This window comes from Pleurodeles waltl, chromosome 3_1, assembly GCF_031143425.1.
Source record: "Pleurodeles waltl isolate 20211129_DDA chromosome 3_1, aPleWal1.hap1.20221129, whole genome shotgun sequence".
NCBI classification, from domain to species: Eukaryota; Metazoa; Chordata; class Amphibia; order Caudata; family Salamandridae; genus Pleurodeles; species Pleurodeles waltl.
The window spans coordinates 198,254,135-198,326,223 of record NC_090440.1 but is presented as its reverse complement, the minus strand read 5'-3'; positions in this window follow the sequence as shown (position 1 = coordinate 198,326,223).

Genomic DNA, 72,089 nt, shown 5'->3' with positions numbered 1-72,089 from the left:
TAATTTTACTTATCCACATCACAAATTTTCTATAATATTCCACTTTCCTGAATGGAACAATTTGAATATAATTTCCTGTAACACTGCATTTTTTCATAACTCCCTCCTCCATCTTATTTTAACATGTCACCATCTACACCACTTTCTCTAAGTGCTAGTGTGCACTCATCCAGCTCATCCTCTGTATTCTTGTGTATCCTAGATAAAAACGTCAGAATCCTATTCTAATTTGAAAAAATAACAGTGCAAGAGAAAGGACATGCTGTTTTAGCCCAAGCTTTCAGCATTCCACCAGTTGATTGTAATTTAGTTAGAGGTTTATCAGCATAATGGCAATGGAGTTACCCTACCCCGCATAAATTGTCTAATGTGTCCAATACCCCATAAACAAGAGAAAGCTTCTTGTTCAATTACTGAGTACTTTTCCTCTGTTGATGCCAAACACCAGTAAGAAGAAACAATTTTACATTCTTTAAATCTCTGTGAAAGAACAGTGTGTAAAGCTTCACCATTCACATCCCTACCACTCACATACTTAGTAATAATACTCTTCTCTGTAGGATTGAATTGTTGCATGGGTAGTGCAACACAAATTGCTTCCTCCACACTTTTTTATATTTTCAAAAACAGCCACATGTTTCTTTGTTGATTCAAATTTAGGAGCACTCTTTTACAAAATCCCAAGTGAGAGTTTTCATTAAAAAATAAAAAAAATTGTTTTGGAGTATGACTTCCAAAGCTAAAAAAATGAACTAAATTCAGCCTTATCCCTTGGCACAAAAGTGTCATGATTGCCTGTGTGAGATTCTTTTTGGCTTTTATACTTTCTTTACTTCTTTCCAATACTGGATACTGCTGGGGTATACTGGGCTTATTCTATATTAATCCCTTTCCTTCCTATTGTTCTCTAGATGTTCTTTAATCTGCAAGCGCGAACTTCCTAATTGGCATCAACCGCAAGAATGTTATGCTGGGGTGGCATCCTTTAAAAGTCCATGCATCAAGTGTTGAAAACATTGCAGTGCCTGATATCAGCTCAAATGGCATCTGTTTGAAGTAGAAACATCCTTCTGAGGTTGTAAATGCCATCAACTTGATAACACTTGTTGTGTGTAGATACTTAGGGGCATATTTATACTCTGTTTGCGCCGAATGTGCGTCAAAATTGTTGACGCACAATCAGCGCAAACCCTGCCCCATAGTTATACTTTGACGTCCGACCCCGCGGGCGTCAAAGTTCCACCATGTGCGTCATTTTTTGGAAGGGGGAACCAGCCTTGCGTTAATTATATGCAAGGTAGGCGTTCCCTTCCAAAAAATGACTTTAAGGCCTGTGCCCCATATTTATACTCTGACGTCATTTTGACGCACAGGAGGGGGCAGGCCTTAAAAAACGGCGCCCAGCCTGATGGGCGCCGTTTTTTAACGCCTGGGTCAGGGCAGGCGTTAAGGGACCTGTGGGCTCAGAAGGAGCCCAGAGGTGCCCTCCCATGCCCCCAGGGACACCCCCTGCCACCCTTGCCCACCCCAGGAGGACACCCAAGGATGGAGGGACCCATCCCAGGGAAGTTGGGGTAAGTATTTGTTTTCGTTTTTTGTGTGGCATAGGGGGGCCTGATTTGGGCCCCCCTACATGCCACTATGCCCAATGGCCATGCCCAGGGGACATAAGTCCCCTGGGCATGGCCATTGGGCAAGGGGGCATGACTCCTGTCTTTGCTAAGACAGGAGTCATGTCAATGGAGGTTGGGCGTAAAAAAAAATGGCGCAAATCGGGTTGAGGCCTGAATTTTGCCTCAGACCTGACTTGACCCATTTTTTGACGCCCAACCACCATTTTCCCCTACGCCGGCGCTGCCTGGTGTGAGTCATTTGTTTTTACGCACACCAGTCCGCAGCGCCGGCTAACGTCATTCAATAAATAAGGCGCCCGCATGGCGCTTTGGAATGCCGTTAGCCGGCGGTAAAAATTTTGACGCACAACTGCGTTGGCGCAGTTGTGCGTCAAAAAGTATAAATATGGGCCTTAAAGACAGATAGCCAATAGGTCTAGTAAGCTAAACCAAGATCCATCCTTGATTAAGACTAATGTTGGCCCTATATGAAAGAGTGGGAACTTATCTATCAAAATACTATTATTTAGGTCTCCACTGTACACCATACCCTGATTTTACCACTGGCTTCATGGCAATTACTATTGATTCCGGCCAATCACACAATTCAATCTGTTTGATAATGTCAGCACATTTTCATTTCTTTTTACCTCTAAAGTGACTTTAGTACTTGGGCAATAGGACTTAGCTTAAACTTAATAAGATGTGATAAACTATTTAATTCTTTATTTTTCCAATGTACAATTCCAGGAAATGCACTTAAATTCATTCCCATTTGTTCATCAAGCCCTAATACAAACACTTGTTCCTTGCTATTGGGATCCAAAATAAAATAAATACTTTTTTGATCCTTCCTACCTAAGGAGGGGGACATACATGTTTCTACATAAAGTTGTCCTTAATTTGAACTTTCTCCATGCTTAAGTCTGAAGGTAGTTGAAGTATATTTTATTGTAATTGCATTTATTTAGTGCTATCTACCCCTGACGAGGCATTGAAGTGCTCTACAGCGAGTATCACACTACTCCGGAATCCAAGGTTAATGGTAAATCCAGTGGGTATTGTTAGGTATTGGGATTAGTCATGTGCTGTCAAGGAAAAACATTCCATGCATTTACTCCAGTAGCATTGTTGTACAATAAATTAATAGGAGTTAGGTGTGATCATTAGTGAGGATTTTGTGGGATCATGCAAATAGTTGGTGAGATGAATGGATAGGCTGGCAGAGATTAGGGGCCACATTACGAGTTTGGCGGCCGGACCACAAGACGGCCATGTTGGCGGTCCTAAAATAACCGCCATGTTGGCGGTTTTACAGACTGCCTTGTTATGAGTCAAACAGGCAGGACAGCTAACCGTCAACCCAAAAAAGGCAGACAGGTAGCCGCATGGAGGCCTGGAAATAGGCAGTCTGATCTCCAGCACCGACAGCATCACAAACAACCACTGACCTTATTACAAACCCAAAGTCACAGTGGCAAACACACATGGCGGTCAGCCAATGGCAGTCCAAACCACAGCAGTTCATGGTCACCAAAGTAATACTCAATGGCACATTCAATGGATTTGAAAACAACATAGCTGACGCACATTGCCACAATGGACATACCTGGAGAGGACACTATAAAACACACCTAATCACACAGCATAATGAACTGCACTGACCTCCTGGTCATCGTCTGCTGCCCTTCCCAGCTCCTCGGGCTGCTGCTGCCTCTTCCTTTTTCCTGGGACGAACTGAGAGCCTCCTGACTCTCAGTTCGGGGCCCTCCTCCACCCACAGGCTTGTCCCTGTGCCTTATCCCTGGTGGTAAGTATTTTCTCTCTGTCGCTCTTTCACTCTTGCTTTTCTGCCTCTTTTCACTCATTTTTCCTTTTCTTTTCCTTCTCCCCTCCTTTCCTCTGCCCCTCTCACCCCAGCGAAGTACCTTTCCCACCCTCCTGCCTCTCAGCTGACTGTTTCACCTGCCCCCTCCCCTTCTTAATGGCAGCTGTGTGCAGCGGGAGCGCCGCTGGTGCACCAAAGGAGCACCAAAGGCAAGCTTGTCTGCACCTGTCCGCGCCCGGACCGCACCCACCACCAGGAACCCTGGATCTCCATTAAACCACCCCCTGGCCTGCCTCGGTTACAATGCTGAGACCCTCCTCAACACTGGGCATTTCAGCAACTGCTGCATCATCTCCCCAAGGACACCAACGGACCTTTCACCTGCAGGAACAGCACCATCAGCACCAGCCTCAACCAGCTGAAGGCAGTCTAGGCACACAGAGATACCAACAACCTCCACATCCCCATCAACTGTGTGCTCCTGAACATCTGCTCCCTCCACAAACATGCCACCGAAGTCTGGTATTTGATCGATACCTCCCAATCGGACATCGCATTCCTTACGGAGACCTGGACCAACCCCACCTCGGGACCAGAAATGCCACCTCCATTCCCAACAGATACAGCATCCTAAGGAGGGACCGGACCTCCCACCCAGGGAGAGGACTCGCCATCATACACAAGTCCTCAAGTCCTCACCATGTGTCAAGGCTGCCCCAAAAGAACAATGCACCACCATGAAACCCCTTCACTTCCTGGTCCACTCCAACCACACATGTACAGGCCACCCAGCCACTGCTCAGCTCTCATAGAGGACGTTGTAGACATTGCTACCCCCCCAGACCCTGGTGTCAGGCGACCACCTCCTCCTCGGCGACCTGAATTTCCACCTCGAGGCCAGCGCCGATTCAAACACCACCGCTCTACTCTTCTCAACAACCTTGCCACCCTCGGCCTCAGACAGCTGGTCTCCACACCCACACACAACACTGGACTCCATCTTCACCTCAAGCAACCGGATCACCATCAAGACCATCTCCACCCCAGACTGGACCGACCAGCGCTGCATACACATCACAGTCACCGCACCCAGTAGCCCCACTCGTACCCCCAGGACACCCCACAGGCAATGGAACGAAATCACCAACAAGCAACTCATCTCATCACTCACCAAATCCCTACCTCCTACCTCCGATGACGCCAACACAGCAGCAACCTCAACGCATGGATCACTGAATGCGCCTAGCTCCCCTCCAACTGACATTAGCCAAACGCGTACCTAAGAAAGCCAGCTGATTCACCACCGAACTCCAAGAATCAAAGTGTACCCACAGACATTCAGAGAAAAAATGGAGGAACAACCAAACCAGCGAAGTCCCCACCTCATTCAGGACCGCAACCGCCACCCACTGCCGAAAAATCAAGAGCGCAAGGAATGACGCACTCAAGGAGCGCATCAACTCCTCTGCATACAACTCTAAGGAACTCTTATCAGTCATCAATGAGTTCACAGATCCCCCCCTCCGAAGCCACCAACATCTCAAGGTCACAGGACCTCTGTGACAAACTCTCCACCTTTTCCCCCGCAAGATCAGGAACATCTACGACAGCTTCCTCCCAGAAAAATCCTGGCACCAGAACCTGCGACCAACCCACCGCCACAGAACCCACCCAGACCAATCCCAGCTGGTCCACATTCACCACATAGGAAACAGTCAGCATCATGAAGAGCACCCTCTCTGGAGTCCCCACAGATCCCTGCCCGCACCACATATACATCAGATCCATCGCCCCGAGCTCCGGAACACAATCAACTGCACCTTCCTCAAGGAATCAAAACATGCTGAAATATGCCCTCTCCTGAAGAAACCTTCAGCTGACCCATCAGGACTAAAGAATTTCTGGCCCATCTCGAAGCTACCCTGCCCTGCCAAAGTACTGGAGAAAGCAATCAACGCACAACTACAGAATTTCATCAAGGCCAACAACTCCCTGGACAGCTCCCAGTCCGGCTTCTACAGCAACCACAGCACAGAGACAGCCCTCCTGGCAGCCACCGATGACATCCGATTACTCCTAGACCGCGGCCACACTGCAGCGCGCATACTCCTCGACCTCTCAGCAGCTTTCAACACAGTCTCCCACAGCACTCTATGCACCAGACTCCACAAAATAGGAATCCACAGAAGAGCCCTGCAATAGATCCACTCCTTCCTCTCCGGGAGGATGCAGGGGGTCAGACTCCCACCCTAGACAACAAGACCCACAGAAGTCAACTACGGAGTCCCCCAAGGATCCTCACTGAGTGCCACAATATTCAACGTATACATAGCCCCTCTCGCAGCCATCATCAGAAGCCACGGTATGAACATCATGTCATATGCTGATGACACACAACTCATCATTTCCCTCACCGAAGACCCAGACACGACCAAAAGGAACTACCACTCAGGAATGGAAGCCGTTGCGACCTGGATGAGAGAAAGCTGTGTCAAGCTCAACTCCGACAAGACTAAGTGCATCATCTTTGGAAACACCACCTCAGCTTGGGACAACTCCTGGTGGCCCACATCCCTCAGCGTCTCCCCCTGCACCAATTGAGCATGCCCGCAACCTAGGCATCATCCTTGACTCCTCCCTATCCATGACCTGCCAGGTAAACTCAGTCACTTCCTTCTGCAGGCACACACTCTGCAAACTTGGGAAGATCTTCAGATGGATCCCAGCAGACTGTTGCAGGACAGTCACCCACGCCTTAGTAACAAGCAAGCTCGACTGTGGTAACGCCCTCTACACTCACACCTCAACTAGGTACATCAAAAAACTACAGCTCATGTAGAATGCCACTGCCAGACTCATTCTGGACCTCTGTCGCCGAGATAATATCTCCCATCACCTGAGGACCCTCCACTGGCTACCAGTCGAGAAGCGAATCACCTTCAAGCTACTCACCCACACATACATGGTCATACACAACGCAGGACCAGCCTACCTGAACCACTGTGTCTCCTGCCACACCCCTGCCAGATCCCTCCGCTCCACCCAGTTGGCCCTGGTCACCATCTCAAGCATCCCCAAAACCACTGCCGGAGGATGATCCTTCACCTACATTGCAGCAAAGAGCTGGAACAACCTCCCCCGGCCCCTCAGACAAAGCCTGTCCTTCACCATCTTCAGGAAGAACCTCACGACGTGGCTCTTCAGGTGAGGCCCCTTCTCCCCAGTGCCTTGAGACCCTCATGGGTGAGTAGCCGTGCTTTACAAGAACTGATTGATTGATAATCCTTTGCATTTACACTGCGAAACACACAAGCCGGAGAAAATTATTTCTGACACAAATACTAGGCACCACTTTTTTTCTCACTATCTATTTTCACACCCAGCGCCCACTTTTGCCAAGTCACACCCTTTTGCACTTTCCCTCTTTAGTATGTCACTGTCACATTTATTTTTTTCTTTTCCACCGTGTCACATTCTAAAAATCCCCATGTTTCCGAGGATGAGTTGAGAGTCATGGTGGATGAAATCATAAGATCAGAGCCACAATTGTTTGGAGCTCAAGTCCAGCACACTCCTCTCAGTAGGAAAATGGAAATGTAGGACAGGATAGTCAACAGAGTCAAATCTGAAGGCACCACCCTGCACACAAAGCTGGACATTAGGGAGAGGTGGAATGACCTCAGGGGCAACATCCATTCCCTGGTCTCCAGGCACCAGCTGTAGGCTAAGAAGATTGGCAGTGGCCCTCCCAGTGCCCCATTACATCTTTTTACTTGGTCGGAGAAGGCTTTGGCCATCCCACATTCCGAGGCCTTGGCAGGGATATCTGGGGGAGTGGTGTCTGTTAAGTCCCAGCACTAAAAATGTCACCAAAATGCAGTCATGCATGCTCACTGTTCACCTTTCACCACCTTTAGTATCACTCCACTCACCAGCCCAGTGTTCCCTTGTCCAAAGACCCCTGTTTGGCAACTCACAATTGAAGTGTACTCACCTGGGGGGATACCATTTGTATAGTGTGCATATAGTGTGTGTAGTACAGGGAGTTACATGACTACAACTCCCAGGAGGCACGGTTACTGCTACTCAAACCACCAGCCCAGGGTTTCCTTCTCCAACTACCAAATTGAAGTGTACTCACCTGGGAGGATAACATTTGTCAAGTGTATCTAGTACAGGGAGTGATAAGACTACAAGTCCTAGGAGGCACAGTTATAATGACTTTATCACCAGCACATTGTCTTCTTCTCTAAATACTCCTGTTTGTGAGCTCAAAACTGAAGTGTACTCACCTGGGAGGATACCATGGGCTAACTGTTGGGAAATAGAGGGAGTGACATGACTGTAAAGCCCAATAGACCCTGTTTCTCCAAAACAAAACACCAGCCCAGTGTTCACTTGCCCAAATACGCATGTTAGTGAACACTCAAATGAGGTTCTCTCACCTGGAAGTATACCATTTGCAAAGTATGTGTAGTAGAGAGAGTGACGTGACTGCAAAGCCCATTAGACACTGTTTCTGTAATTCCAAACACCAGCACGGTGTTCACCTGCCCATATACTTTTGTTTGTCAACTCACAAATGAAGTGTACTCACCTTGGGGGACAACATGTGGATGGTGTCTGTAGTAAAGGGACTGACATGTTTGCAAATCCCAGGAAGCTCTGATACTGTTACCCCGACCACCAGCACAATGTCCTCATCTCCAAATACCCTGGTTTGGGAACTCACAAATTGAGTTTACTCACCTGGGGGCATAACATTTGTATAGTGTGTGTAGTAGAGAGACTGATAGGATTGCCAATACCAGGATACACTTTTTTCAGAACTCCAAACACCAGCAGAGTGCTCCCTTGTCCAAAGACCCCTCTTTGTCAACTCATAAATGAAGTTTGCACACCTGGGAAGATACTATTTGTGAAGTGTGTGAAGTAGAGGGAATAACATGACTGCTACAGGAGGCACTGTTTCTCTGACTCCAATCACCAGAACAGTGTACATGCGATCAAAGTGCTCAATTTGGAAAATTACAATGCAAGTTTACTCAGATGTGCGGATAACATTTTTAAAGTGGGTGTAGTACAGGGTCTGACATGACAGGCCAGGAGGCTCCGTATCTCTCACTCCAGACATAAGCCATCACCGCCCTTGATGAAGCCCTCAGTGATGAAGATACTCCTGCACATTTGGACGTGGGGGCTTGTTCTGGCCCATCTTGACAACCTGGTCAGACACCAACAGTGAGTCTCACTGTGGCCACTACATCACCTCCCAGTCTGGTTGCCTCCACATCAGAGACAACCATGCACCCCCCAATGGGTGTACCTAGGACAGTGTCAACCATCTTGTTCCCCCCAGTCCAGGATCCTGAGTCACAGCACAACACCTCTGACAATGATGGTCCAGGAACCAGTGGGAGGGGTACCCTGTGGCAAAGGCACAGGGCCATGGAGGTAGGGTGCGTGGGAGGGATGCTGTGGGCCAGCGGGGTGAGGCCACTGGGAATGCTCACCCCTCTGGTACCCCCAGGACACAATCAGCCACGTCTTGGAGGTGTCTATCAGGAGTCCCAAGGCGTTATGGGCCCTGCACTAGCAGAACTCAAAGAAATGAAGCAGCTGCAGAGGGACTTCCATCTGGAAATGCGTGAACAGTGGGAAGCTCACAACACCAACATGGCCTTCCTAACAGGGGCATTGAGGGACATTAACACCACCCTGATCAGGGATTGACAACACCACTCCACCCCTTCCTTTGGTGCATCTACATCTGGCTCTTCATTGGTGCCAGCCAATGGAAGGGAGGTTCTGTCAGGGGAAGAACCCGCCCCAGACACCCTCCCTATGTAGTAGCGGATCCACCACCACGCAAGCGGGGATGTCCAGCGTGGAATCCAGGCGGTTCGGATGGCAAGAAACCTACCACTGCCAGCAAGTGACCTCTTCCAAAATGACCTTTGTTTACCACATATCACTCTGTTGAATGTTGTTCAACCACCTTCCATTTCCAATGGGAAGAGTACACTGGACTTTGGACTTCCAATGGCGTGGCATCTACTCCAATTATTTCATCCACCATGACTGAACCCCTCGCTTTTCTGTTCCATCATGCCCCAGTTTTATTTTCTGCACACATTTTCAAGAAATTCACCTATCACAAAGTCATGTTCTGCTTGCTTCTGTTCCACATTTTGCTATGTAGAGATGTAAGACCATGTGAAGCAAATGAGGAAGACACAAGATACTAATGCAATGAGAGATATGTTACAGGTACAGTGCTCTGCTAAGGATTACTTACAACAGACCACGGAAGGAAGAACCTTGTCAGAATTGTAGAATAAGGAAACAGAAAAGTGGATGGTGTCACCAGCCTGAACTTTATCACATACCACATCAGAGTAAACCACCATCACATAAACCAAGGGACAGACAGAGGGCAGTACAACAGTCCCTGATCACACACCCATCATAATCTAATGACCATGCATCTGGCATTTAGTGGTATGACACAACATATGTCAGTGTTGTGGAACAGATACTGTGGTCTGCAATGAGGAAACACATCTACAGCTACACACAGGTCATACAAGAAGAGTGTTTAGCCTATGTTAAGGGTGAATGCCTTACTTGTCATTGATGACAACATATTTCATGCCCACATGATCACACACATGATGCAATCGCTCAACACAGCGCACTAAACAAGTCTAATGTGCACTTCTGATCTTCCACCCAAACACCGTTCAGGCTGCCTTGGCACAGGTCTCCTACACCCCAAATCTGTAACCTGCATTTCCTGGAACAATCAATGTCCACTTTATTTGTCAGAACAGCATCAGATACCTGCCAATGTCACAACTCTGAAATGGCCACATGAGGATGTCATGGTGGAGGTACCTGTACAAAGACAAAAAAGGGCTATAGGCTTGAAAACATACCAGTTACACAAATTACATTGCAAGCTTCTGGAAAATAATTTAAGTTGTAATGAGACTGACACAAACAAAGCAGCTTCATCAAGACTAACTCGCCAAGCACCCTTTGGCTGAATATTGCAGAGTATCATCTCCCTAGTTGTTCCCAAAATACAACTCCACACATTCTCACAAGTACAGTTCTTCGTACAGTCACAGTCCTTACATCACATGACGTACTTGTATGCTTGAAAAGTAGCTGTTGATGAGATATTCGGGCAAGTCAGCTCCTTCCTCTTCACCACTGTCATTCTCACTTGGCATTTCAGGATTCTCAACCAGTGGCACTGCAGGCTCCTCCTCCTCTGGGATTTAAGGGATATTTCTCTGCAGGGTGATGTTGTGAAGCATACAGCATGCCACAATGATCTGCACACTTTTCCGAGTGAGTAGGGGAGGGCTCCACCAGTCAGGTCCAGACACCTAAATCTGGCTTCAGGAGTGCAAACCCGCCCCCCCCACCCACCTTGTTCTTCCATGGGCCTCATTGAAGCAGACTTCCCCTGGCGTAGTTGGATTCCTTATTGGCTTCAACAGCGAAGGATTGTTTGGAAATTCAGAGTCTCCTGTAAAGTAATAGGACATATATGCATCAATGAGTCACTCAGTTCATGATTGTAGCACCAGACATTGTACACACACAAACAGTGCAGATGTGACATACCAAACAGCCAGGCACTCTCTGGGTACAGTTGTGACATCAGCTGAGGTATGGTGCTGTTCTACATTATGAAGGAATCATAGGCTGATCCCGGATAACAGGCAAATACTTGTGAAATGAAGAGAGCCGTCAAACAGCAACTTGTATGTTGATGGAATGGAAGTTCTTTCTGTTGCTGTATACTTGGTCATTGGCCTGCGGTGGGACCGAGCCATCATGTGTGCCATCAATGGCCCCACCACATGTGGGATGCGTGCAAAACTATAAAAGTCAGCCTTCACATGGGCTTAATCCTGACGTAATGGAAACTGGATGTTGCTTTCCGAATATAGGTTGGGACCTGCCAACTGTTAGGGCCCCTCTATGTTGGAAGGACCCTGTAGCTAGGAAGTGTAGTACTGACATGAGGTGGTATGCTGTTTGGATAACTAATAGTTGGCATCAGATCTGTCTCTAACTGATGACATAAGTCCATTATTGTTTGCATATTCAGACGGTGAAGAAGGATAATGTGGCGTTCTTCCATGGTCTGAAGGTCTGGCAGTGGACAGTAGACAGGAGGTTGTCACATCTTCCCTCTTCCTCGATACCTATGCATGACAAGACATGATTCCTAACATTAGTCATTGTGTCCAAAGCAACAAACATGATGCATGTCAATTATATCATGTGATGAGGCATTTCCGAATGGATAGACATGGCAACTAGTACACATCACAGCTGCAAATAACAGAAGGGTCACATGTGACCCCCATGGTTTTCCACATGTGCCCACAACATGTATATGGACCAAACTCAAAGATGTACAACACAATTGACCCTGGAAATGTGACTGGATGTCCCTAGCGCCAAAAATACCATTGGGAGGTGGAATGTGCCCCACTGTTAAATGCCACTTATGCCCTGCAACATACTACAATGGTGTTTAAGTAGTAGGACCTACAGGACAAGATGGAATATGTATGTTTGTGAGGTAAAAAATACATTTTCAGAGGTGTGACGCAGTTTAGGAAGCAAAAATGCAGCATTTACAGCTGCCAAAATAGTGGATGCTTGACCTACTCCACTGGACATGAGGAACCGCTCGCGACCACTGGCGGACGTCATCATGGTGGTAGGTGGTTGCAGCTGTGGCAGACACAGCCACAGGCTAACGTTGTTGCCAGTGGTGGTTGCGTGCCAATGGTTGTGTCCATGGGCGATGACGACGGCAGACGTGACCGCAATGTTCTGCAGATTCATTCACTTGACTCCTGACACTTCTGGAAGCAAGACCTCCACTACCTGAGCTGCTGTGTACCGCCCTAGGAGCAATCATGCCATGTACAGCAGGTGATAGGACCCCTGCCATCTCTCCAGAGGAGGTGGAGAGGCCAGTTGATGAGGTCCTACCCCTGTATGAACAGCTCTATGGTTCACCAGAGGAGCAGGTAAGTACCCCTTGTGCACAATTTTCTCTGTACTTCACCATCCGTTCCCTCTTCACAGGCTAGAATGTGACAATCTGTGCCAGTTTGACTATCATGTGCCGGTTGTTGAAGTCTGTGTGGCATCAATAGGCGGAACAATGTGCAGGTGTTGGTGACCAGTGCGAAATGTTAAGTTCAGACACATTGGCCCTCATTACGACCTTGGCGGTCGGTGGTAAAGCGGCGGTAAGACCGCAAACAGGCCGGCGAAAAACAAAATGGAATTATGACCTCGGCGCATCCGCCCCTTCACCATTCTGACCGCCACGGCGGTGAGAACCGCTGGGCTGGAGATTGCGGTCTCCAGCCCGGCGGTCGTCACTAGACCGCCGACGGTATCAGGACCCTGCATACCGCCATGGATCTCAGGTGGTTGGGAACCGCCATGAGATCCATGGCGGTAGGCACTATCAGTGCCAGGGAATTCCTTCCTTGGCACTGATAGGGGTCTCCCCCACCCCCTGCTACCCCCACGAATCCTTCCCCAACACCCCATACCCCCTGCCACCCCCAAAGGTGGCACAACCCCCCTCCCCACCCCGACCCCGAACATGCACATATACACAACCCTACACACACACACCCCGAACATACACATATACACACCCCTACACACACACATACACCCGACAACTCATACCGCAACATACAAACAGACATGCACACCGTCCGACCCGCACACATTTCCCATACACACAACACCCCCTGTATGCATACACTCACTCACTCACCCCCTCTACACTCTCACACGCACACCCCCATGCACGCACACAACACACAACTCCCACCCACCCCCTTCCCTAATGGACGATCAACTTGCCTTGCCCGTTGATCCTCCGGGAGGGGATGGGATCCATGGGGGCAGCTCCGCCCCCAGAACACCGTCACCAGAACACCGCCACACCGAATCATGGGATGTGATTCAGTGGGCGGTGTTCTGTTGACATGGCGGTGGAGGTTGAGCAACCTCCACTTTCTCACCATCCGCCAGTATGGCTGCTGGCGGCTTTCCATACGAAAAAGGACGGCGGCCTGCTAGCGGTCATAATATGCGGCGCGGAAGACCGCCACCACTGGCGGTCTTCAGCACAGCGGTACCTCGGCGGTCTTGCGAAAAGACCGCCGAGGTCGTAATGACCCCCATTGTGTTGTGTGAGGTTTTTGGGGTCATAGATCCTCCTTCTATTGGATGCACATAACTAGATATGGCAACATTACTGCCATCCACTGGCATCTCTTTCTTCATTATTGTTGTAAATGTCAGACAATATGAATGTGCATGACAGCATGAGCTGAAAATGTATGTTGTATGAATCAGTTGAGAATAATGTGAGCAATATGTATGGTGCAAAGGAGATTAAAAAAATTATCTACCCTTGCTAAGCAATAGTTTAGAAGGCATATCATGACTCACTGCCCTTTAGGTTGCCACACACATCACATGCCAAATTGATATTGTCTACATGATGTACTGTCATGCATGGAAGTGATGGAAATGGAATGTCATATAGGTTCTGTCATCTCAGCCTGCAGAGACCAGGACCTGTCACATGTATTTCCCAGTATGGGACCTAGTCTAGGATGGGGTAGAGTCACTGTGGCTATGCAACTGTGGCAGTGTGCCCACTCCCTGTACCCTAGCAGATCCTGTCATGTGGCCAATATGAGGCTCTGGTGGCAAATCCTGCCGAGAATGCCTCATTCCTTTGACTCAATTGGGAATGGATACAGAGGTAAATCATTAATCTAAGCCAGGTCCCTTAATCCCACAGCTCTGTTGCCACTTTCCCACAGGTCGTATTTGTCTTATACAGGTTTATTGTACAAATAGCAGTCCCATGGTGCAGACAGTGTGGTAAGTCCTGGGAGGCCATGATATATGACTCAGTAGCTTGGTCACATCGCAGAAACTGTACAACACATGCCTTTGGATGGACACATATGTCCAAAGGAGTGTTCTGTGGTACAGGTACATAGCACAGAACCCCACTGCCTGAAGTGGCATGAGTCTGCATTTGTTATTGCACATGTCTACACATGGACAGAGAAAACACTATTTGTACCCACCATGCCATGGCAGTCTTCATTGTTACTCATGTCTAATGTTTGAGTTTGTACTCAGGAAGTTGCCTGTAGGGACTTTATGCAGTGGGTCTTTCTCACAGAGTGTGAATGTGTTGGTCCATTTATGCCACATATGTGTGATGTGTGGCTCACATCACAGTACAGGTTGCTAGGGCATGGGCTACATGATGTCAGTAAGCTTGTTTAGTCATTGAAGGGCCTGAGCAGAGTAGTGTGTTAATCTGCAGATGGAAAAATATATGTCTGTATTCATGTCCCTGTGCTTATTTATTTGTATGTGTCAAACCTGGGGAGTATTGACAAATAGGAAAGTCCAAGCTTGATGTTACTGACACGCATGCGACTCAACCGTTTGGGATGAAACTTGTGATCATGATCTCTTGATCTGTCTTTTGCATCCATGCAGGTCAACGGCCATCAAAAGAAGGGATTATGGAGAGCCATCACCCACAAGGTGTAGCTCCTGGGAGTCCACAGCCGGCATAGCACCTACTTCAAGAAAATGTGGGAGGACCTGAGATGCTCTGCCTGGAAGATCGCTGAGGTCTATCTGGGGATGTCCTCCCAATGTGGATGGGGTGTCTGTCGAACTATGACCCTCTAAAGGCCTGCATTGTGGCATTGGCCTATCCAAAGCTTGATGGGTGTTTGAGGACAGCACAGTTGCCACAAGAGAGTGAGAAAAGGGCATTTTCCTGGTTATCATATTGCCATGTCAATGAGTGAGGTTCTGACAGGTCCCTCTTACAATTAGGGATGAGCCATGTGTCACACAGTAGATGAGTGATTGTTTGTGTAGACATGTCATGTGGTGCATACTGATGTGCCTTGCTTATTGGCCCAGGGACCTAGTACACATCTGGGTAGAATCCACAAAGTACTTGCTCTCCAGGGACGATATATGGCTGGGTATATTGAGCAATCAAATACTGTTTGTTGTAGTATGTGTAATTTCTATTCAACAGACCACTACTCTTCAATGTTACAGGCCAAAGGTAAGTAAGTGATGGGTCACTGCCCTCAGCCATGTGTCTTGGTAAATTAATATATAGGCATCTGCCTCCCAGAGGCCACTTGTCTTCAATGTATGATGGGTGATGGTGCATCACTGCAGTCTGTAATGTGAAGATGGCCAACATACCAGAGCTTACATTGTTCTTTGGGTCAGCTATGGATCAATACTTTCCCCTGGTAAGTGGGGAATGTCCATTGACATGATTTATGTGTCATCTATGTTTCCAACATTCCTTCTGCCTACATATCAGCATGAGTCCCTTTTTCTTTTACAAAAACATTTGTAAGCTGCTTTTTCATGCCTGGTCTACCTATGTTGATGGGATGATGTCTGTATTCCCTCACATGTATGTGCATGGCAAACTATGTGTGGAATAGGACATTTACAATGGGGGTATATTTCATGTTTTGCCACAGACAGCAGTATGTTGCCATGGTTTATTGGCTGACTCATTCCCTCATGCTTCATACCATGTCATTTGACATGTACAACTGCAGTAGCAATGAGTAAAATGAGAGGTAAGCCAAGAGTTTTATGCACCAATATGAATATCTATTCCGTTGATGTGGCATCATGTGGAAAAGTGCACTGCACATGTGTAATAGGTAAGGTTTGTAACCTGACTATTGGCCAGCATCATGGAGTGACTTGCAGTTATGTTGGAATCACTTGTGTTTGGGTACAGCCGCTCATCCACAGACAGACATCTGGGTTTGCATGACCACAATGGGGTCAATGATGTAGCTTCCAGTTGGGCAACATGATGAGGACCTTCAAATAGTAATTGCAAATCTCAGGGCCTCTCCAACATCCAAGGGACTAATGGAGTCTACTGATGCACTCAGAGTATGTCATTGTAAGGGGTTCCAGCCACTAGTGGGGATTATCCTGGGGCTTGCTGATTCCCTTTGTTGTGTATTTTTAAGGACATCTCTCCCTGACATATTGCCCATTACTTTATGTATTGTTGAAAAAGAAATATAATTTGTAGTCACACACCTTGAAACAGTCCTATTGGGGGTGAAACACATGTCGGCTGGTGATGGTGTATGTGGTTGGAAATGTGTAAACACAATAAAGATGACAAAGTATATAACATGACCATGGACTTATGGACTGACCTTTCCTGGAATTTGTCATCATACAGTGTCATTTAAACAAATTATTGGAGTGTTTCAGTATATTGTTTTATGATCCTTTCTTAATGGTGATTGTGTTTTTTCCCTTTAGATTTAAGACAATCTTTGGCTTGTGGGGTCTCCCATTCTAATTTACGTGTATGTTCAGCCATTGGGAAAGCTGGTTAAGCATTTTAGTTTCAAGGCCTTCTCATATTCCAATGACATGCAACTGCTAGTGAAATTTGTTCATCTTTCCCGAGATAGCCTTCAATGCTTTGGAGACTGCCTCACTGCAGTTCAATAATGGATGGTTCTAAATGTCATTAAGCGCAATGGAAAGAAGATGCAGATCTTGGTGTTTGGTGGAGATGATTTGATTTGTTCACTGAGGCTATGGCCTAAATTCCTAGGAGCTCCTCCTGCCCCCATAGGTATAGTTAAACATCTTGTGGTTTCATTCAACCAAGAACCCACTACTGACTGCCAGATTCAGAAAGTATGGTCACCTTCTCTCTTGAGTATCTGCACTTTGAACAAAGTCATGCCTTTTATTATGGAAGAGAAACAAGTATTTGTGGTTAGTGTGTCTTAACTGTTCAGATGTATACAGCTCAATCACCTCTTAGAGGCAGTAGAGCAGTGTACATTTGAAAGGTATAGTTACAAAAGATAATTGAGAGGGCAACAAGGAAAATGACAAAGACATAAGTTACAGAAGTTACAGAATGAGGGGAAATAGTGTGAGAAGTACACAAAATATTTGGGAACAAATTACAAAACATCAATCAAATGATAATCAGCAGATAATCAATTATGGAATACATTCAGTAAGCTCAGAAATGCAGAGATAAGTAGAAGATTGTAACCAACATCAGTCAAATAAGGATGAACAGAGTACCAATAGTGGAGCGCAGTGTGATAGAGTAAAAAACCTGACTGATCATAACTGTTAGACCTGACATTCCTTAGGGTGGTCACCCCTAACTTTTTGCCTGCCTCCGTCCACTTTTTGGACTCTGTTTTTGCTGGCTTTTAGACTCTCCGCACTTTACCACTGCTAACCAGTGCTAAAGTGCATATGCTCTCTCCCTTTAAACATGGTAACTTTGGATCATACCAATTGGACTATTTAATATACTTGTAAGTCCCTAGTAATGTGCACTGTATGTGCCTAGGGCCTGTAGATTAAACGCTACTAGTGGGCCTGCAGCACTAGTTGTGCCACCCACTGAAGTAGCCCCTTTACCTTGTCCCAGGCCTGCCATGGCAAGGCCTGTGTGTGCAGTTTCACTGCCACTTCGACTTGGCATTTAAAAGTACTTGCCAAGCCTAAAGCTCCCCTTTTTCTACACATAAGTCACCTCTAATGTGTGCCCTAGGTAACCCCTAGAGCAGGGTGCTGTGTGGGTAAAAGGCAGGACATGTACCTGTGTAGTTTACATGCCCTGGTAGTGTAAAACTTCTAAATTCGTTTTTACACTACTGTGAGGCCTGCTCCCTTCATAGGCTAACATTGGGGCTGCCCTCATACATTGTTGAAGTGGCAGCTGCCAATCTGAAGGGAGTAGGAAGGTCATATTTAATATGGCCAGAATGGTAATACAAAATCCTGCTGGCTGGTGAAGTTGGATTCAATATTACTGTTTTAGAAATGCCACTTTTAGAAAGTGAGCATTTCTCTGCACTTAAATCTTTCTGTGTCTTACAATCCACGTCTGGCTAGGTTTAGTTGACAGCTCCTTGTGCATTCACTCAGACACACCCCAAACACAGGGTACTCAGCCTCACTTGCATACATCTGCATTTTGAATGGGTCTTCCTGGGCTGGGAGGGTGGAGGGCCTGCTCTGACACAAAGGACTGCCACACCCCCTACTGGGACCTTGGCACACAGGATTGAACTGAAAAGGGACCTGGTGCACTTGTAAGCCACTCTTTGAAGTCTCCCCCACTTCAAAGGCATATTTGGGTATAAAACAGGGCCTCTGCCCTACCACCTCAGACACTTGCGGGAGAAGAAACCTGAACCAGAACCTGCATCCTGCCAAGAAGAACTGCCTAGCTGCTCAAAGGACTCACCTGTCTGCTTTCTACAAAGGACTGCTGCCTTGCTGAACTCTTATCTGGCTGCAAAAGTGCTCTCAAAGGGCTTGGATAGAGCTTGCCTCCTGTTCCCTGAAGTCTCAGGACCAAAAAGACTTCTCTTTTTGATTTGGACTCCTCATGCGCCGAAACATTTGACGCACAGCCTGCTCCGCGGTGAGAAAATCGCTGCACGCCGACGCTGCACGCCGCGATGCCTACGGGGCGACCGGAACTTCAACGCACGGCCTCGCATGGACAACACCGCCTGACTTCCAGAGAGAAAGTCAACGCGACGCCTGCCGTGAGAAAGAAAATTCCACACACAGCCTCCCAGAACGACGCACAGCCGGATAGCAAGCCGAGGAATCCACGCACAGACCCTGGGACACCTGGTAATCCCGCGAAACATAGAAGGAGTCGGCCCGCGTGCCGGAAAATGACGCACGTCTTCCCCGAGTGAAAAATAACAACTCAAGTCCCTGTGTGAAAGGGCGAAACCGACGCACACACCATTTTTCTTCCCGCAGAATGACGCACGTCTCCCCGTGTGAAAAATAACGACGCAAGTCCGTGTGTGAAGGGGCGAAACCGACGCACACACCATTTTTCCACGCATCTCCTCTGCGGCCCTCTGCGGAGATTTTCCACTCCAGACTAGGTACTTTGTGCTTGAAAGAGACTTTGTTTGCTTTTTAAAGACTTAAGACACTTTATATCACTTTTCAGTGATATTTCTACAAATTCTTATTGCATCTTTTATTGTGTTGATCTACAAATATCCAGATAAATATTCTATATTTTTCTAAACACTGTGTGGTGTATTTTCGTGGTGCTATATGGTGTTATTGTATGATTTATTGCAGAAATACTTTACACATTGCCTTCTAAGTTAAGCCTGAGTGCTCGTGCCAAGCTACAAGAGGGTGAGCACAGGATAATTTGGATTGTGTGTGACTTACCCTGACTAGAGTGGGGGTTCTTGCTTGGACAGAGGGTAACCTGACTGCCAACCAAAAACCCAATTTCTAACAATAACCATATGAAGTTGAACTTATAAAGCCACCATAAAGGCTAGAAGACTAAAAGAATACTAAAGTAGAAAGAGGCAGAAGAAACATAAGCATGGAAAAAGGAGATGGGGATGGTGGAGATTTACAAATGAACAATAAGAAAACTGAAGAATGTGAAGAGAGGGAGGAAGAGAAGAAGATTGTCATCAGAATAATAAATGGAGCTCGGACCAAACAAAAAGTGCCTCTGGTAAAGAAGAAATTTTTCAGGCCGGTTGTAAAGGTACTCCCTGAGGTGGTTGCTATTAAGCAGGGATGTGTGTGTGTGGAGGGTGAGCGGGCCGGGGGGAGGGTTGTAGAGAGAATTCAAAATTCTGGTCAGACTGCTTGAGAAACACTGTTGCATTGCGTGTTTCTTGTTGAAAGGTGGGTGTTCTAATAGTAGTGTTTCTGGTCTACGTAAGAACCTACACCCCACTGACAATTTCTAGTTCACTGCAAGGCAATACATGGTAGAGGTGTGCAGAACCTTATGGGTGATACATGGTGTCTTGAATAATGATCTTTCCATTTCCGAGATAAAACTGGTTAAATCTTTTCAGACCAGATACAAACTGTGCACTGGTGTGTAACACCTCCATCAATAGGGACAGGTGTGTTTTAGCAAGTTCATTCAGAAGAGAATTGCTATGGTCAACCCTTCACAGCATGAAGGATGGGACAAGAGTCTTGAGGTATTGCCCTAGAATAAACTAACACATTCCTCAATCCTACGCACATAAAAAAGAGCGCTCTGGGCTATTGCATTAATTTGCATTGGTAATTTCAGTCTACCATTTTGAGTAGCACCCAGGGATAATGCACTGTCAATTATAATTTTTAGACAAACACCACAAGAATCAATATAGGACTGGAATGGTATTGTTGAGTGCGGAGATGAAATAAGTAGAAATTTGTTTTTGAAGGGATTGGATTTCAGATGATATCCTGAACAAAAAGCAATGTTTTTGTCATAAGTAATACATCACTGGGAGAGGTAATTCTAAAATAGACTCATGTATCATCAGCATATTGTAATTGTAATTGTATATATATATATATATATATATATTATTATTATTTTTTTTCAAACAAACAAACACAATCCTGGCAAGATGCGGAGGTGGATTCATAAGCGGTCCGGTGCGGGTTCCAGGAGCCCAAAATTCTTGCTCAAAACATTTTCTCCATCCAGAAAAAGGAAACCGGACACCAAGGCCATGCAGTATTACATTTATTGACGCGTTTCGGCCGTAGCCTTGCTCACAATACTATTTCAATTCATTCTAGTGACATATAAACCACAAATTTACCAAGAACATAGATAAAGGACTACTTCTGAAGACAGGTTTCTCAAAAGGGGGAAAGTGTGGCAGCCATTTTGAAGTATATCTATTCACATGCCAGAGTACTAGAGATTAGTCAAAAAGCAGCAGAGTGTTTAATACAACTGTTCTTAAAATAATAAATTCTATTCATTTCAATTTATCATCTCTACTGTATCAACTTTTAATGACTGATTTATATATATAGTAAATTTCTTCCAATCTTTAAATCTTTCTCCTGTTCTTACAATCCACCCCTATAGAGTTACTGTCTTATCAAAAGGTCACAATTCATTTGCTCATGCCCACAATATTTGTTATTTTTACAATTATATTATACTATACAATCAATCCCAGTGTTTAGAAAAAAACAACCTCTATGACTCACTATTAATCATCTTGTTTCTACATTTTTCTATTATCAAGCCATTCCAGCTTAACAATTAATACTGATATAATATCCAAACTATTAATAAATAGTACTATGTAAATAAATATATTTATAAATATAAATATATAAATTAGTCCAAGAATAAATAAATAAAATAAGTCTACGAGTTGGTGACTCCTAAAACAACCGTGCTAACCATGTTACCAAAATACCTATTAAAATACATATTAATCACTCGTCCCAAGTCATCACAACAGTGCAGTGTGAAAATATAAATAGTTATTACTAAAAACATCTTGGGTCGTATCAAAAGAAACTAGGACATGAATTTTAATTTCCTCTCAAATGTACCGCTAATTCCTCACGTAGATTTAATCCTTGTGGAGCAAGGGTCTCGAAATCAATAATGTATTTTGACTCCAGTATCCTCAGTTTTACTACTCTGTCCCCCCCACGTGGGTCCTTTTTCACCTGATCAATCACTAAAAATTTCAATTTGTTCATATCTCCATTATGCATGATCTGAAAATGTCTTGCCACCGGGTACTTGTGATCATTATGTCCAATGGCTCTCATATGCTCAAGAACTCTCTTTTTTGCTTGATGAATTGTACTCACAATATACAACTTCTCACAAGGGCAAATTAAGCGACAGACGCAATAGTCAGTGTTACAATTGAAAAGTCCTCTAATCTTGAAAATTCTATCTCCAATTTTAAGGGTATTAGAGTTCTCACTTTTCTTACATGCTTTGCAATTCAAACAGCACACAAAGCTTGTACTTTTGTTGTCGTCAACATGAGTGTTAGATAAAATCATGTTGTGACTCAAATTGTCTCGCAGGGACTTACTTTTTCTAAAGGTAATCTGCGGTGTCTCATGTATATATTGAGACAATACAGAGTCTGTGTGTAAAATGTGCCAGCTCTTATTTAGTATAGATCTAACTCTCTTAGATTGTTTGGAAAAGGTAGTAATGAATCTTATTCTTTCCTCCTCCACAATTTTACTGTTACCAGTATCAAAGAGCAGACTTTCTCTTGTAATTTTGCTGACTTTATCCATTGCTTGAGCAACCAAATGTTCACTGTACCCTCGTTCTTTGAATCTTAGACACATGTTCTTCTGTTCAAGTTCAAAATCTAAAGCAGTGCTACATATACGTTTTGCTCGAAGCAATTCCCCATAAGGGATACTCCGTATAAGACTGTCCGGGTGTGCACTCTGTGCACTAAGGAGACTATTACCTGCTGTTTCTTTCCTATATAACTTTGTGGTGAGTCTTTCTTCCTCAACAGTAATCATAACATTTAAAAACTCAATACCAGTGTTGCTAACTGTTCCACTAAAAGTCAAATTACAATTGTTGATGTTCAATTTAGATATGAAATTATTCGCTGAGATCATATCACCTCTCCAAATGATAAATACATCGTCAATGTACCTACACCATAAAATTACATGTTTCTCAAATTCAGGTAAACTGCCGGACATCTACTCCTCCCACCAGCCCATGAACAAGTTTGCGTAGCTGGGGGCAAAGCAAGTGCCCATCGCAGTCCCTTGTAGCTGTCTGTATACATTGTTATCAAATAGAAAGAAGTTGTTCTTTAAACAGAAATCAATCATGTCTAATATCATTTCAGTGTGTAACAAGCAGGAAATTGGTCTTGCCCTCATGTGGTGTCTGGTAGCGGCCAAGCCTACATCATGTTTAATGCATGTATACAGGCTAGCCACATCTAAACTCATTAATAAAAAATCTTGTTCCCAATGTATTCCATCTATGATTTTAAGAAAATGGGTTGTGTCTTTTATGTAAGAGGGTAAACCCTCCACAAAGGTGCGAATGAAAAAATCATTATATTTAGACGTATTCTCAAGCATTGATCCTAACGCAGACACAATCGGTCTCCATGGGGGATTAGTCTTATTCTTATGCAATTTTGGTAATAGATATAGGACCGGAATTTTGGGATGTTCACAAATAAGAAAACAATATTCATCCCATTCCAGAAGTCCTTGCTCTCTCCAATTATGTAGTTTATCTCTGAAAGAGTTGTCAGATTGTCTAACCAACTCATGATTTACTCTAATGTAACAATTGGAATCCCCCAACTGTCTTAAGCCTTCCTTTATGTACCAGTTCTTATCCATGACAACGACATTGCCCCCTTTGTCGGATTGTCTAATAACAATGTCATTGTCCTTTTTCAATTCTTGCAATGCTTGAAATTCTACTATATTCAAGTTATTCTTCATACTTTCACCTTGTTTTCCCTTCAACTGTCTCAATTGTTTGATAACGTCCTTTTCAAATACTTCTATTGAGTCACACTGGATTGTGGATAAAAATCGAGATTTAACTTTGAAAGGCCCAGGGCATGATCTATCTACCTCTACCCCCAAAACAGCAAGATTGATCAAAGAATCTTGGTGTGCTGATATGTCATCATCTAGTTCAGCCAAAGTATGTAAAATTTCAACATCACTGATACATAAGTTTCTTGGTTTGAACGTACTTTCAGGTTTACTTGGTCGAATTGAATTGTTGAACCATTTTTTCAATTTTAATTTTCTAACAAATTTGAATAAATCTATCCTCGTCTGCGTATAATCAAAGTTACTTGAGGGGCAAAAAGAGAGGCCACGAGAGAGGCGTTTATGTTCAATAACAGTTAACACCCTTTTGGATAAATTGACTACATTCATAATGTTGTCTTTTTGGCTCTCGTTGTCATTCCCATCGACTTTTGTTCTTCTTTTCTTACTTCTCGTTTTTGCCTGTCTGTTCCTCTCCCTCTTCCTCTCGTTCCTCTCCCCCTTCCTTTTTGTGAGGACTGAAACCCTTGTTGCTCTGTCCTGCCCTTGTGTAGTACTTGGAATTGTTTAAAAAAATTAGACTTATCAGTATGATGTTCTCCTCGATTGGTAGCAAATAGTGTAGTTTCAGACACATCTGATAGATTGCTATCCGAAACATCACTTTCACTGGTATCCTGTAAGATCCCAACTTTTTGTCCCACTTGTGCTTCTCTTAATGGGTTAGATTCCTCATTGTACAAATGATCAAATTTCCGATGGAAGATCAAAATTCTTCCCGAATTATAGTCTTTGAAATCACGTATAAATTTCCGTTGTTTCTTAGTGGTGATTTCTTCCTCTAACTTTGCCAATCTAATCTCAATTTTCTTCGTGAAATCTTCATATACTTCTTTTGATACTGAAGCTATTAATTCTGCTGTTAATTTTTCAATCTCATCCAAGATTTTCTCTCTGTCTTTAATGGCATATTTTATCAAAATTTTCATCATGTTTAGTGAGCAGCAGTTCGAGTTATTAGCCCACTCTTCTAACATAATCGGATCCGGTTCATCGTAGGTTGGGATAGTAAAAATCCTGAGGCCCCTTGGAACTCTCTCAACATCACAATATCTTTGTAGGGATTCTGCTTCCCACCATTTGGAGAGTTCTTTTATATGTAATTTTTCCAACTTTTCACATAATAACTGTGATTTCATGCCTAGGTTTATACTACCATTATCACTGTTGCTTGTACTTTCATTATTGGCAGCAGAGAAAAACAGTTTGTTAGACTTTTCCTTTCTTCGTACCTCCAAAGCAGACGCCATGTCTTGCCACTAGACTTCCAACAATAATGTAAAATACTGACCAAGGTGAGTACCAAGATATATATCTCTAACTCACTCTTAACTGTAACAGCGCATTGGAATCACTAAAACAAGCAAATTATCCTCAGGGAATATATTACTTGAAATAGATTCTATTTTTCATATATATATATATCTAGATATCATTGTAGTTATTCCCGTAAATTAAACATTCAATGTCTCTGCTCATACCCCGTATTAATCAACACTGTCAATCCAGTTTTTTCTTACTGCCTTGTACCTTCTGGGTTTAGTATCGCTGTGTCGTTTTTTTTCTCCTTTCTCTCCCTCTCTCTTTGCTCTTTCATTAAGTCAAACGAACCCGCATACCTTGCATACCTTGCATAACTTCAAACAATAAATGCGGTTACCAAAGAACTCTTCTTCCAACCGACTTCGCTTAAGTAAAGGGGAGTTCTTTGAATGCGTGTGCCGTCTTAATTAGTTAATTTTCCGCGTACTCTGGCATGTGAATAGATATACTTCAAAATGGCTGCCACACTTTCCCCCTTTTGAGAAACCTGTCTTCAGAATTAGTCCTTTATCTATGTTCTTGGTAAATTTGTGGTTTATATGTCACTAGCATGAATTGAAATAGTATTGTGAGCAAGGCTACGGCCGAAACACGTCAATAAATGTAATACTGCATGGCCTTGGTATCCGGTTTCCTTTTTCTGGATGGAGAAAATGTTTTGAGCAAAAATATATATATATATATATATATATATATATATATATATGCTCAGCAATGCGGCCAAACACCGCGATGCGCTCCGCAGTTGGTGCGTTATGCGAGAGCTGGCCGTGCTCTCAGTCAATATGAAATCCAAATTTGATGGCAGCGCACACTGTTAAGGTTGATTAACGTGACTTCAAATTTGGATTGCATATATATATATATATATATATATATACATATATATATATATATAGTGCTTACTACCAATGATGAGGCATCAAAGCGATTTTTGGTGAGTAGCATGCTACTCCAGAACCCAAAAGGATTAGAGGTGGAATAATATAGGGAAAAATGAGTACAGTATTAGTATGAGTTAATTTGAGCAGAGAATATGTGAGTTTGTTAGTAGGTTTGAATAGAATAATGGAGGGATAGAGGAGGGAAGAATCCAGAAGTGTTAATTGGGGGTTTATACTAACAGGATGAGTCTTGGGTAAAGGAGAGATGGAGAAAGGAAGAGCCTGTAGAAAGGAGATCATAGTAGTAGAAGGGGTTCTAAATGAGTCAAAGGTGGGTTAAGTGAGGGAGAATTTAGAAGGGTTGTTCGGGAGATCATATTAGTAATTGAGGTTTGGGGTGAGCTAGGAGCGGTAGAGGAGGGAAGAACTTGGGCAGGGCTATTCTGGAGATCAGAGTAGTAGAATGGGTTTGGGATGAGTCAGAGAGTGAGGATGGAGGATAGATTGATAAAGGTATACGGTGATGGGGAGACAGAGCAAAGCCAACAAGAGAGTCATTGTTTTAGTTTTTTTTGTTTTTCCCTCTTGTACAGTACGACTAAAGTAATAAATTAATAGATACGTAAATATATAGTAAGGAAATATATGTGTAAGGAATATAATAATGGATGTAATATTTCAAGATTTAAAGTTGTGTTGTATAAACACTGACTTTCAAGATTTGCAATATTTAAAGTTAATTCATCTGTGCACTTCTCTAACCTTATTTTATCTTTCCTCAATTTTCAACACCAAAAAGCTTGCTGATAAAAATAGTTGAGATAACATTTGCTCATTGTGATAGATAAAACAAAATCAGGGATTCATAAGTATCTAATCTGACAACTTATCTAGGAACAATGCATTGACCAATGAACATGTTAAGCATAGGATAATATACACATATATATGTATATACACACATATACATATACATACATTGTATACATACTTATATATACATATATGTACACATATATCCACACCCACACACACACACATACACACATATATACTTTTAAGCATGAGTAAATATACATTTGTTAAAAAGGCTTAAAGAATATGTATATATTTTATTATTTTGAAAAAGTAATTATACATATTTCTTAAAGAAATACACATATCTAGATATATACATATAATCAGATTATACATGTTTACCACCACAGGCATAGGCAGTCCATTGCTGTTGGTGGTTATGAAGGAAAGAGCAGACTCTTGAGTAGAGACAAGATAGTTATCCGTGGATCTTATATTTGAGGGTAATGAATTCCATAGTTCAGCCGCTTGAACAGAGAAGGATGTACCACCTATTGTCTTTTTCTTGTAGGGTGCTGTTTTATGGCGGGGTGCCAATCTTGAGTGGAGGTTTCTTTGTTGAATGTATTTGGTGATTTTTTTTCTAATGAAAAGCAGTCTTGTTCCATGTATTGCTTTGTGAGTGATACAAAGCAGCTTGAAGATGGATCTTCTGGCAACCGGTAACTAATGTATTGCCCTCAAGGCAGGGGCGATGTGGGCTTGTAGCTTTATATGTAGTAGTAGTCTGGCAGCCAAGTTCTGAATGCACTGTAGTTTTTTCATAGTAGATAAAGATGATCCATGGTAGAAGCAATTGGCATAATCTAGTTTAGATAGTACAAGAGAGATAGTAGCATGGACCATGTGTTGAAATCCCAGGTGGGGAAAGATGCGTTGAAGAGTTTTCAAGGTGATGAAGCTTGATCGTGCTAATTTGTCCACTTGGGCATTCATTGTTAACTTGGAGCTCTTGTTAATTCCATGGTGTTTTAACTTACTTGGATACCTGAGGATCTGGGATCACCTCCTCAGGTATCTAAGGAAGTTAAAATGGGTCATAATTTTTCCAGTCGCCACATGAGTATTTCCATTTTGGAAGTATTCAGTTTGAGATGGCTCCCAATCATTAACAGTGCTGCAACTACCCTTGGCTGTGGCTGCGTAGTAAGCCCTGAGTACTTTGCCTACTACCCCTACTTAGGAGTACAATGAACAACAATGGGTCTTGGGCTTCCATCTTTTATACCGATTTCTCCGACAGAGGATGTGTATTCCAATTCTGCCTCCTTGACACTGGTTTAGGTCAATTTCCCTTTCATATGTCCTGGCCAGGCCATCTTCTAAGCATGGCTTTTGTCTGCAATGCTGCTCTGCCCAGCAGGATAGTCCCAAGGTGGAAGCAGGCTGCACCCAGCTATTTACAAACCCTCTTTACAGAGGTAAGGAAGAGAGACAAGAATCTGTGCACTTCATAGGTCTCTTTTCCCTAACAGAAGATGCTGCAGGCCTCACCCTGTGCACCTTGCCATCCGCCTAATGATATCCTCAGTCAGAATCATTTACAGGCCAATATATCAGGAAAGGCCTTTGCATTTCTAAAGAAAACCTATCTCGTTTTTCCTCACCGTATGGTCTGGTGTTCCCCACTCCCTTCTAGCAGATGCCAGCAATACAAAACTGCTGCATGGGGAAAGCATTCTATCCTCCATCCTGTACTGTGGTCCAGGCTGTAGGCTTCTCAAATGGAACCCACAGGCTTCTATCACTCATGGATGGCATACTATCAATCTTAGTGCCCCCACATGTACAACGCACAATCAATCAATAAAAAAAAATTATATAGCGCGCTACTCATCCGTGAGGGCCTCAAGGCACTTGGTGGGGGGGGGCAGGAGGGTCACTGTTCGAACAGCCATGTTTTGAGGTTTTTTCTGAAGAGCAGGAGGTATTTGGTTTTGCAGAGGTTGGTGGGGAAGGAGTTCCAGGTTTTGGGGCGAGGTAGAAGAAGGACCTGCCTCCTGTGTTGGTGCGTTGGATGCGGGGGACTGTGGCTAGGGCGAGGTTGGCTGATCGGAGGTTGCGGGTGGGAGTGTGAAAGTTCACTCTTTCGTTGAGGTATGTCAGACCGGTGTTGTGGAGGGATTTGTGTGCGTGGATGAGGATTTTGAATGTGAGTCTCTTGTTTATGGGAAGCCAGTGAAAGGTTTTGAGGTGTGGTGAGATTCGTTCATTTCGGGGGAGGCCAAGGACGAGGGGCGCAGCTGTATTCTCGATTCTCTGGAGTTTGCGTGTGAGTTTGAGTGTGGTGCCGGCATAGAGGGCGTAACCGTAGTCTAGTCTGCTGCTGATGAGTGCATAGGTGACTATCTTCCTGGTCTCTGGGGGAATCCATTTGAAGGATTTTTTTAGAGTGCGGAGTGTGAGGAAGCAGGAGGAGGTAAGAGCATTGATTTGCTGTGTCATGGAGAGGGAGGGGTCCAGGATGATGCTGAGGTTGCATGCGTGGTTTGCGGGGATGGGTGCGGGCCCTAGGGCGGTGGGCCACCAGGAGTCTTCCCATATGGTTTTGTTTGGGCCGAAGATGATGATATCGGTTTTGTTGGAGTTAAGCTTGAGGTGGTTAGTTGTCATCCAGTTGGCGTGTCGCGGAGAGCTGCATGTAGGTTGGTTTTGGCGGTGGTGGGGTTGCAGGTGAGGGAAAGGATGAGTTGGGTGTCATCTGCGTAGGAGAGGATAGTGATTCCGTGAGGTCGGAGGATGTTGGCTAGGGGGAACATGTAAATGTTGGAGAGTGTGGGGCTGAGAGAGGACCCTTGGGGGACTCCGCAGATGATCTTGGTGGTGGTGGAGTGGAAAGGTGGGAGGCGGACTCTCTGGGTCCGGTCAGTGAGGAAGGAGGTGAGCCAGTCAAAGGCTTTGTAGCGAACTCCTATGTTGTGGAGGCGTGTGCGGAGTATGTGGTGGCAGACAGTGTCAAAGGCTGCGGAGAGGTCTAGAAGGATGAGTGCGACGGTCTCGCCTTTGTCGACTTTGGTCCTAATGTCGTCAGTGCATGCGATGAGGGCGGTTTCCATGCTGTGGTTCTTGCTGAACCCGGATTGTGAGTGATCAAGAGTGTTGTTTTCTTCGAGGTAGTGGGATAGGCAGGTGTTGACCAGTTTCTCGGCGACCTTGGCGGGGAAGGGGAGGAGGGAGATGGGGCGATAGTTGGAGAGGATCTCTGGGTCGGCTTTGTTTTTTTTTAGGAGAGCGGTGATTTCCGCGTGCTTCCAGGGGTCTGGGTAGGTGGCGGCATCGAAGGAGGAGTTGATTATGTCCCGGAGTATGGGGGCGATGGTTGGGCTGGCTTTGTTGTAGATGCGATGTGGGCAGGGGTCGGAGGGGGATCCGGAGCAGATGGAGTTTATGTTTTTTTTGGTTTCTTCGTGTGTGGTGGGGGCCCAGGTGGTGAGTGTGGTGGGGGGATCATGAGTGAGGGTTGAGTTGAGTGAGTGAGGGGTGTGTGTGGTGGGTGTGTGTGGTATGAAGCTGTTGTGGATGTCCAGGATTTTGCGGTGGAAGTGGTTGGAGAGGGCGTCGCATAGGGGATGTGTGTGTGAAGGGTCTATGTTGCTGGCTTTGGGTTTGGCTAGTTCATTAATGATGGTGAAGAGTTCTTTGCTGTTTTAAGAGTTGTTGTCAAGGCGTGTCTTGTAGTGGTCTCTTTTGGTGGTGCGTATGAGTTGGTGATGGGTGCGAGTGGTGGCTTTGAGGGTGGAGAAGTTGGTTGTGGAGGGTTCTTGTTGCCATATTTTCTACGCTTGGCAGCATTTGCGCTTGGAGTCTTGGAGTTCGGGGGTGAGCAAAGGGGCGTTCTTGATGTTGCGGGTGGCGATCTCTTTTCTGAGGGGGGCTAGTGTGTCTGCGCAGGTGGTGATCCATTTTGAGAGGTTGTGGGCTCCTGCATTGGGGTCGTTGGTGTGGAGGGGGGGGCGTTCTGTGGGGATCTTGTCCCACATGCGGTAGGGTCTGGTGTGTTGATGGTGGTGTGTGGGGGGTTTGGCGAAGAAGTGGGAGCAGTGGTGGTCAGTCCAGAGGAGTTCGGTGATGTTGGTTTAGGCTATGTGTCGGCTTGAGGTGAAAATTGCTTCGAGCGTGTGTCCTGCTGAGTGGGTGGGTGCGGTGACTAGTTGTTTGAGTCCGAGGTTGGTGAGGTTGTCTATGAGGGATGATGAGTTGTGGTCTTGTAGGTTCTCCAAGTGAAAGTTGAAATCACCGAGGAGGATGTAGTCTGTGGAGGTGAGGGCGTGCGAGCTGATGGTGTCGGCGATGGTGTCGCAGAAGGCAGGGCGTGGTCCTGGTGGTCTGTAGATTAGTGTACCTCTGAGGGTGGAGTTGTTGTTAATGTGGATTAGGAAGTGCATGTGTTCTGTGTTGTCAGAAGTGTCTTGGGAGCTGGAGGTGACTTTGATGGTGTCCCTGTGTAGGATGGCGATGCCACCCCCTGGCCTGTTGAGGCGGTCTTTGCGTTGGAGTTTGTATCCCTTGGAGTTGGCGATGGCTATGTCGGGTTCCGAGGAGGGGTTGGTCCAGGTTTCAGTGAGGAAGGCGATGTCGGTTGAGTGTGATGTGATGAGGTCCCAGAGTTCTATGGCATGTTTGTGAAGGGAGCGGGTGTTAAGGAGTAGTCAGATGAGGCGGTTGTGGTGGGTGGCGTTGGTGTGGTGCATGAGGGTGTTGTTGCGGGGTGTGTTCTGGTTGTGGGGTGGTGTGCTGCGGGGCTGGTTGGTGGGGGTGGGGGCAGACCAGGTGTGTGTTGCGTTGGGGGTGTTGTGTGTGTTGTCAGGGGGTCGCTGTGGTTGGTGTGTGGTGTGAGGGAGGAGGAGCAGGAAAAATGACAGGTGTGGCAAGTGAAGGGGCCATGAGTGTGTGTGGGGCTGGAAAGGGTGCAGGTGGGGCAAGGGCCTGGGTTGAGTGAGTGGAGGATGAGGGGGGAGTGGGCTTGTCTGCGAGGGCCAGCGAGACTGGCGCTTGGCATGGTCTTGGCGCACCCGCGGCGCGTCCGAGCCGCGGTTTCCATAAATGGGGGGAGGGAGGGAGTGGCAGCTGGGAGGAGGGAGGGCTGGACGAATGGGAAGGCTGGGGGGGTGGGGCCATAGGGGATGGCAGCGGCGGGAAAAAAGAAAGAAGTGGAGGTGAGGAGGAGGGGGGAGGCGGGAGGGGCCGCAGGAGACGCAGCAGCTGGGGAAGCTGGAACGGAGCAAGCAGAGACAAAGGGAACGGAACGGTGAGGTGGAGGAGGTAGGTGGGAGGGGCCGCAGCTTCTGGGGAAGCTGGAACGGAGCAAACAGAGACAAAGGTAACAGAACAGTGAGGTGGAGGTGGGAAGTGGGAGGGGCCGCAGGGGACGCAGCGGCTGGGGAAGCTGAACGGAGCAAACAGAGACAAAGGGAATGGAATGGTGAGGTGGAGGAGGGAGGCGGGAGGGGCCGCAGGGGACGCAGCGGGGGAAGCTGGAACGGAGCAAGCAGAGACAAAGGGAACGGAACGGTGAGGTGGAGGAGGGAGGCGGGAGGGGCCGCAGGGGACACAGTTGCTGGGGAAGCTGGAATGCAGCAAGCAGAGACAAAGGGAACGGAACGGTGAGGTGGAGGAGGGAGGCGGGAGGTGCCGCAGGGGACGCAGCGGCTGGGGAAGCTGGAACGGAGCAAGCAGAGACAAAGGGAACAGAACGGTGAGGTGGTGGCACTGGGCGGCGGAGCGGGGAGCGACCTGCCTGCTAATGCACAGGATGTTGTCATTCAGGAACATAAGTTCATAGGGAGCAGCAGAACTTTTAGATGAACGGGCATGTAGGTGAACATTCATGTCTCACATGTAAAACAGCCTTTTACAATAAATACGGTATGCTGCACCAGAGAGTCATATGCATGAAACCTATGACAGCGATAGTAGTCCTCTGTCACCATGAAAGGGCACTTAGTGCACCCCTTCAAGCTCAAAACAAGGTCCAGAATCAGTCATCAGAAACAATGACACCTAGGTCAACACGTGCACACAGGATTAGTGTGAGAAATCAAGAAACAGGATAACAGGTATATGCAGATGGGGAACGCAGGGTATTGGTCGCAACCATTCATCATGCAGGGGACATTCCCGTCCCAACACTCTTCTTCCTGGAGTCTGGAGTATAAAGCAATGATCAACCAACTTCTCAAACACTTTGGATTTAGCTAAAAGAAATTAAATTTTAAGGGAGGACTGTTTGCTGTTCTATGTACATACAAGAGTTTTTTTGGGCAGTTCTTAGCACTGTTAATAAAAGGTTTCGGGCATACTTAAGAAAAATGACCACAACTGCGCTAGCGCAGTATAGCATCACAAAATTGTATGCAATTCCCTAGCTCCATATTTATAAAATGATGCATGGAGTACAAGTAGAATTAACTGTCCTCTAGATCAGGGCACACATTTCATCCTGATCGTTAAGGCCTTGTCTCGCTGTTCCGTACTTCTCAATTAATCTTGCCTCCATTCTGTTCAATTCTGAAAGCATTTGTCGTCCCACTTTTTTTAGGGTCTAAGCTCCACAAAATTGTCCACCAGATGTCATCTGGTTTAAAATTAAGTTCCCGAAAATGATCCACTAATGGTGCGCCTTTAATTGCACACTTAGGGCCAGATGTAGGAAACGATTTGCGACTTGCAAACGGCAAAAAATGCCGTTTGCGAGTCGCAAATCGCAGTTTCCTATGCAGAAATGCATTTTGCGAGTCGGGACCGACTCGCAAAATGCATTTCCGATTCGCAAATAGGAAGGGGTGTTCCCTTCCTATTTGCGATTCGCAGTGGTATGCAATACCATTTGCGACCGCATATGCGGTCGCAAATGGTGTCGCAGTTACCATCCACTTGAAGTGGATGGTAACCCACTCACAAATTGGAAGGGTTCCCCATGGGACCCCTTCCCCTTTGTGAATGGACCACAAATTATTTTTTCAGGGCAGGTAGTGGTCCAAGGGACCACTACCTGCCCTGAAAAAATACCGAAACTAAAGGTTTCGTTTTTTTTTTTTAAGTGCAGCTCGTTTTCCTTTAAGGAAAACGGGCTACACTTAAAAAAAAAAAACTGCTTTATTTAAAAGCAGTCACGAACATGGAGGTCTGCTGACTACAGCAGGCCTCCATGTTTGCGAGTGCCCATAGTCGCTATGGGGTCGCAAAATGCGACCCACCTCATTAATATTAATGAGGTGGGTCTTTGCGACCCCATAGCGACTCGCAGACGGTGTCTGAGACACCATTCTGCATTGCAAATTGCGACTTGCAATTTGCGAGTCGGAAGGACTCGCAAATTGCAAGTCGCAATTTGCAATTTTGCTACATCTGGCCCTTAATTCTTGATCTGTGTTGTAAAATTCTGTTTTTTACTGGCTGTGATGTTTATTCAATGTATGCCAAATCGCACGGACATTTAATGCAGGTGCCTTAACCCAATATTCACGCAGGCTACGTGCTTTTTTGAAGGAAAAAAGCGTTTTTTCAATTCTTAATCCACTTAAAATTTTCCAGTTTTTTTTCAATAATTGACCTTATTTTTTTAGCTTTGGGACTGTAAGTGATCACACATGTTAAAAGGGTCTCTGTTTGTCAGTTTTGTTTCGGAGTCAATAGGGATTTCCTGGGAGTGAACCAAGCTCTTTTTAATGCTACTTTTACTAGTTTTTTAGGGTAACCCCTATTAATCAATTTGTTGGTTAGCTCCAACCCATTCTCAAAGTAATCACCTTTATTGCTGCAATCACACCTAATTTTTAAAAATTGTCCATAGTTTTCTTTCAATGTCCTTGGATGTCCGCTTGAAAAATGGAATAGAGTATTACGGTCGGTTGGTTTTTTAAACAAACTTCCTTCTACATGGCCATTTTTAGAAATTATCCATAAATCTAAAAAGTTGATTTTTTTGGTTCCATAGTTTATTGTAAACTTAAAATCTACTGTGCATTGATTTAGCCATTCATGAAAGGCTATCAAAGTTTCCTTTTCTCCTTCTCAGATCATTAATATATCATCTATATATCTGAACAATTTTATGATATTTTTCTTGAAAGGATTCAAGTTATCATACCCCCATTTCTTTTCAAAGCAGTCCATGACCAGATTTGTATCACCGGTGCAAAGCTGCACCCCATTGCTACTCCTTTAATTTATAAATATAGAGGCCCTCATAATAACCCTAACAAGCCGGCGGTAAGAAAAATGGGATCACGACCACGGCGGAAACCGCCAACACAGCCAGCCACTTTAAAACTCCGACCGCCACGGTGGTAGCAACAAACACCACAGCGGTAACCGCCAACAGCCAGGCGGAAGACAATGTACCGCCCACCTCATCACAACCCGCCAATCCGCCAGCTTTTCCGGGGCGGTACCAATGCCATCAAAAGCACGGCAGAAACAGGACTTGGAACGGAAACCACTCACCTCTCGACACTCAACGAAGAACCAGGATGCCATGGAGCCCGAGCTGCAGGTCCTGCCTATGCTGGTCAACCTCCTCATCTTCCAGGAATATGAAAGGTGGTGGTGACGACCACAGTGAGTACTGCACCTAGTACACAGGGGAGGAAAAAGAGAGTGACACACACACCCACCCCCACCCTCACCCACAACACCATACACACAAACACATGCATCAACATTACATTTACACCCCGTAACCCCATGGAAGAACGCAAGGACCAAAGAAATTGGGTTAAACAGTGATATTTTAGAAATAGGCAGATATACGTAATAAATTGAAAAACAGTATATATAAAAATATACAATATGTACATAAGACGGTACAATGTCCGTTCAAAATGTCTGTGGGCCACTGGGCCAAAAATCATGGGCCAAGCCCACACTTGACTCCTGCCTCAATACGGAGAGAACACTGCAGGGGCATCAGGTCGAAAACACACAGGCACCTCAGGGAGATGGGAAGGGGGGGCACCACAGCCGGAAGAAGGAATAATGCCACTGCTCCTCGAGGGGGCTCCATGCCCACTGCTTGGTCCTGGGGAGTGCAAAGCCACAGTCTCTCTAGTGGGTGGTTTGCCCACTGCTTGGTCCTGGAGAGTGCAAGGCCACAGTCTCTCAAGTGGGTGGTTTGACCACTGCTTGGTCCTGGGAGTGCAAAGCCACAGTCTCACAAGTCTCTCAAGTGGGGGTTTGCCCACTGCTTGGTCCTGGGGAGTGCAAAGCCACAGTCTCACAAGTCTCTCAAGTGGGTGGTTTGCCCACTGCTTGGTCCTGGGGAGTGCAAAGCCACAGTCTCACAAGTCTCTCAAGTGGGTGGTTTGCCCACTGCTTGGTCCTGGGGAGTGCAAGGCCACGGTTTTCCAAGTGGATGGCTTCTTCCACTAGTCCTGGAGGGGGCTTTGTGCCCAGTGTGCTTCCTCCTGCCAAAGATAGGGTGAGTAGATGGCTTCTTCCACTGGTCCTGGAGGGGGCTTTGTGCCCAGTGTGCTTCATCCTGCCAAGGATAGGGTGAGTGCATGCATATCTCCACTGGTTCTGGAGGGGACCTTGTGCCCAGTGATGTAACACTTGGGGTGTGGCAGTTCCCAGTCCCTCACCTGGGTGTCTGAGGCACGAGATTTGCAGGGAACAGGTTGCATGATAGTCCATGGAGGCAGGGCTAGACTCCATCCTGCGGCGGCTAAGGCTGCAAATTGGTGGTAGTGCTGGTGCTGGTGGGGGTGCTGCCAGTGGTGGTGGGAGGCTTCAGCCCTTCTCCTGCAGCCTCGGACGGCTGCCCACTCGGGCTGCTGCTGCTGGTAGTGGTCCTACTGTCAGCGGTGCAGGTGGTGGTGCTTGCGGCGGGGCCTGCGGCGGTGCTCGCGGCGGTGCAGGTGGCGGTTCTGGCTGTGGTGCAGGTGCTGGTGCTGCCAGTGGTGGAGAGTAGGTCCATCCCTTCTCCTGCAGCCTTGAACAGCTGCCCACTGGGGCTGAAGCTGCTGACAGTAGTGGTGCCAGAGGCGGTGCAGGTGGTGGTTCAGGTGACGGTGCAGGTGGCGGTGCTAGCGGCAGGGCCGCTGGGAGTGCTGGCTGCGGTGCAGGTGACGGGGCTGGCGGTTGTGCTGGTATCCACCAGGCCTTCACCTGCAGCCTCTGATGACTAAAGTGCCTTGCCTGGTGTTTTCTGCCCCTTCCTCACCTTTGCAGATGGTGGTGTGACCTTGGGTCTGTCAGCTGGAGTTTTTGAAGAGGCCTTGCTGGGTGGTTCCTGCTCCTTGTCCTTGCTGCATGCTGTCCCCCTCTTCACCTTGGCAGGTGGCGGAATGGTTTTGTCCTTTGCAGGGGTTGGTGGCACACTGGCTGGGCTGATGGGTGCCCCCTTTGAGCCTCTGTGAGTTGCAGGTACCATAGCGGACGTCGACTTGTGGCTGAGGTGCTGGCCTGGGTTCTGGACACACTGGCCCGAGGGGAAAGACATGGGGAGGGGTAGGGAAGAGGTCAATGTTTGCCAGGAAAAGCTTCTTAGAGACACTGGGGCGGGAAGAGGGTTTGGGTTTGGGAGTGGAGGAAGTGGGAGTGGTTGTAGGAGGTGTCTGCCTGCTGAGTTTGGGTGCAGGTGCATGGGCTGGATGCTGTTGTGAGGTGGATGGCTGTTGGGTGGGTGGGTGCTTGCGTGTGTGTACTTTGGGAGGAGGAGTCACAGACACACTGGGAGAGGACACAGGGGACGTGTGCATGGATGTGGGGGTGGTGACTGCCCGTGAGGGGTTTGTTGTGATGGGCGTGCTGGTGATGGAGGTAGTGGATGAGGATGTAGTGCATGCAGGTGTGAGTGGAGTCGCTACTGGGAGGGAGGTGGACGATTAGGAGGATGGGTACACGATGGAGGCAGTGGATGTTGGTGTATCTGCATAGGGATGGTGCTTGTGTGAGTGCCTGTGAGATGAAGTGTGGTGCTTGTGTTTGCCTGAGCCACTTCTGGGTGTTGATTTGGGTGAATGCTGGTCTGAAGGTGTGCTTGGGATAGGCTAGGTTTGAGGGAATTAGGTCTGGGTAGAGGAAGTTGGAGGGGGGAGGCTAGAGACAGGTACAAGGGCTGCCATCAGTGCTGAGGCCATAGCCTGAAATGCTCTCTGTTGGGCCGCCATGCCAGAGTGAATGCCCTCCAGGTATGCATTTGTTTGTTGCAAATGCATCTCGACACCCTGGATGGCATTCAGTAAGGTTGACTGCCAAACAGTGAGGGATCTCAGGAGGTCAATAGCCTCCTCACTGAGGGCAGCAGGGCTGACTGGGGCAGGGCCTGAGGTGCCTGGGGCAAAAGAGATGTCCACTCTCATGGGTGAGCGGGCACAGGAAACACGCTGAGGGGCTGCTGGGAGGGCGGTGCTGGTACGGGTGTGGCGGCTGTACCTGCTGTTGGGGTGGGCACAGAGGTGTCTGCCACTGCCAGGGAGCTTCCATCCGAGGAGGAGTCGCTGTCTGTGGTCTCCCCTCCTGTCCCCGTCGTGGTGCCCCCCTCGCCCTCCATCCCATTGGTGCCCTCACAGTCGGTGATATCAGGCCTCACAGGCCCATGTGTGATGCAGCTCTCTCCCTCGCCGGTGCCTCTGCTCCTCTGCCAGACGATGCTATTGCACACAAGGACAGAGTGACAAAACAAAAAGGGGGGTGAAACATAGGATACACTTAGTCAATGCCAGCAACACCACTACCGTTGGCGTACACAACACACAGGGAGCAGCCCTATGCACTAGGCCATGCACTACCAGTTACTAAGATAGTCACCAGCCCATGGGGTACAATGCTGACCAACATTAGCTGCACATCTAAAACCCACAGGACCCTGCCTAGTAGTAGATTCCCACTAACAGTATTGGGGTAGGAGTGCTTCAGAGCCTGCCCAACAAGGGACCTACCCTGCCATCTTCGCCCTGGCCTAGGGGCACCCATAGCCCACATCCCCCACCCAGGTAACTCTTAACGCGCGCAAAGTCAGTATTCAGAATCTATACTCACCCCCTTGTGGCTGCTGTGATGCCTTCAGGCGCCCATCCAACTCTGGATAGGGCACTGCCAGGATGACGGAACATAAGGGGGGTCATGGTGCGACGGGCACCCCTTCCTCGTTGGGAGGCCAGCCCCAGCTGAGAATCCGCCGTCTTCTTTGCTCAGCGGTGCAGGCCCTCCCACCTTTTGCGGCAGTGGGTGCTCCGCCTGTCAAAGACCCCCAGGGTTGGCACCTCCTTGCCAACGGTGCGCCAAATACCCTTTTTCTGGTGGACGCTGACCTGCATGGAAAAGACAGCAGAAAAGGGAATTAGTCAACCGTCCGGACCATCACACTCATGGCCCACCAGATCCCTCCCATCCACTAAGCACATACATTGACCACCTTACATGCAGCAGTCTGGCCAGGACGCCTCTGCCCCCCCTACATGGGGCTTACACACACAGCACTCCATACATTCATGGCCCACGCATCATGCTCACAGTACACTCACCTGTTTGTCTGGAGGACCGTAGAGTAACGTGTACTGGGTAGGACACCATCCACCAGTTTCTCCAACTCCTCCGCAGTGAAGACAGGTGCCCTTTCCCCAGACACATGAGCCACTGTCGCTTCCAGACACAGGTCACAGCAGCACTTGCAGTGTAGGTCCTCTCCTGTTGAAGTTCAGGTAGCAAGTGAGTGAACAGATAAAAAATGGTGGTCACATCCCCGGCCGTGCGTACCGTCACCACCGGCGTAAATCACCATTGGCTCCTGGAACCCATATGGCCCAATGATAACCAATGCGAAGTTGCGCGGCGGTCTTCGGCCGCCCACCATGACGGCTCACAATGCCAGCGGAATTACCTCATTTCCACTTGTCCCAACTCACAGGTCAGGCAGCCGCCATTTCAGGGGGGCACAAGGCATGGCACCTAACTGCATCACAGCAGACACTGGCACAGCAACTGACTGTCGGATTCACATACTGGTTTTGTAAAGGAAAAAAATCATCATTAGTGCAATAGATGTGTGAATATGACCCTCTGCTCACTGTTTTCTTCCATAGGCTTCAACCGCTGAGGCTGAATATGAGATGGAAACATCCTGCGGTGTACAGCCCCTGGTGGACCTTGCGACAATGGAGGACAGACTCATTATCATGACCTACAGACTTGATCAGGCCACAATCCAAGAACTGTGTGCCCAATTGGAGCCAGACCTGATGTCAGCTATCCGCCAGCCCACAGGTATCCCCCCTCTAGTGCAGGTCCTGTCAGTGCTCCATTTCCTGGCAAGTGGTTCCTTCCAAACAACAGTGGCCATGGCATCAGGGATGTCTCAGCCAATGTTCTCCAACGTGTTGACCAGAGTGTTGTCAGCCTTGCTGAAACACATGCGCAGCTACATCGTATTCCCCCAGGTGAAAGCTGGCTTTTATGCCCTGGGACATATCCCCAACATCATTGGTGCCATTGATGGTACACATGCGGCATTTGTCCCGCCCCCAGGAGAAATGAACAAGTTTTCAGGAATAGAAAAAGCTATCACTCTATGAATGTGCAGATGGTGTGTTTGGCGGATCAGTACATCTCCCATGTGAATGCCAAATATCCTGGCTCTGTGCATGATGCCTTTATCTTGAGGAACAGCAGCATCCCATATGTGATGGGCCAACTCCAGAGGCACCGGGTGTGGCTAATAGGTGAGCCCAAGGTCCTTCCACAGTATAAGTAGGTGTCTGGGTTTGGGGTTGTCCCTAACGGTTACTGTGTGGGGTGTTGTGTTGTGAAGTGTGTGGATGGTGTATGGGTGATGGTTTATTGTGCCTCTGATTGAATGGGTGTTCCTGGCTTGTTTCTCTCTGTTGGCTATCTTTTTTTTCGTAGAAAGGGTTGTGGGTAATATGTTTGTGTGTTTTATAGTGGTGTGGGTGTGGTGTTTGTACGTGTGTCAGGTGTGTGTAGTTTGAATTGTCCAATGTAGTGATGTCTTGTAAGTGTGTGTGTATTTTGAGCGCGGCGGTGTGTACCGCCAATGGTTTACCACGGTTGAAAGACTGCTGTGGTGATTCGTGGGTCATGATACTGTGGGCTTATTCCTGTTGGCGTAACGGTGTGGGTTTTGCTATCGCCAGTTTATCACTGATCTTTGGTCTGTCGGACTTGTGTGGGTGTCTGTATAGTGGTGGATTTCTTAGTGTGGGTTATAATACACGGGCTCACATTATGTTGGTGGCGGTAGGGTTGTAATGAGGGCCAGAGTCTCTTTGTATTTAAAAAAAATATTTTTGATATACAAAGTAGCTAAAGTCATTAGAAATTCTGTGTGGGGTGGTGATTGGGGGAGATCGTGTTTCTAGTACTTAGTCTTCGACTTTATTAATAATGTCCATCGAATCGCAGACATATGCCTGAGTTGTGAATACAAACGGTTTTAAAAAGGTGTCCATGTATTGAGCCAGTGATTCTAAGATAGAGCCACAGGTCGAAACAATGGGTCTCCCAGGAGGATTCTCCGAATTTTTATGAATTTTTGGTAGAATATAGATGTAGGGTATCCTTCCATCATTTTGGTTCAGAAAATCAAATTCATTTTTGCATATCGATTTATTGTCAAGACCTTCTCTTGTTATAAACTCAATTTTACGACCTATGTCTCTAAAGAAATCCTCATGAATGACTTGATAGTGATCTGTATTATTTAACTGTCTCATGACTTCTTTCTCATACTGTTCCTTGTTCCATACAACTATGCCTCCTCCTTTATCTGCTGATTTGATAATACTATCCTGGTTATTAGCCAGAGAAAGGATGGCATCCTTTTTTTCCTTTGTACAGTTTTGTCTAAAATATACTTTTGGGGTAATAAATTTCTTGCATAGCTGTCTGTGAATTAGAGAAAAAAACTTTTAACCTCATTTTACGTAAAAATCTCAATCTTCCTGATTTTTTAAGGGCACAAAAGATAATCCTTTATTCATTACTTGAATCTCTGGAATCGTAAGAGGGTATGTGGACAAATTATATATTGTTATAGGATCTTTATTGCCATCTATTGTCTGTACGTCCTTCTGGGTGTGTGAAAAATCCCCTTCTCCTGGTATTGACCTCTGGGGGGCCCCACCACCCCTTCCACGGTGGCCACCTCTGCTTAAAAAAAGTTGCTGCCCCGTGAACAGTTGGTTAGGGACAAATTGTCCTTGATTATCTTGCTCAGAATTTGAGGACGTGTCTGAGAATGTAATAAATCTTCTCCTAGATCTTGTCTGGTATTGGAGATTAAGAATACTCTGATTATTAGTCTCATAAAAATCTTCCCTCAGATATGGATAAGTGTTTATTAGGGTGAACTTTTTTTTATGTCTCTCGCTACTTTGGTGATTTTTTGATTAAATGTATGGTTCTTGAAATCTGGAATAGTTTTATTTACACTATCTAAAAGTTGCCTGGCATCCTGAATAGTCTTATCATTGACAATGTCTTGTTCTAACTCTTCTATTTCCTTTAATTCAGCTTTGCTTATTTTTAGAGCAGTTTCAACGGATAAAGCTAACCAGTACCTAGAACATTTGGTTCCGACTCCACTAAATTGTGTTAAATAAGTTTTGTTGAAAATGAATATGACCGGTATATTTTTTACTTGTAATCCTTGTGGTATGGTATTATTTGTTAAATGTCCTGTGCATGTAGTTGTGTTCTTACATTTTTCTTTTTAAGTTGTTTTAATCTTTCCACTTTGACTAATCTAGTTATTTCATTAGAAGTTTGATCACTACTGAGTAAAGAGGGATGTTCTAACAATTTATTAATTTGGGCTTCAGAATAGCTAACCGTATGGGGTTCTGTCATTTTTTACACAAATCTCCAATGTTTTTTTGACTGTGCGTCTTGGTGTTGGTAAACCTTTAATTTTCCTTTTTGTTAAAGATGTAACCACTCTTAATAAATCCTAATTAGTGAAATGCCACGCACCTGACCAGGTGCTACAAAACCTTAACATCAAAAGGGGTTTTACCTAAATAACCCTACTACACCTGGGTAAATAATGAACAACGAAAATAGATCTTGGTCAAATAGTAGCGTAAAAAAAGATACACAAGCGAAAAAAAAAACATTTGGGAAGATAAGATTGAGAATGCAGGCCAGGAGAGACCCCAGGGAGATCCCAAACAGCCAAGTACCAGTCAGGAGGGTTCAGAAAAGTCCAGGAGAGGGAGGAAAGGAAGTGAAAGTGCCATGTTAGTGAGGAGGAGAATGACATCTTGGTCAGAGAGGTGATGGGGCACCAACGCCAGCTCTTCATCACCTCCAAACTTCCAATTGGTAGGAGAGAGGCTATATGGCAGGCAATTGTAGATAAAGTCAACAGCGTGGCAGAGGTGAAGAGGACTGTCACGGATTGCAAGAAGCGCTGGCACAATTGCAAGCTTAGAACAAAGGAGAAACTGGCCAGGAACTGAAAGGCAGCACTGCAGACTGAAGGTGGAAGTCCTACACCCAAGAAGGATCTGGATGACTTTGAGGAGATGGTGGCAGCGGTTATCCCAGAGGAGCTGGTCACTGGAATCGCAGGACAAGACAGAGCAGACTGCCAAGAACTACCACAAATGCACGGTAAGTTTCAGGGGGACTATCTTGAATCTCACAAATGGCAGAAGGGGGAGGCACAAAGGACACACTCAATGCATGCAAAAAAGTTGCACAACGACACAGAGGGCCAGAATCAAAAGGACCTATCGCCACCCAAGCTTCAGTTTTTGTGACGCTCTGGTGGAGCTATGCACTCCAACATATACACAACGTGGTGTAAAGCCACTTACTGTGTCTTAACACCACCTTGCAAATATGGCCCTTCACTCACTCAGCACTTTGCCTGGAAGGGGTGTGCAATCAGTTTGGCTGTGCCACAACAACAACCATTGCCTAATGCTTAATGGTGTTACCCCAGATCCATAACAGCATGTTCACCAGAGACTGTGACTAAAAGTCAGGATGACGCAACAAGGCAGAAGGCTATCCATTCTCCCCTTATCCATGACCTGCTCATGTGTGCTGCATCCTGTAGCACTCATAGAAATGCCATCTTGCCATCATAGAATGTTTATGTGCAGGAAGGGACATCTTCCTGCATATCAACAATCTATCCCCTCAACTCAGGCACCCTTGCACTATGGTGCAACGATGCCTGCGTTGGTGCAGGGAGAACAAGCCTGCACAGGTGTTGGGGGAAATGCAGGGGTGTGCCTTCTTCCAGAAAACACAGCGCATCCCTGTGTTTAAATGGCGGTGCAGCGTGGTGCAACTATTAATGCTGCTGCACCAAGAGGCACCACTTATGAAAAAATCAGGGCCTCAGTGTGCAACATGTGGAATGCAAACAGCACAGGGTGGCCCAACAACAACTCCCACACACCTCCATGCCCCTTTTCAGAATGGGCACAAAAGTGAACTCATACAACATATAAGACATGTCTGTGATCATCATTTGTTCTGCAATACAAGTTGCTCTAATTTCACCATATAACCAGGTTGTCTGTGTTGCGTGAATGGTTAGTGTTGTGCATAAAGGGACACCTCAGTGCATAAGAACTGGCACAAGTGGCATCATTGTTGCACTATGGGCACAATGGGGGTCATTCTGACCCTGGCGGTCATGGACCGCCAGGGCCAACGACCGCGGGAGCACCGCCAACAGGCTGGCGGTGCTCCCATGGGCATTCTGACCGCGGCGGTACAGCCGCGGTCAGAAACGGGAAACCGGCGGTGTCCCGCCGGTTTCCCGCTGCCCAAGGGAATCCTCCATGGTGGCGCTGCAAGCAGCGCCGCCATGGGGATTCCGACCCCCTTACCGCCAGCCTGGTTCTGGCGGTTTTGACCGCCAGAACCTGGCTGGCGGTAATGGGTGTCGTGGGGCCCCTGGGGGCCCCTGCAGTGCCCATGCCAATGGCATGGGCACTGCAGGGGCCCCCTAACAGGGCCCCACCAAGATTTTCAGTGTCTGCCAAGCAGACACTGAAAATCGCGACGGGTGCAACTGCACCCGTCGCACCCCTTCCACTCCGCCGGCTCCATTCGGAGCCGGCATCCTCATGGAAGGGGGTTTCCCGCTGGGCTGGCGGGCGGCCTTCTGGCGGTCGCCCGCCAGCCCAGCGGGAAACTCAGAATTACCGCGGCGGTCTTTTGACCGTGCAGCGGTATTCTGACGGCGGGACTTTGGCGGGCGGCCTCCGCCGCCCGCCAAAGTCAGAATGACCCCCAATGTCACTAGCCTGTAAAGCAACTGTACCATCATATAAAATGTTGCCCATGTGGATCCAAGATGCACATTCCCCTGTGCCACATTAACAATCTCAAATTGTATGCACTGATCCATATTGTACATACCTACACCAACATATGCCTATGGCAGATATGCTGTATGCAAGGAAATGCCCCTAAATTAGGGAGAGATGAACTAATGGGGCTGACAATCTATAATCGTTTGACTGTGTCATACAAATAGCACATGTGTGGGGCCAGCTAAAGGCAGATGACAAAGTAACACAAGCAGTGTTAGCAATGGACCCCTCTGTGCTTTGCTGCACTAGTGCCATCATTCATGGTGCCAATGCAGTAAAGCACCAAAAGAGTGACAACACTCATTACACCACTGTGGGAATGTCCACCAGGGTCAATCGGAAGGTAAATGACCTCCTACCATTTGGTGTCAGTGGCTAGGGCAAGGGGCCTGGCAGGAATATGGTGGTGTGGGATCAATGCACAAAATACCTTGAGAGGTTGCCCCATGTGTGATGCACAATGCAATACATAAATAACAACTTGGGTTCTGTAACATGTCATTGGTCCTCCAGTAGAAAGTAAATGATGAGCCATGTCATCAACCACTACAGTCAAAGACTGACATTTCACTATCTCATTGCAGAGGATGATGTCTTACCTCTTGCTGACCTGCCTGTCCTGGATTTTACAGAAGACATGGATGACCAGCTGCCGACCATCATTGAAGAGACTCTCCAGGATGTCGTAGGTCCCCTCCAGACAGCATCTCTAGTTGCAGGAAGGACACACAGCATTGCGGGGTCTCCACATGAACCACCCAACTACCCACACAAAGCATCAACCAGTCCTGCTACAGCCCTGGACTCCGAGCACCCAGACATCACCTTTCAGACAACAGTAGTAGGAGTCCAGCTGGAGCTGGCATAGCAGGTGCGGATGGGGATGGAGACCATGACAGGCAGCCTAGAGGGAGTGCAGAGGTGCCTCAGTCCAAATAAGGACAACTCAGCTGACATCAGATGCACCCACTTCCTGCTATGTGGACTCCAGCAGTCCCTGGCCAACAAAGCTGTTGTCATGAGGCAGAGGCTTCAACAATTGCCCTCCCAAAGTGACAGCAGCATGTTAGACAACAGGCTGGGGTCTATACAGAATACCCTGGAGTCCATACAGTGGGAAGTGGCCTCCCTCATGGAAAACATGGCTGCTACCACCGTGATATTTCTGTGGTATTAAGAAATCAACAGTTCCTCCTTGCTGCAGTGATGCCTTATGTGTTCCCACAAATGGCAGTTGTGCGACCTTAGATTCCACATCTTTAACCCCTGATGTGTGTGTGGCCACCTCAACTTCGACAACACCACCACCGATGGCCCAGGGGGCCCCACACACATAGGATATAGATGTGGAAGAATAGCATACACATGGAAAACCACCCTGTAGCACCAGTCTGTGACACATGGACAGTATCTCCTTTGTCCTGGGCTTTACATCATGCCAGTGCTGTGACATCTGGCTATGTGCTCTTTTCTCTCAACCACTGTTGACTGATCTGCTATAGACTCTCATTATGAATCCTACCTATTGTCAGTTTGGACACCTCCTCACTAATGCACACTTCTCCTCTCCGTGTCCCATGACACATCCCTAAACCTTGGACTTTGACTGTAATACAAAAGGATCTGGATCTCTCATGGGGTCCGTTAACTGGGCAATGTATTGTACTGAAAAATACACTTGTGCATGTAAATAAATATCCATGTTCACATGTGTCATGTCAACATTTACTGTGATCCATCAACTCAGCTATATGTGTGCATTGTATGAAGCTATGTCAATGAGAACAGAATCTAATTACATGTGTGCCTTACTGTCAGACACAAAGCCACATGCTAGGAACCTAACATGAAAACGATGACAGATGATGTTGTGGGCTACAACCAACTTACAGAGTCTTAAATACATGTATTGAACAGTTATCCATGCAAGGTGCCATATGTCATGTATGGGTCAGAACCAAGTGTCAGGAATTTTCCCAGATGAGAGCACCAGTAAAACTAATATGTGTGGGAGGGAGAGGCAAATTTCATCACTGACGGGCTGCTGTCAGTGTGTTAGGATAAATACCCTAAAATGGATGATGTAATATGTGCCACACTTTCCACCAATATTTCTGACAGACCTCAGCGATGACAATTGAAGTTCCATACTTACCTGTCCAAGATTCAACATACATATACAATGTGAATGGCTGGAACTGGGGATGCAAGTGTTTTGAGTAGGTGATGTCATATTGTAGCCAATCTGACAGCTCCTGTGTCATAGTGGATGAACATGGTCATACATGCAAAGAAATACCGAAAGCATACCTAAGGTATTCCTCCTACTTGGCCAGTCCACACATGAGAACACCAAGACACTCAATAAACATGGAGAGATAATTGTCTAAAACTAACAGAATTTATTAAAACTTTAAAAGAATATCATATTAACATCTAACCTAGACACTACCCTACACTAAACTAACCTAAAATAACTCATCTTAACTTACCACCACAGCTATCTATCCTAATCTAAAATTAACTTAAACATGTAACGCACACTCTAAACATTGTCCCCCCAATCCCTCTTAAGAGACAAGATATGCGTTAGACAACATAAACCACGGCTACACATGTACTAACAACCTATATCCTAAACAAATATATATATATTTTAAAATCTGTTTTTTTATATATATTTTTTATATAAACATAGGAACCTCAACATAATCCCCATCCAACACCCCAACAATAAATAATATACTAAAAGCCATCCCCCCAACTATACTTACACTAACCTACAAATAACCTATGCTATTCAACTAACCTATCACTACCCACCTAAAACCCACTAAAACAGATAACAACAGAAAAAGGGAGAAGGAAAGGGGCTAAGATGCTGTACTACAAAATGTCTACATCCTCTTGCGTTTCTTTTTGCAGTACTTCAGCAGCTTGTATTTCCTGGCATTGTCCTTTTCCAAACTGTCCAATCTTGCCATCAGGGCTGCCATGTACCGTCTCATGGCTGCCTCAAAGGTTGAGGTTGTGCTGGTGCAGGTGGCTGTTGCGATGTCTGACTGTGGATAGGGGCAGCTGATGTGCAGGGGGTAGGACCAGCAGAGGACCCACTGACCCGAGATTTTTTACTCGATGTGGCTTGCACAGTTGTGGCCTGTAGCAGAGGTCTCCCGTGTGAAAAAGCAATCCAAGCCCCAGTGGATTTCTCTCTCTGATATTTCTTTGCCATCCTTTGTAACCCGGCCTGTACCTCCTTGATGTGTCTCTAACATTCAGCTCTCTTCTCGAATGCATGTTTCTGTGCTGTGGTCATATTGGCAGCTAAAACATGAGGAGAACATGGCATCAAATACAGCATTGGGTAGAGGTAGAACAAACATGCCATGTACACAGTATCTTCAGATGACTCATGCTGTCCACCACACATTCCACAACACTGCCAAACTCCAAACCCATACTGCACTTCCTACCAGCCATCTAGGGTATCATGTACATGTCACTGGGGTAACGACTATCCATTGGGGTAACGGCTATCCATTGTGACCATTAGGGCCCAGAGATAGGTCCTTGCGCAACATTTGTGTCATCATAGTAGTGAGGATCAAGTGGCCCAAGTCCCAAATCCCTGTGCCATTGTCAATAAGTTACACAATCTATGCAATCCACCACTTTGACACCCCTAATGCTACATCAAGCTTTGGCCAGGCAAAATGGATGCAAGATGGGGGTCATCTGGTAGGGTGCCAGGAAACTTGCCACCAGCAATTTTAAGGTTTGCCAATGCATCATTCATGTGTCCTTGGGTTAAAACCAGCTCAGAGCACATGTTACAAGGGGGCACACCATTGTTCACAATAGGTCCCCATCTACAGTTCAGGGTTAGTGCCCATATAGTTTACGCAAAGCCTGAATTGTATATCTATGCTGTCTACAGATTTTGTACCTATTGCTCCCTACCCTGTGGTATGGTGTGACAATTGTGTAATGCGGCACAAATATGGTGGCTGTATGGGTGCCCTAAGGGGCATAGGAAGCATGGCACGGCACTGGGTGCAACTACAGTATTCCTACTTATTAAACTACATGTGCATATGCATGCCAAACATCTCCTAAGTACCAGGTATACACTCAGCATTCACATTCTATGCACATGTGATGTGACCAAGATCACTCACAAATATCATTATGGGTAGACCATGTTGGTAAATCGGCAGACATCTAGTTTGCTACAATCCGTAGACATGTCCCACATCCATCTGGAGCAGAGTTGTGTTCTCATTGTGTACTCAACTGACTGTTGGGCAGCACCATAAGGCTCCTTGCACGACCGCTGCCACACCTAAATTCTGAAGAGTAGTGAGGCACTGGTGGTGCAAGTGTCTACATAAGCCCCCTGAATCAATTAAAACTATGTGTGGCACACAGTACTGTAAAAAGTGATGTAACAAATATGTTGGCAACATGTATGCTATTTTGTTAAACAGCACCTCTGACACACATCTTGACTGAAATCACTGTGTATGTGGGCATGCTTGTCTTTTCCTAACACCCACATTTCCATAGCAGCACATGTTGGTACTTGTGCAACAATCAACTCATTCTCCATCCTCAACATAACATCGGACATGATGTCCATATCCTAACTTAGATGATGTCATCTCATTGTTCACACATTACATTTCATCATTGCATTGTATACATCATACCCTCTCACACAAAACCCTGGAATGACACGTGGCACACAGAATGACACTTACTGGCTGTATTGGGGTCTTCAAATTGGGTCTCTTCTCCAGTGGTGTAGGGTGGAGGCCCACCTGCAATACATGACAGGAAAACATAGCTTAGTGAATTGTGAACCTTTCTGTGCATAGACAACAGTTACACATTCAACTTGCTAAGCTGAGCAAGCAAGCTAACTTAGTGGTAGGTCAGAACAACTGCCAAACATTATAAATCTGTCTGTAAGAAAAAAGGCCAGATAATGGAGGCCCTGGCACCACCAAAGATTCACTTTCCCTGATGCTCCTGTGGTGCATTTCACTGCACCATATGTACATGGTTTTGTTATGCAGTGTTTTGTTGTGTGACACCACCATGTACAGATGGGGCAGCATGACACAGTATTCTGCATCAGAGGGGCATGCAATGGTTGTTACAGTGGCTGTCCCATTGTAACACCCATTGCTTTTGACCCTGCCCCAGACGTTGAAGACATCTTACTCATTATCAGCGCCAAAAGACTAACAACTGCCCGGTGGTGGTGTGACTATAACAAAGTGTTGAGGAATGCACATACAGTAGCGCTAAGATGCCATGGCAGTCTCCTTATGAGCATGTAGTTGTCTCTTCCTACACATTAACAGAATAACATTACAGATGTCTTGCAGCTACTATGTGGGCAGCCATTGTCACCACCATAGTAGACTATGTCCAGGAAGGGATACCAACCTGTGCATAGACGCTCCCCTCAACACATACACACTTGAACTGTGGTCCAAGTATGCCTGTGGTGGGGTAGGCTGCTGTGTAATGTGCCTGTGCTGGCGCAGATGCAGGCATGCCCCATACTGTCGGTAATACGGGGCAGGCCTGTGGTACAAAATCAGCACGTGTGTCTGATATTTGACACTTTATGGGGTGTATGTGATACGCAATGTACACAAAGAGGAATGTGCAAGTAGTCAGGACCCGATGTATGGCTAAGCTCCCTTAAATGCCATTGACTAAAGACACAAAGGGGCATATTTAAGAGCCCCTAGCATCATTCCAACACCACATTAGCATAATTTTTTTATGTTAATGTGGCGTTAGAAGGCCAAAAACATAGGGCCAGATGTAGGTAGCTTGCAAATTGCGACTTGCAATTTGCGAGTCCGTGCGACTCGCAAATTGCAAGTCGCAATTTGCTATGCAGAAAGGTGTCTCAGACACCTTCTGCATCTCGCAATGGGGTCGCAATGACCCACCTCATGAATATTCATGAGGTGGGTCGCAAATTGCGGCCCCATTGCGAGTATGGGCACTCGCTAACATGGAGGCCTGCTGACGTCAGCAGGCCTCCATGTTAGCGACCTGCTTGTCAATAAAGCAGTTTTTTTTTTTTTTAAGTGTAGCCCGTTTTCCCTAAGGGAAAACGAGCTGCACTACAAAAAAAAACCGAAACCTTTAGTTTCGGATTTTTCAGGGCAGGGAGTGGTCCCTTGGACCACTCCCTGCCCTGAAAAAATATTTTGGGGTGCAATCACAAACTGGAAGGGGTCCCATCGGGACCCCTTCCAATTTGCGATTGGGTTACCATCCACTTGAAGTGGATGGTAACTGCGATGCCATTTGCGACCGCATACGCGGTCGCAAATGGTATTGCATCCCAATGCGACTCGCAAATAGGAAGGGAACACCCCTTCCTATTTGCGAGTCTGAAATGCATTTTGCGAGTCGGTAATGACTCGCAAAATGCATTTCTGCATTGGGATACGCGTTTTGCGACTCGCAAACGGCAGATTTTGCCGTTTGCGAGTCGCAAAACGTTTGGTACATCTGGCCCATAGTGACCTATTTACAAAGTGCCACAATGTATGCATTGCACCACTTTGTAACCCTTTGCACTACATTATGCCTGCATCAGGCATAATGTATGCAAAGTGGGTGTACCCCTGTTAGGGAGGCCAAAAAAGTGGTGCAAAGAAATCTAAACAATTTCCTTGTGGCATTTTTTTCGGCACTTTTAACACCTGCTTAGAGCAGGCATTAAAAGGAGGCTTCCATTGCTTTTCAGGATTAGCGTCATAATTTTTTACGCTAATCCTGCAAAGAGCCAGACTAGCATAAAAAATTCAGACACTAGTCCCCTAAACTCCCGCCATGGTGCGCCGTATTTTAACCAGGGTGCACACATGGTGGCATTAGGGGGGATGCTAAGGGGCAGAAGAAAAGTGGTGCAGCACGTAGTGCAGCGCAACTTTCCTTGGGCCCCTTAGCGCCCCTCCACCTCACCATACGTGCTCCCCATTTAAAATACGGTGCATCATGGGGCAGGGTAGGGGGGAATAGCGTAATTTTATTTAGATGCTATTGATGTACTCTGCAGGAGTAGCACCAAAATTTTGGCGCAACTCCAGCAGGGTATAATGGTATGCCCCCTTTTAAAGCCTGCTCTAAGCAGGCATTAAAAGTGCGGCAAAAATGGTGCAAGGAAATCTTTAAGGTTTCCCAGTGCCATTTTTTTGGCCCACCTAACAGGGGAGCGCACCCCTGCATACATTATGCCTGGCACAGGCAAAATGTTGCGCAAGGGTTAACAAAGTGGCGCTATGCATGCATCTCACCACTGAGTTAATATGGCGCTGGGAAAATGCCACTTTAGCTTTGCCTTAGCATCAAAATATATTTCACAATGGCAGCGGTAAGGTGCCTCTAGGGGCTCTTAAATCAGCCCTAAAACAACCTGTCCTGCCCCTTGAGTTAACATGCTGCAGTCAATCTTATGTCCGCCTGTCATGCACATGCAAATGAGAATGTTGCTATGCAAATGGGGTACTACCAACTGGTCCACTAATCTGAATCCCCAGGTGATCAAGTAGATGCTGCTTGTGTGCTATGATGTCTGCCACATATTGTTTTATCTGGTGGTCTGTGCGCACAACTGCGTAGGTAGTGTAGCACTTTGCCCCACCGCAGCTTCCATGCCTCTGTTAGGCAGCCCTGTATTACCTGGCCACCCAAAGCTAGCATCATAGGGAGGTAATGTTGCACCGCCAGATGAACCCTCCCAGTTCCTCTCCAATCATCTTATTTGCTGTCCCTTTCCCAGACATTTTACAGTATAAGGTAACTGCAAATAAAAGAGCACCGAAAAATAATAGTAAATTACCCCACCTAACCCCAAATACCCCAACGCGCTATGCTACCCCAAGACAAACACCCCACAGTACAGTAACAATAACTGGACAAAAACACTACAGAAGACTGAGGAAAAAGACAAAAGCACAAAACTTTCCAAAACCACCACCAGTTCCACACACCCTATCACAGTCACAGACAAAAATGTCTGCGAAGTAAAAGTGAAAGTGAAATCACTGTGCCATGTATGCAGCCTGAAATCCTGTTTCATAACTTCCTGGGCACGTGAGTCACGTTTTCTGCTATGTGTCGTTTTTTGGAGGCATGATGTTCATGCGTTCATTTTTGTCCAATTGAGGCTGACAAGGCCTCATGACTTGCGATTGACACACATAGGCCAGGCGTTTGGGTCAAAAAATTTGACGAATGATGGTCATGGGTCGGTATTCCTTCCCATGAAGGCTGACAAGGCCTGTGGACTTTCGATTGACAATGCAGGGGCCAGGCATAATTTTGGAATAGCGGAGAATGAAATATAACGGGAATGCGTGGATTTTGTTGGAATGGCTGACAGTGCACCCAGATTCACATACCATGTCACAGAGGCTATGCATGTTTGTAGTCAGTACGGTATGGCTACCTGTGTGTGCATGTGAGTTCTTATTTTAACGGTAACATCGGTATGTGTTACCAATATGTTTGTATGTGTGTGTGATTCATGCAATGACTGATACTGTTTGCATAGGTGCATGTGTTGGTCCATATACATGTTACTACATGTGTACTACGAGTGTACAAATGTGATGTAAGACATATTTGTAGGTCTACCACATTGTCATGTCTGATTTCCAAATGCACGTTTAACAACAACACAATAGATATGATGGGCTATGTCCAACATATGGTAATGCATGTGACACCCTTGACAAATCGTACTCAGAGGATGCAGTGGACTACAGCTGAGTTGATTTCATGTGACCCCTGGCAATGTGAGTGCATTTGTTCCACACTGTGGTGTGTTTTTAGGTTCAGGATTAATCATGCAATGCTACACATGTAACGTATGGTCCCCCATGCATCTATGATGCAGGAGATGGTATACGCTCATGTGTTAATAAAGGCTGGTATGTGACGTGTGTGTGTAAAGACATGTAGGCCCTCATTATGACATTGGCGGTAACTCCCGCTTACAGCTGTGCAGACTGCCGCCAACATACCACCGCTGCAGCGGTTTACCGCTACCCATATTATGACACACACACATAGCAATCCGTCACTATACAGACACATATACAAGTCCGCCAGCCCAAAGGTCAGTGATAAACTGGCGGTACCAAAACCCACACTGTTACGCCAACAGAACTACGCCCACAGCATTATGACCCACGAATCACCACGGCTGACATTCAGCCGCGCTCAAAATACACATACAACACAACACCAAATTGGACAATTTGAATAACACACACCTGACACACATACACACACCTGACCCATACACCCACACCACTATAAAACACCCACCCACAGTACCCATAACCCTTTACAACTACAAAAAATTGACAACTGAGAGAGTGACACACCAAGAGCACCCACAGAAACAGAGCCGCAGAACACCCTCACCCATACACCATCCACGTACCTCACAGCACACACCCCAAAACATCACCCCACACACCCTCACACACACCACACACACTACACCCATGGTACCACAAAGAAACCCCAGGTTCTTAGAGGGGGAGCTAAGGGTCATGGTGGAGGAAATCATCCGGGTAGAGCCACAGATATTCGGATCACATGTGCAGCAGACATCCATTGCCAGGAAGATGGAGCTATGGCGGAGGATCGTGGACAGGGTCAACTCTGTGGGAAAGCACCCCAGAACAAGGGATGACATCAGGAAGAGGTGGAATGACCTACGGGGAAAGGTATGTTCCGTGGTTGCAAGACACCAGATAGCTGTACAGAGGACTGGCGGTGGACCCCCACCTCTTCCCCCACAACTAACAACATGGGAGGAGCAAGTCTTGGCAATACTGCATCCTGAGGGCCTGGCAGGAGTAACAGGAGGACTGGACTCTGGTAAGTCAAATCTCTATTTCTATTACCCCCTCTACCTGCATGCTATCACAAACTCCCACCCCTACCCTCACCCCCATCACCCCACCACCTCACATACACCACACCATCACAACCCACCCACCCCAATACCAAGCCCTGCATGCAACACCAATGCAATACCAATGCATGGACCCCCATCACAGACTTGCATGGACACCCATCACTAAAGCATGCACATTAGAGACAATCACCAAGCCCACAAAATCATTACTCACACAAGGCAAAGCTGACAGGGCAAACCCATGCACAAGATGTCACACGCAGAAACTATAACACTGCATCCACATTCCCACAGGTCCCCCACCCAACGTCACCGGAGAGGAGGTGCCAGCAACATCCAGTCCACCCCCAGAAGAGGCCCACAGTGATGACAGCAGCTCTGGACGCCTGGATTTGGATGACCAACCTGACCCATCAGGGATCTCCGGACAGTCAGTTACCCAGGCACAGTCCCATACCACCACAGAGCCTCCCCCTCAGGAAACACCAGCACAGCACCCACCCAGTGGCCCATACCTCTGTCCCCAGGACACGTCAATCAGCAGTGTGTCCACCACTACAGGGACCCCAGACAACCCCAGACAACCCCACAAACACAGGACGATCAGGGACCTGGGTCAGTGGTAGTGGGCACACGGTTCAGGGGACAGAGGCACAGGACAACAGGGAAGCTGGGAGGACTGCTGTGCCACAGGGGGAGGACAGGCCCAGGGAACCCACTCTCCACAAGGCATTAACCAACATCCTGTGAGCATATCACCATTTCCAGGAGACGATGGGCCAGATACTGGACAAGTTGCAGGAGACCCAGCGGCTGCAGGACTGGGGATCAGGGAGGACCTGAAGGACATTCACACCACCCTGGTCACCATTGCAGGGGTGCTGGCAGACATGGCCAACACCATGGGGGAGGCAGTGGCACACCACCAGGCCCCTGACACTAGCCACACTGATGAACAGCCCTCCATCGCCGCTGCCGCTAGTGGACAGGGGTCCCGCCACAGGAACAACAGGCCACCAGCACCCCTCCCCCTTCAGAAGGAGAACCACCCCGCAAACGGTCCCTGTGATCCAGGCAGAAGCCAGAGAACATTGCCAAGACCTCCGCCAGGAAATAAGACTCTCCTGAATGTCACATTTGTGTCCCACTCTGTCACCCTGTCCACCTTGAACTGCCATTGCTCCCCTTCCTATGCCCCCTTGGACAATGCACCTGTGATACAAATAGACTGGACTCTATCCTGGACTTTCCTCCATCGTCCCAACAGCCCATTGCACATCCCCTTCTTCCTCTTAGCACTTAAATAAACACCCTTTGAAAAAATACAAGTATGGATTATGTTAAATGATTGAACAAAGTATTTGTTTAACAAGGTTTAAATACAGCAATACAACTGTACAGTAATGTATACATAGGAATGACCTGTAGTTGGCTGCAGTCAACACAACAGGTGCCAGAGTGGGGCACAGATATCTGAAAATAGAGATGCCAAAGGGTGCAGTAAGTGGCCATAGAAGTGGGGAAATCTGCATGCCATGTACAATGTCAAATACAAAACTGTCAATGCAAAGTGAAGTTACAGTGTCTTACCTGTGTGCCACTGGAAGTACTGTCATATAATAGCTGTTCTGTTGTCCTCATCTTCACTATCCATAGGGTCCACTACTGCCACAAGTCCTTCTCCAGCCTCCTCCTCCTGCAGAAAAGGCACCTGGCGTCTCAAGGCAAGGTTATGCAACATGCAGCATGCCACGATTATCTGGCACACCTTCTTGGGTGAGTAGCACAGGGATCCACCTGTTAGATGCAGGCACCGAAACCTGGCTTTCAGGAGGCCAAATGTCTTCTCTGTTATTTTCCTTGTTCTCCCATGTGCCTCATTGTAACGTTCCGCTGCCCTTGTCCTGGGATTCCTCACAGGGGTCAGTAGCCATGAGAAACTGGGGTAACCAGAGTCACCTGCAAATATTGAGAGACACCTGTTAGACATACACTAACCCTTAGGGCCCACACCATACCCATACACCAACATCCACTGGGTGGGAACCAGGGCTCACCTATCAGCCACACTCAGTGGCTCTGGAGTTGAGCCATCACATATGGGATGCTGCTATTCCTCAGGATATAGGCATCATGCACAGAGCCAGGATACTTTGCATTGACATGGGAGATGTACTGGTCTGCCAGGCACACTATCTGCACATTCATCGAGTGAAAGCTCTTTCAATTTCTGTACACCTGTTTGTTTCTCGGGCGGTAGGGACAAATGCAATATGTGTACCATCAATTGCCCCAATAATGTCGGGGATATGTCCCATTGCATAGAAGTCAGCTTTTACTGTGGCCAAATCATCCACCTGGGGGAAAACAATGTAGCTGCGCATGTGTTTAATCAGGGCAGACAACACTCTGGTCAGTACTATTGAGAACATTGGCTGTGATATTCCTGCAGCCAAGCCCACTGTCACTTGGAAGGAGCCAGTTGCCAAGAAATGGAGCACAGATAGGACTTACACAAGAGGGGGGATCCCGGTGGGGTGATGGATAGCAGATATTAGGTCAGGCTCCAATTGGGCACACAGCTCAGTTATTGTGGCCCTGTCAAGTCTATAAGTGAGGATGATGTGCCTGTCCTCCATTGTTGACAAGTCCACCAGCGGTCTGTACACAGGGGATGTCTCCATCTCATAGTCATCTGCAGCGGTTGTAATCTAGGGGGCAAAACGGGGAGCAGCTGGTCAGTATTTTACATTTCGAAAAACACTACACTGCATTGCATGTTGTGACTGTAACAGTATGTTGTTGGATAGGCCCAAATGTGCCTATGTGTACTGTGACGCAGTTAGGTGCCATGGCTTGCCCCCCCTTAAAATGGCGTCCGCCTGTCCTGTTTGGAGGGACATGTCGAAATTAGGTAATTCCACTGACGATGTACGCCATTGCTGGAGGTGGTCGAGTACCACCGTGCAACACCTCATTGGTTGTCTATGGGCCCTATGGGTTACAGTGGCCAATGGTGATGTACGCCGGTGGTGACGGTACGCACCGCCGCGGACGTGACTTCTATTTTCTATCTGTTCATTCACTTGCTACCTGACCTTCAACAGGAGAGGACCTACACTGCAAGTGCTGCTCTGACCTGTGTCTGGAATCGACCATGGCTCGTGTCACTGGGGAAAGGGCCCCTGCCTTCACCGCTATGGAGTTGGAGAGACTGGTGGATAGGGTCCTACCCCCGCACCGAATGGTGTATGAGCCTCCAGACCAACAGGTGAGTACACTGTGAGCATGATGCAAGGGGCATGGATGCATGGAGTACTGTGTGTGAGGGCCTCGTGTAAGGGGGGGTTAGTGGAGGATCCTGGGCAGCGTGCTGCATGTATGGTGGGCAATGTCTGTGCGTAAGGGGATGTGAGGGCTATGGTGGGCCATGAGTGTAACAGGCCGGACGGTATGACTGATACCTTTTTCTATGTTTTTTTTCTGCATGTCAGTGCCCATCAGAAAAAGGGTATATGGCGTGCCAACCCCAAGGAGGTGCGGACCCTGGGGGTCCATCGCAGGGGATCACCACCTGTCGCAATCGGTGGGAGGACCTGAGACGCTGGGCAAGAAAGACGGCAGAGGCCCAGCTGGGGATGGCCTCCCAACGAGGAAGGGTTGCCCGTCGAACCGTGACCCCCCCTGATGGTTAGCATACTGGCGGTGGCCTATCCAGAGCTGGATGGGCGCTTGAGGGCATCACAGCAGCCACAAGGGGGTGAGTACAGTTTCGCAATATACTACGTGTCCATGGTGGGGTGGTCTCCGGGTGGGGGATGTGGGCCTGTGGGTGCCCCTAGGCCAGGCAGGGCATTGCAGGGTAGGTCACATGCTGGGCAGGGGCTGATGAACACCACCTTCAACCAAGCTAGTAGGCATCCACTACTGGGCAGGGGTCTGTGGATCTCAGGTATGCTGCTATTGGCGTTAGGTATTCCTGTCCATGAGCTGGTGACTAGCATTGTGACTGGTAGTGCATTACCTAGTGCATAGGGATGTTTCCTGTGTGTGTGTGTGTCGTGTATGCCAACAGTGGTGTTGTTGCTGCCATTGGCCAAGTGTATCCCTTGTCTCTCCCCTCCCCTTTTTGTTTTGTCACCCTGTCCTTTTGTGCATTAGCATCACCTGGCGGAGGAGCAGAGGCACCGGCGACGGAGGGAGCTGCATCCACAGGGCCCATGAGGCCGAATCCACCCACAGTGAGGGCACCAGTGGGACGGAGGGCCAGGGGAGCACCACGGCAGAGACAGGAGGGGGCAGTTCTGACAGTGATACCTCCTCCGGTGGAAGCTCCCTGGTGGTGACCTCAGGATGAAGCACACTGGGCACAAGGCCCCCTTCAGAACCAGTGGAAGAAACCATCCACTCACCCCTCCTTGCCAGGATGAAGCACACTGGGCACAAGGCCCCCTCCAGAACCAGTGGAGAAGCCATCCACTCACCCCCTCCTTGCCAGGATGAAGCACACTGGGCACAAGGCCACCTCCAGAACCAGTGGAAGAAGCCACCCACTTGAGAGACTGTGGCTTTGCACTCCCCAGGACCAAGCAGTGGGCAAACCACCCACTTGAGAGACTGTGGCCTTGCACTCCCCAGGACCAAGCAGTGGGCAAACCACCCACTTGAGAGACTGTGGCTTTGCACTCCCCAGGACCAAGCAGTGGGCAAACCACCCACTTGAGAGACCGTGGCCTTGCATTCCCCAGGACCAAGCAGTGGGCACACCACCCACTTGAGAGACTGTGGCTTTGCACTCCCCAAGACATCACACAGGACATGTAGCCCCCTCCAGGACCAGTGGTGTTGTACCATCTTCCGGCTGAGGTGCCCCCTCATTTCCCGTCCCCCTGAGATGCCTGTGTATTTTTGACCTGATGCCCCTGCAGTGTTCTCTCCGTGTTGTTGCATGAGTCAAGTGGGGCCTTGGCCTAGGTGATGTGGCCCTGTGGCTCATGGACATTGAGGACTGGGCCGTGTCCCTCCGTTTGTATAGATGTATCTACTGTTTCGATTTTGAATCACACATTTCTACTATTTTATCTTATTACACTCACTTTAATCAATTCCTTTTGTCCTTGCATTATTCCTGAGGGGTACGGGGTGTATATGTAATGTTACTACATCTGTTTGCGTGTATGGTGTTGGGGGTGTTGGGTGTTGCATGTGTGTGTCACTCTCTTTTTCCTCCACCCTCCCTTGAGTGCTAGGCGGCAGTACTCACTGTGGTCGCCTTCGCAGGCGTTGCTGTTCGCGGTGAATGAGGATGTATACATTCATGGGAAATATGTGCAACTCGGACTCCATGGTGTCGTGGTTCTTCCTTGAGTCTCCAGAGGTGAGTCCTTTGCCTACTGTGTTCTGTTTCCACTGTGCTTTTGATGTCACTGGTACCGCCCCGGAAAAGGTGGCTGATAGGCCTGTTGTAATACTGTGGGCGATACATTGTCTTCCGCCTGGCTGTTGGCGGTTATTGCTGCGGTGCTTGTTGCTACCGCCGTGACGGTCGGTGTGTTAAAGTGGTTATGTGTCTGAGCGGTTTCCGCCGTGGTCATGATTTCATTTTTTTAACCGCCAGCCTGTTGGCGGTATTACTGCCGCTTTATCACCGACCGCCAGGGTTGTAATGAGGGCCGTAGTGTCATATGTGTAAAGAATGCCACGGCGGTGTGTTCATGGGATATGAAACCTCACATATCTATCTTCCTGCATCGACACATGTTGGACATTGTTAAATGGCTTTGTAGTCATATCAGTTCCACCTATGTTTCCATATGTGGGAACACATCTGATGGTCATTTAAGTCTATCAATGATCATGTGATACAAATGCATTTTCATTAGTGGAAAGTTGACTTTTGTGCAGACTCCAATACACAATACTATGCCTGTACCATTGAAGTGGTACGTGTGTGCTGAGTAATCAGACATATGTGTGCATGGCGCAAACTAGGTACTTACAATTGATCACAACATGTTTCTTATGACTGTCACATACAATGGCATACAAACTGTATAGCAGTGTTCCAATCAGGCAATGATGGCAGCCTAGTCATCATTACTAGTAAGGGACTTTTTGCTCCCACACAGACTCATGTTTGCCTGTTTTGATGCAGGCTGACTGTGCTCCACTCAGCACTGTCCACTGTGCACATGCATCAGGCCCCTGACTGTGTCAAGAGTCAGTGTAGCCTCAGCATGGGAGTTAGAGGGTGTTGGGCAGGGATCTAGCCTCATCATGATAGCTCTTCATCAGAGCAATGTGCTGTCCCCTCAGGCAGACAGCTTCACAAATGTGATCACATGGCCTGGGATTTACAATTTCCTTTGGGGTACTTGATGTCAGGTGTGCCCCATCATGTACAAGGGACTGGCTGCTTGTACGTGTAGGACATATTTCATCCTTTACCATGGTGTGACAGAAATGCTTCTACATTCTTAGTCATTTTCATATGCAGCTTGGTTAGGGCATGTATCTCTAGTGTAACTTGTTAATTTTTTATGACCCAAGAGACAGATGATATCATCTGTCACTGCTGTCAGAATATTATGCATTGGGCAACTACAATGTTGTTATTGTAGCAAGCACGATTGGGTTATGTACAGACTTAGACATCCTCTGCGAACATATGTCGGGTGATCACATGGTGACATTGTTGGGTTGCACTGTCAGTATGGGCTATGTGTTTACCTTCTCCAACATTAACGGCATATCTTGTTTGGAATAGATTTGGTCCTACATTGCCGGCATACTTTAGGCTGCTTACACTTTGTACACATCTTCTACTGCAAATTTGTCAGGTAGTACATGGAAAGGATGCTACGTGTGACTTGGGTACTTTGAAGAGGTACACATCTCCTGCTACTTCCTACATGATAGTTTCCCTCCCATTTCCAAGCTTTGCGAGATTACATGACTTCCACACACACATGACAGTACACCAGCAACAGAGCTTGTGTAGTATCTAAGTGACCTCTCCATGTTGGAACTCCAAGAGTCTGTGGGAGTCTCTCAGCTGTCCTTCCACATCCTTTGGTGTACATGAGGATGCACATACATCTACATCCCACAAAGTATGTCGCTGTCACCATGAGTGTATCTTGGTAGTGTGTGAAATCATCTCAGCACTGGATTTTTGATTTGCCACATGCAACATATCTTTCTCCTTCTTCACCCATACAATTTAGGATGGGTCTGTGACATGTTTGGACATGGCTAGACATACATGTACATCCCAAACCTGATTGGCATATTGGAGACCTAGACATTTTAGGGATTCGTCACAGTAGGTAACTTTCTCTTTGTCAGGCATATGAGTGTCAATGAGGTGTGTTTTTGTGTGTGGGGTGTGCTGGTATCATACAGACTATACTGGGTTACCTTGCTGACACGTCAACCATTGTAGGAAATTTCATATCCTTTCCTACCTAGGCCATACACCCATACATCAGCCTGCACATGTATATCTGGATTAGCTGCAGGCATGTGTCAAGACATCAGATTTGTGTGACAAGTGTGTTAGAATGTACAAAGGGAGTGCGACAGACTTTGCCTACATTCCAGCCACACATTTATTTGGTGGTGCATTCTCCCATTTTATTGTTAATTCCTGGCTATGAGGCATATGTATGGAGAGTGGATCAGCACACATTGCTGCTTTACTTGTCTAGCAACCCTTAGCGCACTCCATAGCCAACATGGGTGTGCTATATTTGAGGTACAGCACATCCTGTGGCAGGGTTGGGGCAATGGCGGTGCCAATACTTAACACCATTGATATACGGTGCAGGGTTAGACTCAAACTTTTGTTCCTACCCTGAATAGTCAATGAAGGTCCATTGATATCAATGGTGTTCCCCCTTGTCACAGGTGCTCAGTACTGATGTTACAGCTACCCACCTGAGATGTGACACAGTTTAGTTCCTTATTTTCAAATGCACTATTTGGAAACAGCCTCTAACGTATGTATGCCCCCCTTACATACATCTTGCCTGGCCTGGACATGGTGTGGGGAAAAGGGTAGGAATTTGTACTATGCCTACTAATCATTGTTTCTGGTGCGTGGATCTAGGCCATCAAGAGCCACATGGACATGAGTTATGTGACGCTGATGTGTGGCATGGAGGCGCTAGACCCTCTTACATCATAATCTATGTTCCAACCATCTTTGTAACTGTTGTGTTTCTTTCCTGCTCTCTGAGGTATGAGCAACATTCCAGTGGTATATGTTGTGGAGAATAAGTACACCATGGACAATCTGGTACGAAGTGATTTAATGGTGTTATATTTACAAAGTGATATTCGTTGTACAGTATATAGGTTTAGAGGTTCTGTACAATCTGCTGTCTCATGCAAACTTTAGCAGCAGTGTTTTGTAGTTCCCTCTCCACCTGTGCTGCACCATCGTCATCTTTCTCCTCATTGGGGACATCTACCAGTTCATCCCAGGGGGCATTAGTCCATATATATATGTCGTGCAAGATAGCACATACAAGGATCATCTTGCATACCAGGGGTGGTGCATACAACAGGCTTGCTCCTTTCACGGCCAGGCACCTGAACCTTGACTTCAGGAGCCCAAATGTCCTCTCCACCACATTTCGTGTCCTTCTGTGCCCTCCATTGTACGCCCACTCTTCCACCGTTGTCGGGTTGCCAAAAGGAGTCATCACCCATGGCTGAATGCCGTAAACTTGATCGGCTGCAAAGGAATGGGAGAAGATGTGTCGGTCATGCATATTTGTGGTTTCGTATGTGCCATGACAGATGTTAATTTTAGGTGGAGTGGTGACTCAGACTTGCTTCTAGTATTGTGTGTTTTCCTGTTTTGTGCATGGTTGCATTGGTGTGTGGAGATGGACATTGCTATCATGGGTTGTGGCTCATGGACCTGGTGATTGTCAAAATATATCTGAACTGACAGTTCAACCTTGCCAAATATGTATTGTGCTGTCTATATTTGAAGCTGTGTCCTATTGTTAGTTGAACCTACCACCTCCTTGCACCACAATGGTGTCATTTGTATTGACACCATAGTAGGCCTACAAAGCCCCACTCAGGCCTCCATGTTACCATGTGGCACCATGCATGCAGTGCAACACTTAGGGGGTCATTCTGACCTCGGCGGTAAAAGGCGCTTACCGCCGGTCAGAAGACCGCCATAACACCGCCGCGGTCGCGGTAAACCGCCACGGTCATTCTGACCCGCAACTGGCAAACCGCCAAAAACCCGACATCAACAAAATTCCGCCACAGCAACGGCCAGCGAAAAACTGTCGATGACCAAACCTCCACCGTCACGCCAAGAGAAATACGCCCATGCCATTCCGACCCACAAATCCCCGCAGCGGTCTTTCAACCGCGGTATTCCATTGGAGGTACACACCGCCGCGCTCAAAATACACACACCTTTACAAAACACTACCACATTGGACAATTCAAAATACACACACCTGAGACACATACACACACCACTCCCACACACCCAATACAATATAAAAAACACCCACATCACCCACAAACCCTTACGACCACAATTGCGACTGAAGGACAGAGAGAGACAGCACAGAATAGAGTAGACCATCACACAGAGGCAAATCACAACATCACCCACACAATATCCACGCACAAAACACCATACACCACCACACTCACCACACTCTACAACACATACACCACCCTCACCTCATCCACACCACCCCTTGGCACCCCAAAGACACCCCAGGTTCCCTGACGCAGAACTCAGGGTCATGGTGGAGGAAATAGTTTGGGTAGAGCCCCAGCTCTTCGGGACACAGGTGCAGCACACCACCATTGCCAGGAAGATGGAGCTATGGCAAAGAATAGTGGACAGGGTCAACGCTGTGGGACAGCATCCACGAAATCGGGCCGACATCAGGAAGTGGTGGAACGACCTACGGGGGAAGGTGCGTTCCATGGTGTCAAGGCACAACATCGCGGTGCAGAAGACTGGCGGCGGACCCCCACCTACCCCCCCAGAATTCACAGCATGGGAGGAGGAAGTCTTGCACATCCTGCATCCTGAGGGCCTCGCAGGAGTAGGCGGAGGAATGGACTCTGGTAAGTCAAATCTTCACTACTTCATTCCCCCCACCCCACCTGCATGCCAAATCATACCCCCACCCTCACCCCCACCCCATCACACCAACTCCTTGCAAATGGCTCACCATCACAACCCACCCATCCCAAAACCTAGCCCTGCATGCGTCCCCAAAGCATGGACACCCATCACCAAAGCATGCCCACTGCACATACCCATCTCCCCCACAAGCCACCGTCACAAAAGCCCCCACAAGGGAATGCCAGCACTGGGGTACACGGCCACCCACCCATTACACGAAATGGCACACACAGAAGCAATAACCATACTCTTATACCCCTGCAGGACCCGAACGCCACCACACCGCCCAGGAGGGTCCAGAGATGTCCATCCCACCCCCAGAAGAGGCCCCCAGTGATGACAGCAGCTCTGTCTCCCTGGACCCAGATGACCAGCCCGGCCCATCGGGGACCTCGGGACAGTCGGTTCCCCACAGACAGCCACAGGCTACAGCAGACCTAACCCCCTCTGGGAACACCTGCACAGCTCCCACCCAGCGGGCCCATGACTCTGTCTCCAGGACACGTCAATCAGCGGTGTGTCCACCACTACAGGGCACCCAGGTTGACCCACCACCCCAACAACAACAGGAAACTGGGGGCAGTGGTAGTGGGCACACAGTCCAGGGGACAGAGGCCCAGGGAAACAGGGGAACTAGGAGGGCTGCTGTGCGACAGGGGGGGGACAGGCCCAGGGAACCGACTCTCCAAGAGGCCCTCTCCTTCATCATGGGAGCATACCACCGCTCCCAGGAGACGATGGCTACGGTACTGGCCAGGTTCCAGGAGATCCAGGTACTGCAGGAGGAACAGTACATGGGGTTCAGAGAGGAACTGAGAAACATTAGTTCCGCAATGGGGACCATTGTCGTGGCTCTTAACCAGATAGTCACCACATTGCGGGACCATGTGGCACCACAAAGGGCCCCTGTCACTAGCATGGACCCAGACCAGGCTACCACCTCCGCCAGCGCTAGTGGACAGGAGGCCCCCACACAACGACAGGCCCCAGAACCCCACCTCCTGCAGAAGAAGAACCACCCCGCAAGCGGTACCTGAGATCTCAGAAGAAGACAGAGTAGGATGCCAAGACCCCCGCCAGCAAAGGATACCCCCTGATGTCATCCCACTGTCCCACATTGTCACCCTGTCCAAACTTAAACTGCCCCTGCTCCATCCTTCCACAGGCATATGGACAATGCACCTGTGTGACTGAAAACTGGACTCTGCCATGGACATTACTCCACCATCACCCATCACCGTTTTTCAATCATGTCCCTAAATTTAGCACTTTAATAAAATCACTTATTGCACTTAAAAAATCTGGAGTCTGCTTGTATTTTGAACAAATGTATTAGACTTAACGGTGCCAAAATGTTCGGTTACATTGTGATGACAACATACCACTGTCACACAGCTGTAGTCCATGGGCAAACAAAGCAGAGGTCACTCAGTGGGGCCCACAGCTCTGAAAACGGAAGGGAAAGTCACAACTCAGTTAACAGGAACTGGGGGGAAACACAGACAGTAGAGAGGCAGGAGACTTTAAGTAAATGTAAAATGGCGGGGTTGATTCGTACCTGTGTGCTACTGAAAATACTGTTGTATCACTGTGTCCCTGTTGTCTGTGTCGTCCCCGTCGTCTTCCTCCTCTTCAGTCTCCACAGGCTCCACAGCTGCTACAACACCACCATCTGGACCATCCTCCTGCAGGAAAGGCACCTGGCGTCGCAAAGCCAGGTTGTGAAGCATACAGCAGGCCACGATGATATGGCACACCTTCTTTGGTGAGTACATTAGGGATCCACCTGTCATATGCAGGCACCTAAACCTGGCCTTCAGGAGGCCGAAGGTCCGCTCGATCACCCTCCTAGTACGCCCATGGGCCTCATTGTACCGTTCCTCTGCCCTGGTCCGGGGATTCCTCACTGGGGTCAGTAGCCATGACAGGTTGGGGTAACCAGAGTCACCAATTAGCCACACACGGTGTCTCTGTAGCTGTTCCATCACATAAGGGATGCTGCTATTTCACATGATGTACGCGTCATGCACTGACCCAGGGAACTTGGCATTTACATGGGAGATGTACTGGTCAGCCAAACAGACCACCTGGACATTCATCGAATGATAACTTTTTCTGTTCCTGTACACCTGCTCACTTTCACTGGGGGAACCAAAGCCACATGGGTCCCATCAATGGCACCAATGATGTTGGGGATATGTCCAAGGGCATAGAAATCACCCTTCACTGTAGCCAAATCGCCCACCTCAGGGAAAACAATGTAGCTCTGCATGTATTTCATCAGGGCAGAAAACACTCTGGACAAAACCTTAGAAAACATAGGCTGAGACATCCCTGATGATATGGCCACTGTTGTTTGGAATGATCCACTTGCCAAAAAATGGAGTACTGACAGAACCTGCACCAGAGGGGGAATCCCTGTGGGTTGGCGAATGGGGGACATCAGGTCTGGCTCCAGCTGGGCACACAGTTCCTGTATAGTGGCTCGGTCAAGTCTGTATGTCAGTATGACATGTCTTTCTTCCATTGTCGACAGGTCCACCAGCGGTCTGTACACGGGAACATTCCTCCATCTCCTCGCAAGTCCCAGCGGACGGTGCCTAGGACGGACAACATGGAGCACAGAGTCAAGCAACCCACTGGTACGTAACCACAGCTTGCACAGAACACGATTCGCTATGCATTGAATGGCTTGTATGAGTGGCAATGAAACGCCTAGGCCTGTGTGACGCAGTAGAAATTAAGCCATGTGGGCCCTTGAAATGGCGGCTGAAGTGTGACAATGGGATGTGAGGTCAATGCGCTGGCGTGGCACACTGTGGCGGTAGGCGGTCGAAGACCGCGGCGCAAAGCAGCATTGGTTAACATTGAACCCTATGGGTCTCAGGAGCCAATGACGATGTGCGCCGGCGGTCGCGGTACGCACCGCCGCGGGCGTGACCGCCATTTTCTATCTGCTTAATCACTCGAGACCTGATCATCCACAGGAGAGGACCTATACTGCAAGTGCTGCTGTAACCTCGGTCTGGAAGAGACAATGGTGCTGCGACTGGGGAAAGGGCCCCTGCCTTCACATCTGAGGAATTGGAGAAACTTGTTGATGGGGTCCTCCCCCAGTATGCGCTACTCTACGGTCCTCCAGACCAACAGGTAAGTACACTGGGACCATGCTTTGTGGGCAATGCCTGGGTTGAGTGGGGTGAATGAACGATGGTGCGGAGGGGAGCGTATGAGGCATGCATCAAACGACAGATGAGAGCATGTGCCACATGGCAAGTGTGGGGATGGGGGGACACTCACATCGAGCATGCAGAAAATTCTGATATTGTATTTTCTCTCCCTGTACGTGTCACATAGGTCAGCGCCCATCAGAAAGTCGACATTTGGCGTGCCATCGCCAAGGACGTCCGGACCCTGGGGGTCCACAACAGACGGGGCACCCACTGCCGCAAGAGGTGGGAGGACATCCGCCGCGGGAGCAGAAAGACCACGGAGGCTCTGCTGGGGATGGCCTCCCAACGTAGGAGGGGTGCCACGCGTCAATTGACCCCCCTGATGTCTCGGATCCTGGCGGTGGCCTACCCAGATTTGGATGGGCGCGTGAGGACATCACAGCAGACACAAGGGGGTGAGTACACTCTCATTCTGCTGACTATGCGCGCAGTGGAGGTGTCTGGGTGGGGGAGGAGGGCTGTGGGTATCCCTAGGCCAGGGCGATTTCTGTAGGCTAGGCCCCTCCGTAAGGCATGGCCCTGTGCCCCCGCCCCCCACCTCTGTAGGGTGCCAAGTACAGCTATCCATGGCCCTGTGTCACCTATGTGTGCAGTTGTCGTCCATAGGCTTGTAGGCCATGTCCCACTGATTGAGTAGTGTACCCCAAGTGCGCGGCGTAGTGCAGGGGGCTTCTGTGTCTGTCCTCTCCGCCAACTGTGTTGCCAATGCATGCACTCAACATGTCTTTATTCTTCCCCCCCCCTTTTTTTGTCTGCTCTTCCTGTTCATGTGTGCATTAGCATCATCTGGCGGAGGAGAAGTGGCATTGGAGCACGAGGGAGCTGCATCTCACATGGCCCCGGAGGGCCATGCAACGGACTCTGATTTGACCAGTGAGACGGAGGGCGAGGGGGGCTCCACAACGGGGACACGTGGAGACATCAGCGACACCGACACGTCCTCGGAAGGGAGCTCCCTTGTGGTGGCGGCAACATCCGTGCCCACCGCAACAACAGGTACAGCCGCCACCCAGCGCACCAGCTCCGCCCTCCCAGCAGCCCCTCAGCGTTCGCCCCGTGCTCGCTCGCACACCAAGGCGGGCATCTCCTTCGCCCCAGGCACCTCAGGCCCTGCCCCAGTTACCCCTGCTGCCCTCAGTGAGGAGGTCATCGACCTCCTCCGGACGCTCATTGTTGGGCAGTCTACCCTTTTGAATGCCATCCAGGGGGTGGAAAGGGAGGTGCATCGGAGCAATGCATACCTGGAGGGCATTCATTCGGGTCAGGCTGCCCATCAGCGATCGTTCAACGCTCTGGCCTCAGCACTGACGGCAGCCATTGTCCCTGTCTCCTGCCTCCCTCCTCCAACTCCCTCCACCCAGTCCCACTCCCCTGTTCCTCTGCCTATCCCAGACACACCTACAGACCAGCCTGCACACACCTCAACACCCAAGGTCAGCTCATCCAAACATAAGCACCACACATCACAGAAGCATTCACACAAGCAACATCCACATGCAGACATGCCAACAGCCACTGCCTCCTCTGTGTCCCCCTCCTCCCTCCCTGTGACGTCCCAACTCACACTTGCATGCACCACTTCATCAGCCACTACGACCATCACCAGCACACCCACCAGAACACTCTGCACACGTGCAGTCACCACCCCCACTGCCATTTACACGTCCCCTGTGTCCTCTCCCAGTGTGTCTGTCACCCCCTCTTCCAAACCACACAAACGCAGGCAGCCACCCACCCAACAGCCATCCACCTCACGACAGCCTCCGTCACAAGCACCTGCACCCATAGACAGCACACTTGACTCTCCTACAACCACATCCTCTTCCTCCACTCCCATACCCACTGCACCTACCCTTCCCATTGCTCCCAAAAAGTTTTTCCTCTCCAAAATTAACCTCTTTCCATCACCTGACCCACCCCCTCCATCTCGTAAAAGTCCAATCTGCACCTCAGCCACCACAACCCCTGGACCTACAAGGACCATAGTCCAGGGATATTGGAGTCCCCCACCTTTGAGGGCAGCCACATCGGCCAGCAGCAAAGGGACAGCCAGCCCACCACTGGGAAAAAAACAAAAAAAGCCAAGGGCCGGCGCGAGAAAACAGAGATGGCAGCCTCCACAGGCACCACCCTGGCACCGTCAGGGAGTGGGGTGCCACCTGGCACATCTCCAAAGGGAGGCAAGGGCTACAGAGGATCAGGCAAGGATGGCAAGGGCAGCACGGCCGACAAGTCCGGCAGCAGGCGAGCTGCCCAGGAGGGCCCCACCAGACCCATTCCGGGGGTGAAGGAGGACACCCACGGGCACGGGCCACCAGCACAGGAGGGCCCAGCAAGCGAGAAGTCGGATGGTGAGTGAACACCATCTATGTGCCGGATCTGGTGCCCTGGAGACACATGTGAAGCACCGCTGAACAGGGCCCTTCAAGACAAGCACCGCTGAACAGGGCACCGCCGTGTCAAGAACCGCTGAACAGGGCCCTTCAAGACAAGCACCGCTGAACAGGGCCCTTCAAGACAAGCACCGCTGAACAGGGCCCTTCAAGACAAGCACCGCTGAACAGGGCACCGCCGTGTCAAGAACCGCTGAACAGGGCCCTTCAAGACAAGCACCGCTGAACAGGGCCCTTCAAGACAAGCACCGCTGAACAGGGCACCGCCGTGTCAAGCACCGCTGAACAGGGCCCTTCAAGACAGGCACCGCTGAACAGGGCCCTTCAAGACAAGCACCGCTGAACAGGGCACCGCCGTGTCAAGCACCGCTGAACAGGGCCCTTCAAGACAGGCACCGCTGAACAGGGCCCTTCAAGACAGGCACCGCTGAACAGGGCACCGCTGTGTCAAGCACCGCTGAACAGGGCCCTTCAAGACAGGCACCGCTGAACAGGGCCCTTCAAGACAAGCACCGCTGAACAGGGCACCGCTGTGTCAAGAACCGCTGAACAGGGCCCTTCAAGACAGGCACCGCTGAACAGGGCCCTTCAAGACAGGCACCGCTGAACAGAGCCCTTCAAGACAAGCACCGCTGAACAGGGCACCGCCGTGTCAAGACCCGCTGAACAGGGCCCTTCAAGACAGGCACCGCTGAACAGGGCACTGCCGTGTCAAGCACCGCTGAACAGGGCCCTTCAAGACAGGCACCGCTGAACAGGGCACCGCCGTGTCAAGCACCGCTGAACAGGGCCCTTCAAGACAGGCACCGCTGAACAGGGCACCGCCGTGTCAAGCACCGCTGAACAGGGCCCTTCAAGACAGGCACCGCTGAACAGGGCACCGCCGTCTCTGCACCGCTCCGCTTGGCCCTTCATCTCAAGCACCGCTCCGCTGGGCCCTTCATCTCAAGCACCG